This window comes from Bos javanicus, chromosome 3 (assembly GCF_032452875.1).
Source record: "Bos javanicus breed banteng chromosome 3, ARS-OSU_banteng_1.0, whole genome shotgun sequence".
Classification (NCBI taxonomy): domain Eukaryota; kingdom Metazoa; phylum Chordata; class Mammalia; order Artiodactyla; family Bovidae; genus Bos; species Bos javanicus.
The window spans coordinates 52,190,802-52,262,890 of record NC_083870.1 but is presented as its reverse complement, the minus strand read 5'-3'; the positions used below and the strand labels follow the sequence as shown (position 1 = coordinate 52,262,890).

At 39.0% G+C, this 72,089-nt stretch overlaps 1 protein-coding gene across 4 annotated transcripts; it reads left to right on the top strand.

Annotated features, from left to right (window-relative positions):
* Positions 1-32,809: 32,809 nt before the first annotated feature.
* CDC7 (cell division cycle 7) lies at positions 32,810-58,630 on the top strand. 4 transcript variants are annotated; one of them, XM_061411247.1, is made up of 13 exons: positions 32,810-32,917; positions 33,293-33,380; positions 33,595-33,772; positions 42,083-42,166; positions 43,907-44,042; positions 47,070-47,163; positions 47,249-47,391; positions 48,266-48,518; positions 49,138-49,233; positions 49,996-50,174; positions 50,983-51,065; positions 55,378-55,527; positions 56,839-58,630. In XM_061411247.1, the coding sequence occupies exons 3-13, from the start codon at positions 33,658-33,660 to the stop codon at positions 57,234-57,236; spliced, it is 1,731 nt and encodes a 576-aa protein (XP_061267231.1). In that variant the 5' UTR covers positions 32,810-32,917; positions 33,293-33,380; positions 33,595-33,657; the 3' UTR covers positions 57,237-58,630. The 4 variants fall into 4 exon arrangements, with proteins under 4 accessions (XP_061267231.1, XP_061267230.1, XP_061267229.1 ...); XM_061411246.1 differs by having other exon boundaries at positions 33,578-33,772; XM_061411245.1 differs by having other exon boundaries at positions 33,293-33,492.
* The last annotated feature ends 13,459 nt before the right edge of the window (positions 58,631-72,089 follow it).

Here is a 72,089-nt window from a genome sequence, read left to right as displayed (position 1 = left end):
TATATGTCAGGACTGGTCCAGATATACCACATCTGCTCATAATTTAAAATGAATGGCTCCCTTTTCTTCTAAGAAAGTGACTTCCTTTCTTTAGTGCTCATTCTGATCCTTTGATGCTAGTCCCTGGTTCCCACAAGGTCCACATTTCTAACTTCCAGAAATCATTTCACAAAATGAGACACAGCTCTCCTCTGGGGACCTCCTGATCCTCCTTTGCAGAATACATTCTTACATCTTTCCCAGCATTTTAAAAGAATTTCCTTCCTGACTTTAAGACACTGAACGCTGTCCGCTTCTTGTCATTTTAAGAGTTGATGAGTTACAGCCTTGCCTATGCACAGCTATGGAGGACTGTGAGGGGACCAGCTGGCTCTGCTCAGATGAACCAAGCTAGACTCCCTCAACCTTCAGTTTCACTCTCCAGCCCTTGGAAACGCTCATGGGGTAACACAAAATATTTGCTTCCCATTGCCGGGTGGGATTGGGTTGGTGCTGCCCAACCCAAATAAGCAGTCTCTAATTTTAGGATGCCAGTCCCAACTATGCTCCTAACCTGAAGGCATGCTCCCCCTCCTGGCACTTCTGGGCCTTCTCCCCAGGAATTTTAAGGAAAAAAGAAAGGAAGAGAGGAAGAGTACAAAGAAAACAAAAGGGGGTCCCAGATGAGACCTCACACTCACTCAGAAAATAGGATCTCAATTTGAAGATCTATTAGAGTGGACGTGAACAGTGAAGCCGACAAGTTACACTGATGAGTTGTATTTGGGCCACAGTGAAACTGTTTGCAGGTGTTGCACAGATGAATCTTAGCAATTTACCAACATTTTCTTACTCCATGTTTCCTCCTACCTCACAACCCTTCTCTCTACATAGGTGGCAGATAGAATACAAGGAGCGAAAGAAAAGATGATGGCAAGCCACAGATAAAAATTCTTATTTTATGCACTTCAAATTCATAAGCTTAATATTATTTTATCAGACTAAACATTTTACATATATTCTCTTCTTTAATCTCCATAAGTATATGCTGTGGTAGACTTCTGTGGCTCCCTCAAAGATATCCACGCCCTAAGCCCAGAAACCTGTGAATATGTTGCCTCAAATGGTGAAACTTTGTGGATGTGGTTAAGGATCTCAATAAATAAGATGTGGTTCCTGCCCTCAAGGAGCTCATCATCTGACTCTAAAGGTCTTAAACTTTGGCACAAAGAAATGACACTCAACTAGTTAGTCTCCTGAATGTGAAAAAGTAATGAACTGCAGAAGCAAAGAACATCTTGTTGAAAGTTGCTGTTCTATTTTGTCTAGAAAATTTTAGAAAATAAAATTCTAGTAAACAGCAGGGGCAGTGAGGGGCGGGGAATGTTAGGATATTGAGATAGGGAAATAAGCCTGGATTATCCTGGTAGATATTGCATAAAAACCTGGAATGTTAGGTCCCTGAATCAAGGCAAACTGGAAGTGATCAAACAGGAAATGGCAAGAGTGAACGTCGACATTCTAAGAATCAGCAAACTAAGATGGACTGGAATGGGTGAATTTAACTCAGATGACCATTATATCGACTACTGTGGGCAAGAAACCCTTAGAAGAAATGGAGTAGCCATCATAGTCAAGAAAAGAGTCCCAAATGCAGTACTTGGATGCAATCTCAAAAACGACAGAATGATCTCTGTTCGTTTCCAAGGCAAACCATTCAACATCATGGTAATCCAAGTCTATGCCCTGACCAGTAATGCTGAAGAAGCTGAAGTTGAACAGTTCTATGAAAATCTACAAGACCTTTTAGAACTAACACCCAAAAAAGATGTCCTTTTCATTATAGGGGACTGGAATGCAGAAGTAGGAAGTCTAGAAATACTTGGAGTATCAGGCAAATTTGGCCTTGGAGTACAGAATGAAACAGGGCAAAGGCTAATAAGAGTTCTGCCAAGAGAACTCACAGGTCATAGCACACACCCTCTTCCAACAACACAAGAGAAGACTCTACACATGGACATCACCAGATGGTCAACACTGAAATCAGATTGATTATATTCTTTGCAGCCAAAGATGGAGAAGCTCTATACAGTCAGCAAAAACAAGACCAGGAGCTGACTGTGGCTCAAATCATGAACTCCTTATTGCCAAACAGACTTAAATTGAAGAAAGTGGGGAAAACCACTAGACCATTCAGATATGACCTAAGTCAAATCCCTTATGACTATACAGTGGAAGTGAAAATAGATTTAAGGGACTAGATCTGATAGACAGAGTACCTGATGAATTATGGACAGATGTTCATAACATTGTACAGGAGAGAGGGATCAAGACCATCCCCAAGAAAAAGAAATGAAAAACAAGCAAAATGGTGTCTGAGGAGGCCTTACAAACAGCTGTGAAAAGAAGTGAAAAGCAAAGGAGAAAAGGAAAGATATACCCATTTGAATGCAGAGTTCCAAAGAATAGCAAGGAGAGATAAGAAAGCCTTCCTCAGTGATCAATGCAAAGAATAGAGGAAAACAAAAGAATGGGAAAGACTAGAGATCTCTTCAAGAAAATTAGAGATACCAAGGGAACATTTTATGCAAAGATGGGCTCAATAAAGGACAGAAATGGTAGGGACCTAACAGAAGCAGAAGATACTAAGTAGAGGTGGCAAGAATACACAGAAGAACTGTACAAAAAAGATCTTCAAAACCCAGATAATCACGATGGTGTGATCACTCACACTCACCTAGAGCAAGACATCCTGGAATGTGAAGTCAGGTGGGCCTTAGGAAGCATCACTACGAACAAAGCTAGTGGAGGTGATGGAATTTCAGTTGAGCTATTTCAAATCCTAAAAGATGATGCTGGGCGACTGTGCTGTACTCAATATGCCAGCAAATTTGGGAAACTCAGCAGTGGCAACAGGACTGGAAAAGGTCAGTTTTCATTCCAATCCCAAAGAAAGGCAATGCCAAAGAATATGCAAACTACCCACAATTGCACTCATCTCACACACTAGTAAAGTAATGCTCAAAATTCTCCAAGCCAGGCTTCAGCAATACATGAACCGTGAACTTGCAGATGTTCAAGCTGGTTTTAGAAAAGGCAGAGGAACCAGAGATCAAATTGCCAACATCTGCTGGATCATCGAAAAGCAAGAGAATTCCATAAAAACATCTATTTCTGCTTTATTGACTATGCCAAAGCCTTTGACTGTGTGGGTCACAATAAACTGTGGAAAATTTTGAAAGAGATGGGAATACCAGACTACCTTACCTGCCTTTTGAGAAACCTGTATGCAAGTCAGAAAGAAACAGAACTGGACATGGAACAACAGAATGGTTCCAAATAGGAAAAGGCTGTATATCGTCACCCTGCTTATTTAACTTCTATGCAGAGTACATCATGAGAAATGCTGGGCTGGAGGAAGCACAAGCTGGAATCAAGATTGCCAGGAGAAATATCAATAACCTCAGATATGCAGATGACACCACCCTTATGGGAGAAAGTAAAGAACTAAAGAGCCTCTTGAGGAAAGTGAAAGAAGAGAGTGAAAAAGTTGGCTTAAAGCTCAACATTCAGAAAACTAAGATCATGGCATCTGGTCTATCATCACTTCATGGCAAATAGATGGGGAAACAGTGGCTGACTTTATTTTTCAGGGCTCCAAAATCATTTCAGATGGTGATTGCAGCCTTGAAATTAAAAGACTCTTACTCTTTGGAAGGAAAGTTATGACCAACCTAGACAGCAAAAAGCAGAGACATTACTTTGTTAACAAAGGTCTGTCTAGTCAAGGCTATGGTTTTTCCAGTAGTCATGTATGGATGTGAGAGTTGGACTATATAGAAAGCTGAGCACCAAAGAATTTTGAACTGTGGTGTTGGAGAAGACTCTTGAGAGTCCCTTGGACTGCAAGGAGATCTAACCAATCCATCCTAAAGGAGATCAGTCCTGGGTGTTCATTGGAAGGACTGATCTTGAAGCAGAAACTCCAATACTTTGGCCATCTGATGCAAAGAGCTGACTCATTTGAAGAGACCCTGATTCTGGGAAAGATTGAGGGCAGGAGAAGAAGGGGATGTCAGAGGATGATATGTTTGGATGGCATCACTGACTCAATGGACATGGGTTTGGGTAGGCTCCGGGAGTTGCTTATGGACAGGGAGGCCTGGCATGCTGCGATGGGGTCTCAAAGGGTCGGACATGACTGAGCAACTGAACTGAACTGATCCTGGTAGATCCAATGTCGTCACAGGGTCCTTATAACAGGGAGGCGGAAGACTCAGAGTCAGAGAAGGAAATGTGATGGTGGAGGCAGAGATGAGGTAAAGTGAGGTGAGATGAAGGGGAGAGCAGGGGAGGGACAGGAATGAAGCTGTCATTCTGTCAAGCTGTCATTCACGAGTCTAACCAGGACCAGGGAATATTTCTGTGATATTGACAAGATTCACGTTTTGTCCAGACATAAGAATAGAGTGAATTTGTGTTTGTCTTGATGCATCCTGGTCACAGACTGGCCTTTCAGATGTTGCTGTTTTGTGAAATTGCTTATGTTGAACAGGAGAACAGAATGGCCTCGCCAACAGTACAAGGCTAGCTCTTGTATGTTAGGGGCTGCTTCTTTCTTCCTCATTTTTTACATTGTTTGTACAATCACCCATTTGATGTTTCATTCTTTATTTAACCATGCCTTTCTGTTGAACATATAGGTTGTTTCCAGATTTTCAGTATTATAAATAAACTTGTAAATTTAGGCCTCAAACTGCCTTAAATAATAAAGAAGATGTATTGGCTCCTATAACTCATACGTCAAGTAAATGAAAAGCCTAGCCACAGGCTAGGAGAAAATATTTGCAAATCAAATACCTGATAAAAGCCATATGTGTCTAAAATACATGACGAACTCTCAAAACTCAATAAAAAAACAACCTAATTGTTTTTAATGAATGAAAGGTTTGAATACATTACGAAAAAGTTGTATGTTTGGCATACAAATATAAACATATGAAAATATGCTCTGCATCATAAGTCATCAGGAAAATGGACAATGAGATATTACTATACACTGATTAGAATGACAAAAATGAAAAAGACTGATCATACCAAGTCCTGGCAAGGATGTAGAGGAACTGGAATTCTTGTGAACTATTGGCGGCATGTAAAATGGTACAATCACTTAGGAAAATGGTTTGGCAGTTTCTTAAAGTTCAACATATACTCACTGCATTATACAAGCCTTTCTACTTCTAGGTATTTATCTTAAGAAAAGGAAATATATGTCCATAGAAGTGATCATAGCAATTTTACTCATCATAGCCCCAAACTAGAAATAACCCAAATGTTCATCAACAGGTGCATGGATCAACAATTGTGGTATATCCATACAATAGCACACTACTCAGCAATAAAATGGAATGAAATTTTGATATATACCACATGAACAAATTTTTAAAATAACTATGCCAAATGAAAGAAGCCAGATAAAAAAAGTGCACTTATTTATATAAAAAGTGCATTCTATCTATATAAAACTCAGAAAACACAGCTAGTCTATAGTGAAAGAAAGTGTATCAGATGTTGCCTGGAGAATGAGGCAGGTGGGAGTGAGTGATTACAAAGACACAAGAGAAAACTTCTGAAGGGAGAAGTTCACTGTCTTGTTTCTAATGATGGTTATACAGGATACACATACACTCATTAAATTATGCAATTTAAATAGGTACGGCTTATTTTATATCATTATACCTCAATAAAACTTTTTTAAAGTTGGGGAGGGTAGGGACTTCCTGGTGGTCCAGTGGTTAAGACCTTCTAACGCAGGGGGTGCAAGTTCAATTTCTGGTCAAGGAGCTAAGATCCCATATGCCTTGTGGCCAAAACACCAAAATGTGAAATAGAAACAATACTATAACAAATCCAATAAAGACCTTAAAAATGATCCACATCAACAAAAATCTTAAAAAGTGGGAGGGGAGGGGTAGCATGGGCTTTAAAGGAACCTGTGACTGTCATCACAGATTCAGTTTCTTTCCCTTTCCCCACTGTGCCTCCTGTTCTGCAAGACATCCCCCATTTGACAGGGAATTTCCAAGCTAGTTGACTGAGACCTGAAATTCACCCTGACTGAATATGCTTAGGTCATGTGGCTACTCTCCATTAACTACAGCCAGGGAAAAAAACTTGGGGAACTGGGTTCACCACTGGAGGTGGGGTCATGTATCTTTGCAGCTCTGAATATTTGTGAGAATCTTAGAAGGAGAATTACTTTGGGGGAAAAAAATGTTTTAAAGGGCTAATGTCCTGGAAAAGAAAGGAAAAGAAAAGCACAGTGTAAAGGGGTAATTGAGGGGAGTTTAGTGAAGGACTATTTATAAAGATGGGAAGAAAATTAAAGAGCTAATGAAACTGCTGGGAGGACCAACAGCAGCAGGAAGGATGGGGCGATGGGACAGGGAACCTGCACCGTTTTCCTGACCTAAGGTGAATGGAGGAGCTGTTCTTGGGACCTGGTGAGAGTGAAAACTGAGGGAGAGGAGTTATGGGTTACTGTGGCCCAAGGTAGGGAACATGGTTAGTCAATTTGGAACTCAGCAGGGAAAGAGCTGGGAAAACAAAACCCCAACTTCTCTTTCCTCTTCATCCTTCCCCGGTGGTTAGCCAACCTCATCCAGAGTCTAGAGGGTAAGAGATCCTGGGTGATGTGGTTGAGTCAGTAGGGATTAGCCTCTCAGGGTGCAGAGTAAAGTGGATATTGAACAAAGAGAATGTCTAACACAGTACTTTTTGCTCGATTGCTTTCCAAAGAACTACCATTTATAATATTGTATTTTCCAAATTTATGACATTTTGATTCCACTTGTTTGACTTAATATGAATAGAATGCTAATTTATTTGAATTGCTAATTTATGCTAATTAGCACTTGAATGCTAATTTATATTCATTCAAAACTTTGATATAGTTCCATGTATCTTAGCATCTAGTATTACTGCTAAAAGTCTAGAAAGTTTATTACCTTAGTGATTTTTTTAAAAAGTTTTTGAATGAGGCTTGAAATTTCTAATCCAGTTCTGAAAATATAAAGAAATACTTTCGTAGAAAACTGTATTTTCTTTTCCTGGGACTTCCCTGGAAGTTTAATGGTTAAGACTTCATGCTTCCATTGCAGTGGGGGCACAGGTTCAATCTCTGATCAAGGAACTAAGTCCTGTATGCAGTGCAGTCAAAAAATAAAAATACAATATAAAATTTTGTGTTTTCCTTTCTTAAAATACCGCTGCCAGATGCTTACTGAGGGACTTCTGAGACCTGCTAAGAAACAGCCTTATGTCTTATCCCTATCACCACACCATTTGCCAAACATGTTTGGTGTTGTCTTAGAAAAACTAAAGTTCTCTGAAAGACAGGGCAGCTAGGCATCTGGTGTCACAAATGGGAAAGGGCTTTTTAAAGGAGTGTCTTGCTAGCTTCAAAGGCTTAAGTCAAAAGAAAGTTCAGATGATTACTTTCTCTAGTTTTCTACCCTCTCCCCAAATTCATAAGCAGAATAGTTCTCAGTTCAGGTCAGTCGCTCAGTCATGTCTGACTCTTTGCGACCCCATGAATTGCAGCACGCCAGGCTTCCCTGTCCATCACCAACTCCAGGAGTTTACTCAAACTCATATTGATTGAGTCGGTGATGCCATCCAACCATCTCATCCTCTGTCATCCCCTCTCCTCCTGCCTTCAATCTTTCCCAACATCAGGGTCTTTTCACATGAGACAGTTCTTCGTATCAAGTGGCCGAAGTATTGGAGTTTCAGCTTCAGCATCAGTCCTTCCAATGACTATTCAAGACTGATTTCCTTTAGGATGGACTGGTTGGACCTCCTTGCAGTCCAAGGGATTCTCAAGAGTCTTCTCCAAAACCACAGTTCAAAAGCATCAATGCTTCGGCACTCAGCTTTCTTTATAGTCCAGCTCTCACATCCATACATGACTACTGCAAAAACCATAGCTTTGACTAGACAGACCATTGTTGGCAAAGTAACGTCTCTGCTTTTTAATATGCTGTCTAGGTTGGTCATAGCTTTTCTTCCAAGGAGCAAGCATCTTTTAATTTCACGGCTGCAGTCACCATCTACAGTGATTTTGGAGCCCAGAAAAATAGTCTCTCACTGTTTCCATTGTTTCCCCATCTATTTGCCATGAAGTGATGGGACCGGATACCATGATCTTAGTTTTCTGAATGTTGAGGTTTAAGCCAACTTTTTCACTCTCCTCTTTCACTTTCATAAAGAGGCTCTTTAGTTCTTCTTTGCTTTCTGCCATAAGGGTGGTGTCATCTGCATATCTGAGGTTGTTGATATTTCTCCTGGAAATCTTGATTCCAGCTTGTGCTTCATTAGGTCCAGCATTTCTCATGATGTACTCTACATAGCAGTTAAATAAGCAGGGTGACAATATACAGCTTTGACATACTCCTTTCCCAATTTGGAACCAGGTTTGGAACCAGTCTGTTGTTCCATGTTGAGTTCTAACTGTTGCTTCCTGACCTGCATACAGATTTCTCAGGAGGCAGGTAAGGTGGTCTGGCATTCCCATCTCTTGAAGAATTTTCCAGTTTGTTGTGATCCACATAGTCAAAGGCTTTGGCATAGTCAGTAAAGCAGAAGTAGATGTTTTTCTGGAACTCCCTTGCTCTTTCAATGATCCAACGGATGCTGGCAATTTGACCTCTGGTTCCTCTGCCTTTTCTAAATCCATCTTGAACATTTGGAAGTTCACGATTCACATACTGTTGAAGCCTGGCTTGGAGAATTTTGAGCATTTCTTTGCTAGCAAGTGAGATGAGTGCAATGAGCAGTAGTTTGAGCATTCTTTGGCATTGCCTTTGGAATTGGAATGAAAACTGACCTTTTCCAGTCCTGTGGCCACTGCTGAGTTTTCCAAATTTGCTGGCATATTGAGTGCAGCACTTTCACAGCATCATCTTTTAGGATTTGGAAGAGCTCAACTGGAATTCCATCACCTCCACTAGCTTTGTTCGTAGTGATGCTTCCGAAGGCCCTCTTGACTTCACATTCCAGGATGTCTGCCTCTAGGTGAGTGATCATACCGTTGTGATTATCTGGGTTGTGACAACCATTTTTGTATAGTTCTTCTGTGTATTCTTCCCATTTCTTCTTGATATCTTCTGCTTCTGCTAGATTCATACCATTTCTGTCCTGTATTGTGCCCATCTATGCATAAAATGTTCCCTTGGTATCTCTAATTTTCTTGAAGAGCTATCCAGACTTTCCCATTCTCTTGTTTCCTAACTGGATACAAATATAAAACAGCAGTCCTCTCTATTTGTCTTTAAAAAATGTAAACACATGGTAGGTGCCACTAAAAGAAAAAGATGGGACATTCCACCTGAAAACAAACCATATTAGGAAATAGGAGAGCAACCGAGGAAAGATAGCAACTGCTTTCCACTGTAAAACAGGTTCATGCCTTTACTTTCCAAGGTTTGATATCTATTTTAAAATGATGTTTTCTTGGAGCAGCAGTGGGCACAGTCTAAACAGTGAGTCCCTCTGAAGACCACCTTGATCGGCAAATCACTTGGGCCAAAACCTATCCAATGAGGGCTATGCTTCAGGTAGACAGCCAAATGCTGTAAGGCAGGGTTTCGCAAACTTCAGTGTGCATGGAAATCACGTAAAATCTTTTAAAACTACGGATTCTATTTGAGTAGACCTGGGGTGATGCCAAGAACCTGACTCTCTAAGCAGTTCCCAGATGATGCTGTTGGTCTTTGGAGCACGTATTGAATAGCAAGGCTATAAGAGAGTGCAAATTCAGGGTCCATCCTGATAGCAGATGTGTGATGCAGGAGGATAAAACTTGTCATGTTGGAAACTAGTGGGAACTGTGGTGAACTAGAGCATGCATGCCTTGCCTTCAAGCATTCAAGCAGCAACCTTGTGCTTTCCCTAAAAAAAAAAAAACAAAAACTGTGGTTGAATTCCACCCCTACCAGTTTTCAACTGCTGCACAGAGGAAAAGGATGTCAGGCAACCTTGGCCTAGTAGCAGAACCTGAATAATAAACTAGAGGGTTAATGTTTACTTGCTCAGAATTTTCTCTCAGTTTAGCCCTCCATGGACTCTTGCCTCAATGTTTCAGGGAACATGCACATTAACTAATAATGAAGCAAGCTGTTGCACTTAAAACTTTCTAAAAGATAGTTGAGCCCAAGTAGTACATCTCTGCTTTCTCTCTGAAACACAAGAGGCTCAGAGCAGTATTCTCCCTAATTTACGATGAGGTGATATTTTGGCACCTCGAGGGTTCCTCTGAAGTCACAGAGTGGCAAGATCAACGGAAATAGCCACATGGTACCAGGCACGGTGATGCTTAAAGGGAGGGGGGCTGAAGCAGAAGGGGGAAAAGAATCACATGGTAATTAAGATTGATAATTCTTACAAATTAAGATTCATAAGAGAATCTTAGGAGAATCCCTGAGTACACCCAGAAATATCAGGATAGCGTAGAATGGGATTTCCCAGGCTCTAGGAACCTACATAGGTAGACTGAACAAGAATTAGCCAAACACATGGTATGTTAAGATCACTAAGAATTGGTTCATTTGTCTTATGTGGTCACTTGTGTCCATATTGTTTTATGTTCCGTCTTCAGTTCCATGTTTTGAAACAGATTAGACCAGAACAATCTGATGCAGATGTAACATGAGCCACACATACAATTTTAAATGTTCTAGCAGCCACATTTAAAAAGTAAATAAGTGAATTTTATTTTAATAATCTATTTTAATCAAGTATGTGAGGTTTTTTGCATTTTTTATACCAAGTTTTAAAAATAAGTATGTAGTTTATCCTTATGGAACACCTTCAGTTCAAACTAGCCATATTTTGAGAGAGTGAAAGTTTCTCAGTTGTGTCTGACACTTTGCGACCCTATACAGTTCATGGAATTCTCCAGGCCAGAATACTGGAGTGGGTAATCTTTCCCTTTCCAGGGGATCTTCCCAACCCAGGAACTGAACCCAGGTCTCCTGCATTGTGGGTGGATTCTTTACCAGCTGAGCCACATTTTGAGTACTCAATAGCTATTTGTGGCTACTATTTTGGATAGCATAGGATTAGAGTATACTACATACACCTTGTAGTTTAAAACTCTCAATTCACACACATATTCTTAGTCCATAGGACTGATTTCAATAAAACATAAATATTATTTACTATGTCTTAAAATTTATTCTAAAATGTATTATAATTAATATGATAATTCATTTCATAAAAACTCATCCCAGAGAATATATTTATTTACCAATCTCCCTGCACTTCTTTTTTTTTTTTTCCAATCTCCCTGCACTTCAAGTGCTTTAGTAGAGGATCTGATTTGGTGTTGACCAGCCACAAAGCTATGTATTAACTGCTTTAGTTAATGGAACTTAATGAATGAACAAATTTTTTTCTCAAGTATTGATGCTGTATACATATGTTAGAGGTTAATTGAAGATTATAAAAATGGAAACAAAGTTATTCATAGTTTTAAAGAGTTTTGGGGGACCAGTGAAACATGTTAAAATTATGTACTTTGAGAATACTGAAAGTGAAAGTGCCCAGTCGTGTCCGACTCTTTGCAGCCCCATGGACTGTAGCCTACCAGGCTCCTCTGTCCATGGGATTTTCCAGGCAATAGTACCGGAGTGGATTGCCATTTCCTTCTCCAGCGGATCTTCCCGACCCAGGGGTCAAACCCAAGTCTCCCGCATTGTAGACAGGCGCTTTACCGTCTAAGCCACCAGGAAGTAGTGGTTTAAGCAAGCTATAACTAGAGTGATCATATGTTCCAGTTTTCCAGGAACAATGCCAGTTTATGTCTGTTGTCCCATCATAATTATTAACGATTCCCCCTCTTCACTCTCAAAATTATCCTAGCTTAAACAGTTTTGGATCAAGTATATAGTCATCTTAGCTGTAACAAAATGACCATATACTTTAAGGCATATGGTTACCACTTTTTTGTGGTAAAATTATTACCACATTTTTGTGGTAAAAATCTGAGCATTAATGAAGCTTGAATTTAAATTACTAACACATATATAACTTATGCTTAAATATTCTTTCTCAAGAAAAACAAAAGCCTATGTTGAATTTTCCTATGTAAAATCTTATACTTAGGATAAAGAAAGAATGAAGGGCCCATCTATCTTTTTTACTCTTCATTCCAAGACTATATTCAATAGATGTATGTTACTACAAAAATGAATTCTAGAACATTGATCCATGAGCATCATAGAGTTCCTTTATTTTCTATGCCCTACTCTTTAAGATTAATTATTTTGTTTCTACAGGCTGACATAGAACTCTAACCAATATGTTAGCATTCAAAAGGGGTTTGTGTTTGTTTTCAAAAAAGAAGCTATATAGATGTAAAGTATTCTTTCTGCCACTAGGGTTATATAATTACTTATTTTTAAACAAAATTAGGAAAATATTTTAAGCAGTTTATATTAAATCACAACAGCCCACCTGGAATGGTCTGATATCAGGTAGGATATTCTTTTTATTTTTTTCGTGTCCAACATAATGTTTATTTAAATTCCTTGAAAATGAAATTCACTAAAACTTTAGTGATTGAACATAACATTGGTGGAATCCTATTTCAGAAACTTTGATAATACCTCTGAATTAGGCATACTTTTCTGTGCATTGCTTCAGGAGTCTTGAGTTCTGTGTTTCACACAGTTGATGTCTTTCTGACATGCTTAATTGGCAATGAACTGAATTCTTTTTTTTTTTAATGTATTTATTTATTTTTTTTTTTGGAGGTTAATTACTTTACAATATTGTATTGGTTTTGCCATACATTGACATGAATCTGCCATGGGTGTACATGTGTTCCCCATCCTGAAGCCCCCTCCCACCTCCCTCCTCATCCCATCCCTCTGGGTCATCCCAGTGCACCAGCCCCAAGAACCCTGTATCATGCATAGAACATGGACTGGCGATCCATTTCACATATGATAATATACATGTTTCAATGCCATTTTCCCAAAGCACCCCACCCTCACCCTCTCCCACAGAGTCCAAAAGACTGTTCTATACATCTGTGTCTCTTTTGCTGTCTTGCATACAGGGTTATCCTTACCATCTTTCTAAATTCCATATGTATGCGTTAGTATACTGTATTGGTGGAGAAGGCAATGGCACCCCACTCCACTACTCTTGCCTGGAAAATCCCATGGATGGAGGAGCCTGGTAGGCTGCAGTCCGTGGGGTCACTAAGAGTCGGACACAACTGAGCGACTTCACTTTCACTTTTTCACTTTCATGCATTGGAGAAGGAAATGGCAACCCACTCCAGTGTTCTTGCCTGGAGAATCCCAGGGACAGGGGAGCCTGGTGGGCTGCTGTCTGTGGGGTTGCACAGAATCGGACACGACTGAAGTGACTTAGCAGAGCATACTGTATTGGTGTTTTTCTTTTTGGCTTACTTCACTCTGTATAATAGGCTCTAGCTTCATCCATCTCATTAGAACTGATTCAAATGTATTCTTTTTAATGGCTAAGTAATATTCCATTGTGTATATGTACCACAGCTTTCTTATCCATTCATCTGCTGACGGACATCTAGGTTGTTTCCATGTCCTGGCTATTATAAACAGTGCTGTGATTGTTAAATATGCTACCGAGATGGGCTCTCAGTTGACTGATGGGGAAGGAGTCTGAGCCTGCAGATAATTTGTCTTTAATTCTTGAAGCAAGTTGAAAGGAACAGACACAGATAAGTGTTGACATGTAGCCACCCCTCCTGCATGGTTGACTTGAGATGTGAACATGGGTTTTCTAATTCCAAACCAAGGCTTTTCGCACTTCCTTCAATATGTCAGATATTATCATGTAATGAAAAGAGCAAACTCTTGGAATTTGGGGGAGTGAACTAGAGTGGGAACACATAGGCAGATATAAATTTGTTAATGTTCTAGTTCTTAGGTTTGTAGGTATTCATTATACTATTAAAAATAAATAAATAAATAATAGATGATGCAAGGCCCAGTGATAGCAGCATGTCCACAAACCAAAAATTATACTTAATTAAAATCTGTGCTAATGGAGTACAATTTTTTTTTTTTTTTTTTAGTTCTGGCACTGTTCTTGAAAGCTATATGAACTTGGCAAGACACATAACCTCTCTGAACTGAACTTTTGTAAATTTGTGTGTTTTAGCCAGGGTTCTCCAGAGAAACAGAACTGATAGGAGACAAAGAATGAAAGAGAGGGGGGATTTATTACAGGAATTGGCTCATGTAGTTATGGAAGCCAAAAGTCCCACAGTCTGCCGTCTACAAGCTGGGAAAACAGGTGGTGAAATTCATTCCAAGTCTGAAGGCTTGAGAATCTGGGGGTGGGAGGTAGGGGAGGAGGGGTGATGGTGGAAGTCCTGATCTGAGTCAGAAAACCTGAGATTAGGAAAACCCATGTGTAAGGACAAGAGAAAGTCCTTGTCCTACTCTCTTTTTGTTCAATGGATTGGATCATACCCTCCAGAACTGGTAAGGGTAATCTTTACTCACTCTACTGACTCAAATGCTAATCTGGAAACACCTTCTCAAACACACCACCCCACCCCCAAAAAATGTTTTACCAGCTGTCTGGTCATCCCTTAGCCCAATCAAGTTGACATATAAGATTAACCATCACACTGTTTGAAAAAAAAATAAAAACCTGGTTTACTGCCTGCCCAACAGGATTATTGAAGTATTGCACTAAAAAATTTAATGTGAAAAAAAAAAAACAAAAAAAACCCAACAGCACAGTGCCTGGTTCATAATAAGCAAAGTTGGGGGACTTCCCTAGTGATCTAGGGATTACAAGTCTGTCTTGCAATGCAGGGAACTTGGTTTCCATTTCTGATTTGGGAGCTAGGATCCCACATGCTGCAAAGTGACTAAATTTTCATACTGCAAGTACTGAACCTGGACTCCACAGTTGGAGAGTCCATGTGCCATAACTAAAACACGGCACAGACAAAGAGATATATAATTTTTTTTAAATAGGCATGGTTAGTTTTCTTCTTTTTCATACTACCTGCTGCCCCTCTCAATGTCACTATCCACATAAAACCTCTTTTCATCAGTCATAGGTTGTTTTTAATTACTTGACTGCTTTGTTCATTTTCTGTTGTTGAGACTTCAGCTCCCACTCAATCAGGTATAATTTGCTAATATCCTTTTTGACATACTCTGATTTAAGTTATGATAAATGCTGTGTACATTTAAGGAAGGAAGGGAAAATGGGAAAGTAACTATAATGGGTTGAATAGTGCCCCTAAAAGATTTGTCCAACTCCAAATGTCTCCCATCTGTGAATGTGACCTTACTGGGGAGTAAAAGGGTCTTTGTAGATGTAATTAGGCCAAGAATCTCAAGATGAGATCATTCTGGATAATCTAGGTAGGGCTTTAATCCATTTACAAGTGGCTTTATATGAGACATATAAGGAAAAACAGGGAGAGAAAACAAGGCAATGTAAAGGTGCCTGGAGAGATTGGAATTATGCTGCCACAAACCAAGGAATACCTGAGCCCCTAGAAGTTGCACCAGGCAAGAAAGACCCTGTCTAGAGCCTTCAGAGAGAAGGCAGCTCTGCTGACACCTTGATTTCAGATGTCTGGCCTCCAAAACTGCAAGAGAATAATTTCTGTTAATTACAGCAGCCAAAGGAACTGATACAAGAACTAGCAACTACTGAATGCTAGCACTCCTATAGGAGCTTCCAACACATTGTGCTGTTTAGTCCTCAGAAGAACACACTCAGGTAGTATTACAGTCAATGCTTATTTTTAGATGAAGTAACTTATCCACAGTTACAGAGCTAGTGAATAATGCTTAGTCGTGTCCTACTCTTAGCGACCCCATGGACTGCAGCCTACCAGGCTCCTCCGTCCATGGGATTTTCCAGGCAAGAGTACTGGAGTGGGGTGCCATTGCCTTCTCCGAGTGAATAATGAGGTGAGATTAAATCTAACTTCATCTGATCATGAAGCTCATACACTATCCATCGTACCATGCTAAACACTAACTCTCTTCAGTCATGTCCAACTCTTTGAAACCCCACAGACTGTAGCCTGCCAGGCTCCTCTGTTCATGGGATTCTCTAGGCAAGAATACTGGAGTAGGTCGCCATGCCCTCCTCCAGGGGACCTACCTAACCCAGGGATTGAACCCACATCTCTTATGTCTCCTGCATTGGCAGATGGGGTCTTTACCACTAGCGCCACCTGGGAAGCCCATGCTACCTGTCAAATACATTATGGTTATCAAAAGAGAAAGTTGCACTGAAAAAAAAAGAAAAAAAACAAAACAAAACAAGGTGTTTTTTTTTTTTTTAAACCATAAAAGTATGAAGTAGTCTCACCATAAAAGTGTTCATAAATATTTTCCACCTTCTTGATAATTGAACAGGCAAGAATGTTAAAGTAGAGATAAAATGAAATACTCTCTTAAGTATGTCAAGCGGTGCTGTACTTCAATATTGGTTCTTATGTTTCTTTCCAATCTTCTATCTTTTCTTTTAGGTGACCTTAGTTTTTCATTTATTCATTTAATAATTCATATGTGCCAGATATTGTGCTAAGTGATAGTGATTTAAAAATAAATATAATTCCTGTCCAAGTTACTCTAAAAGGAAAATTACAGCTTATAAGTTGTATAAAATAGATTATTCAAATACTTTAACCATCAATAATGTAATGCTACTAAAATTTTCATACCTTAGGCTCTTTACTGCTACTTAAACAATGAAGAATTGATGCTTTGAACTGTGGTGTTGGAGAAGACTTTTGAGAGTCCCTTGGACTGCAAGGAGATCCAACCAGTCCATTCTGAAGGAGATCAACCCTGGGATTTCTTTGGAAGGAATGATGCTAAAGCTGAAACTCCAGTACTTTGGCCACCAAATGCGAAGAGCTGACTCATTGGAGAAGACTCTGATGCTGGGAGGGATTGGGGGCAGGAGGAGAAGGGGACAATAGAGGATGAGATGGCTGGATGGCATCACTGACTCAATGGACGTGAGTCTGAGTGAACTCCGGGAGTTGGTGATGGACAGGGAGGCCTGGCGTGCTGCGATTCATGGGGTCGCATAGAGTTGGACACGACTGAACTGAACTGAACTGAAACAATGAAGATTTGCCACCTCGGTGTGAAAGATAAATTTACATAAGCTCAATTTTATACAGTATGCATGGAACAAGTTGTCAATATGACATAAGTACATGTAGTTACTGGTCATGACAATAACGGGTGGGAATGGGTAAGGGTCAAAGGAGACCCATACAACTTCTAAGTTTTTTCATAGTTTAGCTCAACTCACTATGTGAATTTTCCCAACCCAGGAACAAGAGGTTTATCAGAGATGATCTCATTTAAGAGATCACTGGTCACTAGGTGACCAGTCTCAGAAGACTCTCAACATGTCTGTTACTTAAACCTGTTAAACTGCATTTGTATTGAACACCTCTCACACGTGTCAGAAGATAATTTTCTATTTCTATTCATTTTTTTGCACATCCTTTGATAGAATCACTGATAGTTAAAACTGTAGAGTTTTTAAGGATATCTATCCCTGGTGGCAGATGGTCAATAATTCACCTACAATGCAGGATACCCGAGTTCGATCCCTGGGTAGGGAAGATCCCCTGGAGAAGAGAATGGCTACCCACTCCAGTATTCTTGCCTGGAGAATCCCATGGACAGAGGAGCCTGGTGGGCTACAGTCCGTGAGGTCACCAAGAATCAGACATGACTGAGCAACTAACACTTTCACTTCACAAAGCAAAGCTTTGGAGGACTGAAATAGTATTTCTCTCTGGAGAAGAGGGCAGATTTATTTGTTGACCAGTAAAATAAAGATCATGTCTTTCACCAGAGAAAAGTTTGAGCAGATTGCTTATGACCACTCTGGCATGTGCAACCTGCAATGGAAGAGGGAGAACAGAAAACAATGGGGAACAGAAAACAGTGGATAAATACTTGTGGCTTCTCTTAAATCTGGGTGAAAATTTCCACAGCACATTTCACAAGCCCACTCAAAGAATTCTGCAAGATCATCCACAGGGGTGGCCAGACCCTTAACACATCCTTGTCTTGGCTTCTCCTCCTTCCTATCTTTTCTGCCTGTTTCCTGGAATCACACAGTTTAATAAATGTTACTGGCCTTAAGGGGAACCCACACAAAGACACCGTCTTATATGTCTAGGTTTTAGCGATTGTTATTTTCCATAAATTAATGTCTGGAGTATTTGAAGAGTTATTATTATCAGTGCTGGGACTAAGCTGCTTAATGCAAAAATCCTGGGTGCTAACGGAATCCAGTGCTTTTCAAGTGCCCTAAGAGGAGCGGTTAGTTCTTTTCTTAATTTTGTCATAGGACTTCCTAATTGTTTAGGAAGAGAAAATGTTTAAAAAGAGAAAATGTAAACTGATGACCACAAAAAAGCATGGAAGAGAGAAGTAGGCATATTCCATGAATGCATTAGTTTCTACGACTGCCTACTCAAGATTAACTTAAAAAAATAAGAAAAAAGACAGGAAAATTTGAGGTGCTGGCTGTTAAACCAATTTTATAATAAAGTGTTCACTTTGTTCAAGCAAAGTGTAAAGTTACAGGAACCTATCCTTCATTTTTAATATTCATGATGACTATCCATGGGTAAACTGCAGTGGAAATGTGGTGGAAAGAATGCATTGGCCAGGGGTCTTGCTACAAGGAACTATCCTGTAAAGTTAACTTGCTTTGACAAGTTCCAGATGTGCTTCATCTGACCAGAATTATTGAGATCCCAGAGCTGAGCACAGATTAAGGAGATGTGATTTCTTATGATGAGTGTTTATATAATCAATTGTCTATCTTATAGAATCTAAAAACAGAATTTTTAAAATGTTATCATTTTTGGTAAGACTGCTATTATGCTTTATGTGTGTGTCACATGAAAGGAGGCACTGAGCATTTTCATTTCTGGGTCTCTTTTTCCTTTCTCCGTTATATTTTGGTTGCCACTCTCAGCCACTTTCTTAGCTACTTGATGGCTTGAGGAGATGGTGGCTATACCTTCTTAAAGTTGATAGCTCACTCCATCCAAGTGGATGTAGGTAAGAACTAGGTAAGGGATCCTTTTTAGATCCCTCCAACATATTCTGAGATTAGAGTTACCCTTTTTTGAGAAAGTTTCAGGTTTCTAAAGAGGTGCTATAAAAATTCTCCAAAAAAATTTATGGTGTAACTTATGCTGCTGCTGCTAAATCGTTTGTCATGTCTGACTCTTTGCAACCCTATGGACTGTAGCCCACCAGGCTCCTCTGTCCATGGGATTCTCCAGGCAGGAATATGGGAGTGGGTTGCCATGCCCTCACCCAGGGGATCTTCCCAACCCAGGGTTCGAACCCTTATCTCTTACACTGGCAGGCAGGTTCTTTACCACTAGTGCCACCTGGGAAGCTGAGCAAAACTTGTAATTTGCTCCAAATTTTAAGACACATGCTACTCTCTCTTTTTCACATGGATAGAGAGAAAGAATGTATTTGAACGTTAGTAACAGCATAAGTGTGACTTAAACTGTTAAGAAAGATTAGAATCATTGCTATTGAGAACGCTGAAATAATTTTATGGCTTTATCACAACCCATCACTAGCTATACAAGTCAGAAAGGAAAGGTTCAGTGGATCTTTGCCTTCACTTCAAAAAGGCGCTGAGTATTTGCTAGCTACTCTCTCCTCATATCAGAATTAAATACCAAAGTTTTTGTCCATCCAGAGTCACATTGTTAGCAAAGACTTCCAGCTATGGATTTATGCAATATTTCTTCCACTCTGCCTTCTCTATTTTTTTTTTAACATGGAGAGGGTGATTAGGGACACTCTTATCAAGGAAAAGAAACTACAATCAGAAAGTACTAATCACAATTAGAAAGTACAAAAAGAAACTACAATTAGAAAGTACTAATCACAATTCTTAACTATTTTAATCAATAAATACTAGAGTGTCTTTTCTTTTTCCATATTAAATAGTTGACTTACTGTATGGTAAAAATTTCCTCTGCATGCTTTAGTGGCATTTGTTTAATTTGTAAGTTCATGCCAAAATGCAAGCTTCTTTTGTGATGCTCTAGAAGTTGACAAACATTTTCCATAAAGAGCCAGATAGTAAATATTTTAGACTTTGTGGGCCACACATCTTTGTGGCAAATATTCAACCCTGCCATTGTAGAGCAAAAACAGCCACGGACATTACATAAACAAATGAGCATGGCCATGGCCCAAAGAACTTTATGGCATTGAAATTTGGTTTTTGTATAACTTTCCTATGTCACAAAATAGTATTCTTTAAAAAAAAATTTTTTTAAATAATTTTCAAATGTGAAATTCATTTTAGCTTGCTATGTGTACAAAAAACAGGCAGCAAGCTAGATTTGGCCCAAGATCATTGATGTTCCAATATAACTTATGAGAGTTACAGTTTATCATTGTGCTTAAAGTTTCAGAGTGAACTGTGCCTATGCTTCCATTTAAATTGTATTTTAGTCTTTGGGGAAGGGGCAGGAATTTACTACCTTACTGTAAAATTCTCCAAGCCAGGCTTCAACAGTACATGAACTGTGAATTTCCAGATGTTCAAGCTGGATTTAGAAAAGGCAGAGGAACCAGAGATCAAATTGCCAACACCGCTGGATCATCGAAAAAGCAAGAGAGTTCCAGAAAAACATCTACTTCTGCTTTATTGACTATGCCAAAGCCTTTGACTTGTGGATCACAGCAAACTGTGGAAAATTCTGAAAGAGATGGGACTACCAGACCACCTTACCTGCCTCCTGAGAAATCTGTATGCTGGTCAAGAAGCAACAGTTAGAATGGACATGGAACAACAGACTGGTTCCAAATTGGGAAAGGAGAATGTCAACACTGTATATTGTCACCCTGCTTATTTAACTTCTATGCAGAGTACATCACGAGAAACATTGGGCTGGATGAAGCACCAGCTGGAATCAAGATTCCTGGGAGAAATATCAATAACCTCAGATATGCAGATGACACCACCCTTATGGCAGAAAGCAAAGAAGAACTAAAGAGCCTCTTAATGAAAGTGAAAGAGGAGAGTGAAAAAGTTGGCTTAAAATTCAACATTCAGAAAACTAAGATCATGAAATTTGGTCCCATCACTTCATGGCAAATAGATGGGGAAACAGTGACAGACTATTTTGGGGGGCTCTAAAATCACTGCAGATGGTGACTGCAGCCATGAAATTGAAAGATGCTTGCTCTTTGGAAGAAAAGCTATGACCAACCTAGACAGCATATTAAGAAGCAGAGACATTACTTTGCCAACAAAGGTCCATCTAGTCAAGGCTATGGTTTTTCCAGTGGTCATGTATGGATGTAAGAGTTGGACCATAAAGAAAGCTGAGTGCTGAAGAATTGATGTTTTTGAGCTGTGGTGTTGGAGAAGACTCTTGAGAGTCCCTGGGACTGCAAGGAGATCCAACTAGTCCATTCTAAAGGAAATCAGTCCTGAATATTCATTGGATGGACTGATGCTGAAGCTGAAACTCCAATACTGTGGCCACCTGATGCGAAGAGTTGACTCATTGGAAAAGATCCTGATGCTGGGAAAGATTGAAGGCAGGAGGAGAAGGGGATGACAGAGGATGAGATGTTTGGATGGCATCACCAACTCAATGGACATGAGTTTGAGCAAACTCCAGGAGTTGATGGACAGGGAGGCCTGGTGTGCTGCAGTCCATGGGTCACAAAGAGTCAGACATAACTGAGCAACTGAACTGAACTGAAGCACTATTGATGGGATTGTAAAATGGTATGTGCATGCTCAGTTGCTTCAGTCATACCAGACTCTTTGCAACCCTATAGACTGTAGCCTGCCAGGCTCTTTGGTCCATGGGATTCTCCAGGCAAGAATACTGGTGTGGGCTACCATGCCCTCCTCCAGGGGATCATCCTGACCGAGGGATTGAACCTGAGTCAGCTTCTGTGGCAAACTGTATGAAAAACTCAAATAATTAAAAACAGAATTGCCATATAAGCCAGCAATTTCTCTTCTGGGTAAATATCCCAAGGAAATGAAAAGTTCTTGAAAACATATTTGTACACCCAAGTTTATAGCAGCATTATTTACAATAGCTAAAATGTGGGGAAAATTTCAGTGTCCACTGATCAATTAATAGATAATCAAAATGTAAGGTATGCCTACAATGGAATATTATTCATCCACAAAAGGAAGGAAATTCTGACGTATTCTACAACATGGATGAACATTAAGGATATTAGGCTTAGTGAAATATCAGGTACAAAAAGACTGATGCTGTATGATTCCTCTTCCATATGGTACCTAGAGTAGTCAAATTCATAGAGACAGAAAGTAGAATGATGGTTTCCAGGGGTTAAGAGAAACAAGGAATGGGAAGTTACTATTTGGTGGTTATAGAGTTTCCATTTTGCAAGATAAAAAAGAGTTCTGAAAATGGACAGTGGTGATGCTGCACAATGATATGGACTTAATGCCACTGAATTTGTTTGTTGTTGTTGTTTTAGTTGCTAAGCTGTGTCAAACTCTTTTGTGACCCCACAGGCTATAGCCCTCCAGGCTCGTCTGTCCATGGGATTTCCCAGGCAAAAATTGCATGCTTAAAAATGGTTAAAATGCTTAAGGTTATATGTATTTTACCACAATAAAATTTTTTGTTTTAAATATAGTTGAGGTCTAACATAAACCAAGACCTTTGTAATCAAACAGTCATAGATTTAAATTCCAGCTCTGCTACTTACTAACTGGTTGTTGTCAGCAGTTTACTTAGTCTTTTCTAAAGCTCATTTTCCTAGGCCAAAAAACAGTTTCAGGAGTTAAAGAATTAATGAGATAGCACATATACAGGTCTTACTACAGGGCCTGATTGAGTGCCTAGTGACAGCCCCTATCCAATATAGCCTTTCTCTTACACCAATAATTCAAACATATATCAAATGAGATTGAAAGGGAATTCTTAGAGGTTTTCTCTTATTGAATTGCTATTAAACTTTCTTAATTTCTATTTAGGATGCCTGGATGAAAGGATAGACCCCACGTTCAGTTGCTAGAATTTATCCCTTGATGCCACTACTGTGTTGTTTTACCTATAAATACCCATTTCTCTTAACATTCAGGCTTCCCTGGTGGCTCAGATGGTAAAGAGTCTGCCTGCAGTGCGGGAGACCTGGGTTCGATCCCTGGATCAGGAAGCTCCCTTGGAGAAGGAAATGGCAACCCACTCCAGTATTATTGTCTGGAAAATCCCATGGACGCAGGAGCCTAGTCAGCTACAGTCCATGGGGTCGCAAAGAGTCGGACACGACTGAGCAACTTCTCTCTCTCTCTCACCATTCCAGTTTAAGACTAAGCTTAAACATTATCCACCTACCTCAACTAGAGCTGGACCCTGAGTTCGGCAGGTCGGGGGAGGGGGTGTTGGAACCATTTATCCCAATTTTCTTTCAACTATCCATCAGGTTTTTCAAAACAAATTTTTATTTGAGCCACAGCAAGCAAAAAAAAAAAGCCACCACATGTCAGCCTTTTTGTGATCTAGCACCTATATACAGGGAGTATCTGCTCTGCTTGTTCATATTCTCCCACCACGAACTCCAGAGCAGCATATTCTCTTGTTTTAGGTGTTTTCTCACAGGAGAGATGTGTCTGGAGGCAAGTCCCTTGTAAGTGACCTTTCCTGGACTGTTACTTTGACTGCTACTAATGCTCATCTTCAGGGAAAAGCAAAAAGCAAAAAAAAAAAAAAAAAGACAGATCAAGTTTCAATCGGACACCCAGACAAGAAGAATATACTTTGTAATTTCCTCCTGTGCCCAGGGCTCAGGCTGTCCCCTCTCCAACCCCTTCTCCCCACAGGGCTCCACTGCTCACTAACCACTTCCCTCCAAAATGGCTACACAAGAAGGGATGCCTTCTTCACTGGCTAATTTGTTCTTATATCCACACACTAAAATCACTGACCCAGTTATTACTGCTTCAGCTCTTTTCTCCTGTGAAGGAGACCACATTTGGCAACACTAGAAATAACATTTTTGTGGTCACATCAGCAGTGATGAAAGCAGAGCTGTTACTTTTGCTTTCTTGTAAACTTTTAGTTTATAAACAAACTAGCTGTGTATCTCCTTTCAACATCTTTCAAAGAGGAATAAGCACAAACAAAATAGAAGGGGCTTGAGTGCAGCATAAATCCTCAAGTAGGAATAAATTCATTTTGAAACTTTTCCATAAAAAGACCATTTTAGATCGCCTATTTCAAGTTTTCACTCTCGCTCACTCATTCTCTAAACATTTACTGAAAAGGTCACATTGCTTATAGCCTTTTCCTCCTTTAGTTTATCTTCTACTCTCTCCTAAGTGATCTTATATAACTCGTTTATTTCTCTCCCCACCCCTGCCCATTTTTTTTACTAGCTCTCTATTGCCCATATTTTGAGAATAGCACACAAGAAACCTCATGATGAGGTTCCTGTTTACTCTTTAGCTTTTCTCCTACCAATCTTTCTCTATTTGTGCTGAAATAATACCAAACAACTTACAGTTTCCTGAACAGTCCTCTTAGTCTAAGAGAATGCCTCTTCTTCCCCCCATCACTGGGGAACTTCTATCGAATTTTCAAAACCCAGCTTGGACTTCAATTCCCCCTGGAAAAAGTTTTCTGATTCAGAATTAATAACTCCTTCCTCTATGCACTTATTCCATTCTATTCATTCATTTATTTGACAAATTCAATAACCTTTGACAAATATTTACTGACCTACTTAATACATGTCAAGTACTATCTAGGGAATTTCATCACCATTGTCGTCATCCTGGCTAATACTAACACACTATGCCAGGCACTGTTCTATATAATACATTTATTAGTTCATTGACCTGAGCAACAACTCTGTGAAGTATTAATAGATACTCTTACTATTGTCATTGTGTAAATGAAGCAACTAAATCCCAGAAAAGTTAAGTAACTTGCCCATGCTCACCCTGTCAGCCCAGTGTGAGAGAGCATGTTCAAGACAACCCTTGTCCATATCATAACAGAGACAAGTCTAATGAGGAAGACTGACATTAGCAAGCAATTATAACACAGTGTGATACAAGAATGAATACAAGATGCTATGGATGCATGTGTGTGAGGCTAACCTATTTAATCTGTATATAACGATTTTGCAAGGCAGTTATTTTTCTCTCCCAAATTACTAATTAACTTCAGTTCATTCATGGACCTTTGTGTGTTTCAAAATTTCCTTTCTGTTCTATGGCAGTTTCAGAGTCAACTCATGAACAGCTCTTTGACTTTTAAATAATTTATGATTTTATTTATTTATTTTTGGCTGCATCATGCGGCTTGCAGGATCTTAGTTCCCTGATCAGGGACTGACCCTTAGCTCTTGGAAGTGAAATTGTGGAATCCTAACCACTGAACTGCCAGGGAATTCCCTATAATTTTATTTTTGAAATAAACATTTTTTCCCCATGAAACTCTAACCACTGAACTGCCAGGGAATTCCCTATAATTTTATTTTTGAAATAAACATGTTTTTCCCCATGAAACTCAAAATGTTTTGTCCTATGTGTATTTTACAATGAATATCTAGGATTTTATTTTATAGCATGTAGGCTTATTTCATTTACCTATTTCTTAGTCCACTCAGGCTGCTATAAAAAAAAAATCATAGATTATGTGGCTTAAACAACATTGATTTCTCACAGTTCTGGAGGCTTGGAAAGTCCAAGATCAAGATTCAGACAGATCGAATGTCTGGCGAGAACACGCTTCCTAGTTCACAGACAAGAACTACAGTATCTATATCTATGACCATTGCTCTGTGCCCCACTGGCAAAAGAGGTGAGGCAGCTCTCTGAGGTTTTCTATGTAAGAGCCCTAATCCCACTCATGATGCTCTGTCCTCATCGCCTAATCACTTTCCAAAGGCCCCATCTCCTAATATCGCCAATTTGAGGGATTAGGTTTCAGTATCAACATGTGAAGGGGAGAGAGGCATAAACATACAGTCCATAACAACTACCCTGAGACAGTTTTTATTTATATTCAAAAGCTATATACAGTCGACCTTTGAACAACACAGGGTTAGGGGTGCTGACCCTTTGTGCAATCCAAAATTCTTTACAGCAGGCCCTCTGTACCCACAGTTCCTACATAATCATGGTTCTACATCTGAGCACAGCACACAGCACATCTGAGGATTAAGACAACTTCAGGGGAGGGAGGAGGGAGGAGGGTTCAGGATGGGCAACACATGTATACCTGTGGCGGATTCATTTTGATATTTGGCAAAACTAATACAATTATGTAAAGTTTAAAAATAAAATAAAATTTAAAAAAATAAATAAATTTATATTAAAAAAAAAAAAAAGACAACTTCAGATCCTATAGTACTGTGCATGTATAATCACTCAGTCTTATCTGACTCTTTTCAACCCCCTGGACTGTAGTCCGCCAGGCTCCTCTATCCATGGGAATTATCCAGGCAAGAATACTGCTGTGGGTTGCCATGCCTTCCTCCAGGGGATCTTCCCAAACAGGGATCGAACCCAGGTCTCCCACATTGCAGGCAGATTCTTTACCAGCTGAGCTAACTAATACCAGGATTTGAACAACACAGTTCAAACCTGTGTTGTTAGAAGGTTAATTGTAACTGTTTTATTAGCATCCTACAATGTTTATCTTTGAGGAGTTTCTAGGAGAGTGCCTCAACTTCTCAGCTTAATAGTGTACACAAGAAAACAAGTGGGGAGAGGATAAAACTTCCCATAACTTTTCATTTTTATACACTAAGCATTTCTTTCTTTCTTTTTTCCTTTTCTTTTTTTCCATTAGTAGGTACCTCCATACAGAGATATGATGAACAGAATTACTTGAAAGTTGTGCTGGGAAATTATTCTGCATCAACTGTACAACTATGCAGGACTCTTCATTCTTCCCAGAGTGAGAGACTCTACTCAACTCATATTAAATATCTACCTAAGTGGTGGGCGCCTGGTTTTCCCCCATGCTAGTTGTCTATAATCATTTGGAACTTAACCACAGATTGCCTGGTGTCCAAGAAGTTTGAACCCCACTAATGAGATTATTCACCCTTGCTGCACACTGATCAAATAGGGAGTTTTAAAAGAATCTGATGCTTTGACCCTACTCCTGGAAATACTGAGGTAAATGGTCTGGGCTTCCAGATTTTTAACGGTTTCTTAGGTGATTCTAATGTGCAGCTAAGGTTGACAACCTGTGCTATAAACCCGTGATTGTGAGGCCTCAAACATTACACAAATCACCCAGGATCCCTACAGTCCACTGTAGGTTCTGATTCAGGAGATATGGGGTGGGGCTGAGATTCTGCATTTCTTTCTTGCACCTATGTGCTGAATGGTCTAGAAGAAGGTTTTCCCTACCTTCTTCAATTTAAGTCTGAATTTGGTAATAAGGAGTTCATGATCTGAGCCACACTCAGCTCCTGGTCTTGTTTTTGTTGACTGTATAGAGCTTCTCCATCTTCGGCTGCAAAGAATATAATCAATCTGATTTTGGTGTTGACCATCTGGTGATGTCCATGTGTAGAGTCTTCTCTTGTGTTGTTGGAAGAGGGTGTTTGCTATGACCAGTGCATTTTCTTGGCAAAACTCTTTTAGTCTTTGCCCTGCTTCATTCTGTATTCCAAGGCCAAATTTGCCTGTTACTCCAGGTGTTTCTTGACTTCCTACTTTTGCATTCCAGTCCCCTATAAATGAAAAGGACATCTTAGTCTTTTATAATGAAAAGGACTTTGCGTGTTAGTTCTAAAAGGTCTTATAGATCTTCATAGAACCATTCAACTTCAGCTTCTTCAGCATTACTGCTCAGGGCATAGACTTGGGATTACTGTGATATTGAATGGTTTGCCTTGGAAATGAACAGAGATCATTTTGGATAAGATCCAAAAGATCTTATCCAACAAAAGATCCATTCTGTTTGGATAAGAGGCTTATGGTGCTTTCTAATGGGAGAGACTGACTGAGGTGAAACTGGATCTTGTTCTGATGGGCAGGGCTCAGTAAATCTTTCAAACCAATTTTCTGTTTATGGGTGGGGCTGTGTTCCCTCCCTGGGGCCAAATTATGGTGGAGGTAATGAAATTGGAGGAGAAATTGGATTAGAGAAAATAACTGAGCCTGAGCATGGGTATGGAATGGGGATAATTTGGTCTTTTCACACCAAAACACAACTTTTCCTCTAGAAAATTTAATTACCTTCTGGAATGCTCTTATGTCTGAAATCCAAGTTTTCACCATTCCACACACCACATACTATCTCTGTCTTTCTAACTCAACCTTATACCTCCATTATACCAACCCTTACACTACAGAGAGTTCCAGTTCATTGTTGCCAGCACTTCTCATTTATCTATTGACTGATTGGCCCATCAATCTGTTTATCATAATCTGATATCTTCCTAAAACCTTTCCCTTTCACCTCCCAAAGACTTAGTTGTGCAGCATTACAATCATTTCCTCATAAACACCTTGCTCCTTTCTGTGTGATACTCATCCTTACTTAAATCCAACTATACTTTTCCACATTTGCATTCTCTTGACTGAAGTTTACTTGAGAAAATAAACATAATGCTATGCTGTAGTAAAGTAATGCTCCAAATTCTCCAAGCCAGGCTTCAGCAATACATGAACCATGGACTTCCAGATGTTTAAGCTGATTTTAGAAAAGGCAAAGGAACCGGAGATCAAATTGCCAACATCCGCTGGATTGTCGAAAAAAGCAAGAGAGTTTCAGAAAAACATCTATTTCTGCTATATTGACTATGCAAAAGCCTTTGACTGTGTGGATCACAATAAACTGTGGAAAATTCTGAAAAAGATGGGAATACCAGACCACCTGACCTGCCTCTTGAGAAGCCTGTATGCAGGTCAGGAAGCAACAGTTAGAATGGACATGGAACAACAGACTGGTTCCAAATAGGAAAAGGAGTATGTCAAGGCTGTATATTGTCACCCTGCTTACTTAACTTATATGCAGAGTACATCATGAGAAATGCTTGGCTGGAGGAAGCACAAGCTGGAATCAAGATTGCTGGAGGAAATAGCAATAACCTCAGATATGCAGATGACACTACCCTTATGGGAGAAAGTGAAGAGGAACTAAAGAGCCTCTTGATGAAAGTGAAAGAGGAGAGTGAAAAAGTTGACTTAACGCTCAACATTCAGAAAACTAAGATCATGGCATCCAGTCCCATCACTTCATGGCAAATAGATGGGGAAACAGTGAAAACAGTGACTGACTTTATTTTTTGGGGCTCCAAAATCACTTCAAATGGTGATTGCAGCCATGAAATTAAAAGACACTTACTCCTTGGGAAAAAAGTTATGACCAACCTAGACAGCATATTAAAAAGCAGAGATGTTATTTTGTCAGCAAAGGTCCATCTAGTCAAGGCTATGGTTTTTCCAGTAGTCATGTATGGATGTGAGAGTTGGACTATAAAGAAAGCTGGAATGCAGATCATGAAGCAACAGTTAGAACTGGACATGGAACAACAGACTGGTTCCAAAAAGGAAAAGGAGTATGTCAAGGCTGATTATTTAACTTATATGCAAAGTACATCATGAGAAATGCTGTCGAAGAACTGATGCTTTTGAACTGTGGTGTTGGAGAAGACTCTTGAGAGTCCCTTGGACTGCAAGGAGATCTAACCAGTCCATCCTGAAGATCAGTCCTGGGTGTTCATTGGAAGGACTGATGTTGAAGCTGAAACTCCAATACTTTGGCCACCTGATGTGAAGAGCTGATTCATTTGAAAAGACCCTGATGTTGGGAAAGATTGAGGGCAGCAAAAGGGGAAGACAGAGGATGATATAGTTGGATGGCATCACTGACTCAATGGACATGGGTTTGGGTGGACTCTGGGAGTTGGTGATGGACAGAGAGGCCTGGAGTGCTGTGGTTCATGGGGTCACAAAGAGTCGGACACGACTGAGTGACTGAACTGAACTGAACTATGCTGTCTGAACTCACTTTAAACTTATGACACAAATATAAAAATAAAATAAAATAAACTTATAGCACAAATATAAAACCCTGCTGGCAGTGTCATCATCTTTCCACAGTACACCTTCTCACTCTCAGAAGATACCTCTGACTTTCTCTCTCTTCTAACCTCTAATATCCCCTTCTTGATGAAGACCTCATCTCACATTTTACTAAGAAAATTGACGTAATCAGGTCAGAGCCATCTTACTCTCCCACCCAAACACAAACCGTTGTTTCTGAATTAAATCTTCTATCTTTCCCTCCTATTAAAAGGATGCGAATCTTGGTTCTTTTCAAAGGTCCATCCCTTCTCCTTATGGTTTGGGGCCATTCCTTCATCCACCTCTATAATGACATTATCACTTAGATATGTTAACAGTCATCTTAGACTTGATTGTTGATTCCTGTAGGTATTTTCTTTTCCTTGAACATCAAATGTTTTTAAACTACATCATTCCCACAAAAAATATAAACACTTACCAGCCAATATAACAACCAAAAACTTCCCTTGCTCTATTTGACCAACTATAGCCACCATCCTGTTTCTTTCATCTTCCCTTCCAAAAACAAAAACAAAACCAACCAACCAACCAACCAAAGAAACAAAACCTTAAGACTTGTCCACTTGTACATCTTTTGCTCTTCATACACTTCAGTCTTTCTGTCTCACTATACCTCTGAAACTATTCTTGCCAGAAACTAATGATGGCCATGTTGCCAATTCATTGTCACTTCTGTGTCATCTGTGTCCTCGCTACTTAACTTTTGGGAAGCATTTGCTATAGTTAACCACTCTTGTTCAATTGTAAAATTTTCTCCCCTTGATTACTATGACATCACTTTCTTACCTCACAGGTTATTCCTTCTCAATCTCTTGCTGGTTCTTCTTCCTCTGCTGCACAACTTTGAAATGTTGGAGATTCCCATAGCCCAGTTCTCTATCTATAAGCTGCTTGGATAACCTCATCTAGTCCCAAAATTTGAAGTTTAATGTATAAACTCATAACTGACATATGTATGTCTCCAGCCTTGACTCCATTCCAGATCAATATATTCATTTGTTTACTTGACATTATCACTTAGATACCTTAACAGGTGTCTTAGATTTATCATCAATGTCCTCCACCAAAAGATTACTAGGAACACAACTGTAATGAATTAGTTAGGTTTATTATTTGTTTCAATGAGAATGTACACCATGGAGAATCATATGACATCTCAGTAACAGGGTGTTAGAAATTTGGATTTGTGTGAACTGTGGTATTGGAGAAGACTCTTGAAAGTCCCTTGGACTGCAAGGAGATCCAACCAGTCCATCCTAAAGGATATCAGTCCTGAATATTCATTGGAAAGACTGATGCTGAAGCTGAAACTCCAATACTTTGGCCACCCGATGCAAAGAACTGACTCACTAGAAAAGACCCTGATGCTGGAAAGATTGAAGGCCAGAGGAGAAGAGGACAACAGAGTATGACATGGCATCACCGACTCGATGGACATGAGTTTGAGAAAGCTCTGGGAGTTGGTGATGGACACGGAAGCCTGATATGCTTCAGTCCATGAGGTTGCAGGGAGCTGGACATGACTGAGCAACTGAACTGAATTGAAATATTGTGATTCAGGGAAGGGATCAAGGAACAGGGACTTTTCTCTGGATTGGAAGCTGTAGGAAAGCAGAAGTAATTCTATAATTGTGTATTTTAGTTAGTACTATCCAGAGTGACTGAGTATCAGCTACTGGTAAGAGGCTAAAATTATAATTAGCAAAGAAGCAGCAGTCACCCATATCAGCAAGGATAAGGAGAAATGTTTGCTCTTTTTTGTGGCTTGGACAATGGTTATATTTAGTCTATATTCAGACATGATTACAGAGTGATCTTTTTCTTTTTCTTGCTCTTGATCCATCACTGTCAGAGTGGCCTTGTCTGATGTTGATGTTCTGCGAAATTTCCCCCCTTCTAACTTACCAAACTCATTCCTATCTCAACACTTACTCTCTCCTTTGCCAAGTAGTCTCTTTCCCATTTGGTTCCCATCATGGTGCCTCCCTCTTGGTGATTATCACTTCCTTCCACTTTTCCTTTTTTTGGAGCCCTCGCCAACATCTAAAATAATGTTGTGCATTTGTTTGTTTATTGCCACTGCCTCACTAGAATATGACTTCATTAAGGGATGGAGGTTTTTTCCATCATATATTCACCGCTGCCGTCTATGCGGTCGCACAGAGTCGGACACGACTGAAGCGACTTAGCAGCAGCAGCAGCAGCAAGCCCAACCTAAAGAAACCGGCAGGAAAGCCAAGGACTCAAATGTATACTGACTGATTGACTGTCACTAGGTTCATTTCCTCGAATACAGCCTTAAACAATTGGCAGTTGCCTTTTTTTGTTTATTTTAACGGATAACTAAGGCACTCAACAAAGAGAAGTGAATCTGGGAGTCAAGAAAGTTGTCTTTTTTTCCAGAGTGCCCAACGTCTCTGTAGTCAGGTACTGTTAGGACTACAGTACCTGAGACTTTTGAATTATCCCCTTTCCTGAAACTCTATTAAAGCCCTAACCTTAAGTTTCATTCTATTCTTTATTAAGGGATTATTCCCGGACTTTACATCTGTAACAGTTCTTTCAGACAGCCAGAGCCTTAGGGAAGAAACCCAACTCCCTCGCGCAATCTCCCAGAAGCAGATGCCACAGCCCCGACGGCTTTACAGTGCGCATGTGCAACTGGAAGCGGCGAGGCGGGAAGTGTTGCGCAGGCGTGTTTGGCCGACTCGGAGGCGGCGACCCAAGCATCTGGGAAGTCCCAGAAGTCGTATTCCTTTAAACCGTGAGTTTCCGACGGTTTGATCCATGGCGCGGGATTGTGAGGGATTAGGAACGAATTCTAGATTGTGATTTCCCTCTCGTTGCAGCTCACTAACACCCCAAACCCTTGCGGATCCCACTGACCCGCGGCGGGAATGTGCTGCGCCTGCGCACTAAGCATCCAGTTCGGTCTCGGGTCTGAGGGACTAGGTCTTTCCCCGCGGAGCTCGCGGGCCGGCCTCCAGGAGCGATCCCATTTATGTCCCCCTTCTCTTCCGCCCGGCGCTCCTAAGACGTGACGTTATCATTTCTCCACCACGTTGCACGAGGCCTTGGACAAACCTCCCGGCGCTCCCTTTCAGTAGTCAAAAGTTCTCCTCCAACCCTCTTCCTCCAGGTCAAACCGTTCTCCACACTAAGGCCTCCCCCACCGGATTCGCTGCCTCTGCAGTTCCCACCGCCGTCTGCTACCGGAGACTCCCCCGGTAGGCAGTTTCCCCTTCAGCCCCTGCCGGTATGTCTGGGAGGTGAAAGTGAGGCCCATGGAATCTTTAGAAATGGTTCACGGCTTTCCTTCCTTTGGGGATTTGGACAAAGGTGCGTTTTTAAGTGTTTGCTTTGGGGACAGTAGCATTTTTAGTGCTTAGTTCACTAAATGATTTAAACTTCTCATCTTCTCCAGTATTCTGATTTTCACAGCTGCTTTGGTTCCCCTGTGGACATGACTCTGTAACTGGCATTTTGCACCCCACTTGCTTTGTGATGGAGCCTGCTTTGGGGATTCAGATGGATGAGCCAATGGCTTTTTCTCCCCTTGGTGGCCGGTTTCAGGCGGAAGGCTCATTAAAAAAACAAGAGCAGAATTTTAAACCACCAGGTATGTGTTTATTTCCAAAGACATGTAGAAAACAATTCTGTAATTTCCATTATTAAAAAAACAACCAAAACACTGAATCTTAAAGTGAGTTGTATGTTTATATAGGAGTACTTTACGAATCGGTAAAACTTAAGATTTAGGATTGGATTGCATTTTAGAAGGATTGTAGTCCAGCCATGTCGTTTTACAGGTGAAGCTGCTAAAATCTAAATATTAGTGCTTGTCTAAGATCACAGTTTGTTGATAGCCAAACTAGAATTTCTCTTCTAGACCTGTGTTCTTATTTCTACTCACCATATTGCGTTAAGCTTGAATTTAGAAATGGACATTGGAGGGACTTTGACTGAGGTATTCAAAGGTAGAATTCACTGACAAAAGTAAATGAAGTGTCTGTAGCAGTACTAAAGGATTGTATCTCAGTGTACATCAGGAAATGTTTGACTCTCACCCAGACCTTGAAATGAGAAGAGTATCAAACAGTGCCTGATCTTGTACACTATAATGTGCACCTTTATCCCTGCTGTAGCACTGTGTCTGCAGCATAGTAGACATTCAATAAATATTGATTAAATAGGAGTTCCAATTAACTGTTGGTTTTTTCCCCCTTAAAATGTAGCTAAATCTTCTTGTTCCATCTTTGTCTTAAGCATATTTAGTGCTTTTTTCAAAAATATTAATTTTGACTTTTTGTTCATGAGATATACCTATATACACACAAACACTACAAAACAAACTTTAACTTGAACCCTGGAAAAATATGACATCCCATGTTTTTGCTTTCTCACTAAAGCTTAACTCATCTTTGATGTTAAAGTACCCTATTTGATGAAAGTACCCTTTGATGTCCCTATTTGATGAAAGCCACTAGTATTCCAGTTAAAGTTTCTACACTTAAAACTTTACACTTGAAAGTTATTTTTGATTTATGCTTTGTATTTGCTGCCCTCATCCAGTTCCCCAATTTTATCTTCCCATTCCCACTTTCATTCCCTTACACTTTGCTCCTGAATTACAGTGAAGTTTCTTACTTAAGCTGCCACCTTTCACTTCCTTTTTCATCTTCCAGTTCATTTTGTACACTGCCACTAGAACAATCTTAAAATGCCATTTTCATCCAGTTTCATGGATACTCTCCCTCTTCCCATCCATTTTTTTGCAATTACCTGTTTTTCGAGGTTCAGCTTTCCCTATGTCCTCAGACACATACAGTAACAGTCATTATATTATTATTCTTGTGTTATTAAGCACTCTGTGTGTCTTACCTCTTCAGTAATACTATAAGCTCCTTGAAGGCAGTATCTTGTATAGCTCCGGATATACATTATGCATTAGGCAGAGTATATGAATAAATGAATCTGACTTGGCTCTAGCAAATGTTCAGGTAAAAGCTGCTATTCTAATACTCTTCTGAAAATCTGCTAGGAAATAAAGAGTGGGGTGGATTTTATTCCAGATTTCCAAAGTTTTGTAGCTTTTATGTCACAGAACATTGAACATTATAAACAGTACTTTTTATAATTTATAAAGCATGTTAAATTGTATTCATATGGTTATTTTTTATTTGACCCTTAATAAAAAGCCAACATTATATCAAAAACATGACTTGAATAAGGAATAAAGCTGATGAAGTCCAGGCACATAACTGTTTCATGATCTAGTATGATTTGCCTTGATAGAATAACTTTTGAATGGTGGGATTTCTGTATATCTTTTATTCCCAGAGCCTTACTCTGTTCAGCACATAGTAGGTGCTTGAAAATATTTGAATGCATGTTTTAATGCAAGGATATAAAGTAAAAATCTTAGTATAATGGGTTCATAGTATGACCCTTTGTTTTGGGATATTGGTCAGCTTTTTATATAGTAACTTTTCTAATTATTGTACATGCTTAGAGAAGAAAATATAGAAAGAGAATATGGCACTGTCCAGATGTTGCCACTGTTGACATTTTGTTACCTTTCTTTAGTCTTCCTGTGCATACAGAGATAGATTTAAAAAAAAAATTGGAATCACAGCCAGTTTATTTCTAATCTCCATTTTTAACTTAGCAATTGATTGGAGAAGGAAATGGCAACCCACTCCAGTGTTCTTGCCTGGAGAATCCCAGGGATGGGGGAGCCTGGTGGGCTGCCGTCTCTGGGGTCACACAGAGTCGGACACAACTGAAGCGACTTAGCAGCAGCAGCAGCAATATGTATCTTGAACATTTCTTAGTGTAATTAAATATTCTGTAGCTTAGACTGCCTAATGTTCCATTGCATGGTATGCTATAATTTATTCAATTGCCTTTTCTTACTGAACCTTTAGATTGTTTGCCATTTTTCCTGTTACAAAAAATGCTACAATGAATGAAGTACCTGGCAGAGTTTATTCTATAATAGATACTATCTATAAACAGTAGATATATTTATAAATGATAACAATAAACAATAGATATTATTTAAACTAGCAAAAGTTTATTCTTTCATATTTTCAGCAAGCTTTTTATTTTTATTTTTTTGAGTGTCTACCTTATGCCAAGTTTAGTAAGTGATGAAGATCTTTTCAGCGAAAGAAGAAACTCTATGTGCTCCTAATGTCTCCTCTATACTGTTGAACTGTATTGGAAGGCTTGCTTTTGGTGTGTTATGTGAATAGCTCTTAGCCCACACTTCTGAAGTGGGTTATAGGTAACATCCTGGTTTGCCTGAAACAGTTTCAGTTTATGCCTGTTATCACAGTGTAATTATTAGTGCCCCCTTTCACTCTCAAGAGTGTCCAGTTTGGGTGATCTCCCTAAATTATGTAATCTTAATTTACATTTGCTGCTGCTACTAAGTCACTTCAGTCATGTCCGACTCTGTGCGACCCCATAGATGGCAGCCCACCAGGCTCCCCCGTCCCTGGGATTCTCCAGGCAAGAACACTGGAGTGGGTTGCCATTTCCTTCTCCAACGCATGGAAGTGAAAAGTGAAAGGGAAGTCGCTCAGTCGTATCCGACTCTTAGCGACCCCATGGACTGCAGCCTACCAGGCTCCTCCATCCATGGGATTTTCCAGGCAAGAGTATTGGAGTGGGGTGCCATTTAATTATGTATAAAACAAGTTACAGGAAGCATAATTTTAGGCAGTACATGAAGCCCCAGAATAAGCAAGACTTATACTCCTAGAGTATCAGTGTTACTCCATAGTAAGTAATTGAAAGCATTTCATTTATATGATATATATTTCTTAAACCTCTGTTACATTTAACATAACACCTTGCTAGGTGCTAGTAATAAATCAGTTCATAAAACAGACAAAAAAAAAAAAAAAAATCAGTGCCCTCAATCTAGTGGATAGAGACAGAAAATAGATAAATACTATATTCAAAAGTGATTAGTGCAGTGAAAAAAAATGTAGCGGGGTAGGGGAGATAGGTATTGGGGAGGAGATTGTGATTTTAGTAACTGGTCAGAGAAGGCTTCAGTGTGGTAACATTTTTAAAAAACTAATGTGTATTTGTTTTTGGCTGTGCTGGGTCTTTGTTGCTGCGCAGGCTTCTCTCTAGTTGCAGTGAGCCAGGGCTACCCTTCACTGCAGTGTGCCAGCTTCCCACTGCAATGGCTTCACTCGTTGCAGAGCACAGGCTCTAGGTTGCTTGGGCTTCAGTAGTTGCTGCTCCCAGGCCCTAGAACACAGTTATGGCGCACGGGCTTAGTTGCTCCGTGGCATGTGGGGTCTTCCCAGACTAAACCCCTGTCTTCTGCATTCGTAGGCAGATTCTTTACCACTGAGCTACCAGGGAAGCTCTAGTATGGTAACACTTGAACTAGGACTTGAAGGTAGTGAAGAAGGAGCTATGCATATATCTGGGGAGGAGCATTCCAGGCAGAGCAATCAGCAAGTGTGAAGGCCCTCAGCTGGGAGTGTGCTCGCATTTAGAAATAGCTAGGAGGTCATGTGACTGCAAGGAGATGAGTGATGAGAGTGAAGTCAAAGAGAGGAGGGAAAGGAGGTAGTTCTTTGGCTTTTATGTGAAACAAGATGTGAAACTATTAGTGGGTTTGGGCAAAATAGTGATATGGTGACTTATGGTAACTGTGGCTACTATGTTACAAATAGATTATAGGTCCTTGAGGATGAAAGCAGGGAGTATAGTTAAGGAGGTTGTTGCTATGAACAATTTAGATATATTACGAAACAGGAAAAAATTCACTTAAAATTTCAAAGCAGAAGCCTAGATCTTCATTTAAATAATATTTAATAATTTAAATAATATTTTAGTTTGTGGACTTTTCAGGGTCTTTCCCCAATCCTCAAAGTGTATTTTCATTGGTTTCTGATATTCATTGGTCTCTGCCTTTAGTAGTAGTTTCTAGCTTTTGACATGAAAACTGTCTTCCAAGATCAACTCTCATCTTCCACTTCAGAATCTGAGGGTTTTTCCACACTGGGGATTTTTCATTCACTTTGATTGTCAGGAAGTTTTTCCATTCAGAAACATCAAAGTTGTTCTGCAAGCAGGAAACCTTCATATAATCATAATTTGAATTTTGTACAGATGGGTAACTGCATAGTAAGTGCTGGTGGTATGGAAGCACATTGAGCTTGCATAGTCATTCACATGGCTTGTGCATTACAGTATTTTCTTACTACTTATATTTTCTTTCTAGTTATTTCTAACAGCTAACCAGCGTCTCTACTACTAACTGCCAGCTCATGTTTATGCAAAGGGAGATTCTGAACATGGAACTCATAGGAAAGCCATAGAATGTTATAATTGGAAGGTGAAATTCATCTAATTCAACTCCGTTGTTTTACAGGTTAAAAACCTGAGCACTAATGTGGTTTAATAATAGGAGTTGACTCTAGACTTTTTAGATTTCAGAGTATCTATATCAGCACTGTCCAGTAGAACTTTCTGCAATAACAGAGATGTTTGTATGTTGTCGTATGTGGCTAGTGTGACTGAGGAAGTTAATTTTTAATTTAAATTTATTTAATTTTGATTAGTTAAATAGCCATATGAAACTGTATCATCCTACTACAAAGCTATTTATGTTATTAATCATGTACATACAGCAAAGCATACACACAAACACTTTAATACATTTAGTAATAAAAAGACCACAAAAGGTTGTTAAAATATTTCATCATACCTAAACACTGTTGATTGTTAAGATATACCATTATTTTATGTACTGCTCAGAAATGCTGCCAGTTATACTGTGACACAAGGCTTTTCCTTATCATTAGAATTTTTTTAATATACCTACTGGAAGAGTTCTTTTAGCTCTAACTAGACAAATAATTATATATCTCCAGTACATACATGAAAAGGAAAATAAACATTTTGGATCTATCTCTTCTGAATAACTTTTGTATTCAGAGTCATTGATACCCTATTTTTTCCATCCTAGTATTGTTCTCATATAGTAGCGATGCAGAATTTCTTTGAAGAATTCGTTAAAAAAAAAAAAAAGCCATTGTTAATGGGTTCTTAAGAGCTCAGTTATGTGGAGCTGGCCTATGTTTGATTTGTTCTTCATAACCTCTACAATTCCTCCCTACAGTCATTTGGGTCTTAAGAGTTAAATGTGAATGTTCCTCTGATTTTTAACATTTTCTCCAGGTTATTGACACCTGTTCTGTAAGTTTTGATGCTGACCAACCACAGTTGTAAGTTGCATCCCAATTTGAGAGTTGTTAAAATCATGTCTTAGAATCAAAGAAATGTTATAGCAAATTGAACATATTTTAGTGCCCTTTCGTGATGCCTTTTCTGTGACACTGGAACTTGAAGTTGGTTGGACTTGACACTCATTAGACATGATTATAATTGACTGTGGCAACAATGACTGCTAGAAAGCCAGCCTTCCCCACAGGCCTTGGTTTTGGTTTCCAGAGTGAAGGAGTGTGGTAGCTAATAGTGAAGGGATTTCTGTTGTCTTTGGCTTCACTCTGTTGTAACTTATAAACTTTTGCTTTTTTTTTTTTTTTCTGCAGCTGTCTGAGTGACCATAATGATAGTAAAAATTCATTCATTCAACGAATGTGCCAGACAGTGTTCTAAGAGCTGAGTGCTTTGTGAATTATACAGACAGGGAGCCTGTACTGATGGAGCTTATATTCTAGTGGGAGGAGGCAGACAACAAACAATTAAATAAACAGCGTAATTCTGTAGCAGATAAGAACTCCAAAAGACAATTAACAGGGTAAAGTGGATAATGGGAGGAATGCTAATTTAAGTAGGATGTCAGAGGAAACTGAGGATTGATCTAGCCAATGTAAAGTTATAAGGGAAGAGGATTTCAAGCAAGGGGAACAGGAAGAGCAAAAGCCCTAAAGAAATGTTGGTAATCATAACCGCAACAATAAGAATCACCAGTATAATTTATTTAATATTTACCATGTGTCAGATACTGTGTTAAAAGCTGCGCTTGTGTTTTGTATATTGTTTTTTAATCCTCATAGTATTTTAGCAGCATGGGTACTATTATTACCCCATATTCTACAGATGGAGAAACTAAGGCTTACAGATATAAGCTGTGTGCTTTAGAAAGGTCATACCAGCTGGAGCCAGAATTTTGATTTAGACCTCTCATCTCTAAAACTGGTTCACATAATTACTGTTATATTGCCTCTTGTAGTATTGAAATCCATGAAGCTGTTCCAGTTCACCTGCACAGTAGGTGGGAAGGTGTTTTAGTTGTCTAGTCGCCAAGTTGTGTCTGACTCTTTGTGAGGGTAATTTAAATAATTTAAGTAAGTTCTTTATGTTACTTAGATGGAATGATAGAGTAGAAAGACTTCTGGATTAGGTCTTCTTGGCCTCTTATATAATTTTCACCTCTTAGTATTCTTCCCCTCAAATTTATCTTCCACTTGTCATCTTCCTGCTTAATAACTTTACATGGCTTTTATTTGCATCCTGCCTTTCCTTTTGAATTTTTTCGACCACACTCAGTTTTTATCTTCTCTCCTACTCTCCCCTCCCTCCATAGTAATCCTTGCCTTTTTCCCTTTGCTTGTCTTTGCATGCATAGTAGTTCCTTCCTAAAATGCCTTCTTGTACAGTTCTCTACTTGGTAAATGCTTCAAAACACAGGTTAACTGTCACTTGAAGCTTCCAGGCACCTTCAGAGATGTTCATTCCCCTCCCCTTCTACCTACTAATATATATGAGTATGTGTGTGCTTAATGGCTCAGTCGTGTCAGACTCTGCAACTCTTCTAATATTACAATTAAAATCTTGTATTAAAAATGAGCTTTTAACCTCTTTCTTTGCCACTAGACTAAGCTCCTAGAAAACAGGAGCTTCACAAACTTTGTTCATTTGTTTTTTAATACACCAATTGCTGGGTATTTTTTAAAACACAGTGTTAAATGAGTGCGTCGATAGACTTGTCAGCAATACCTCTGTGAAATTGGGCAAGTGACTTAACTTCCCTGAATATGGTTTCCTTACCTGAAAGACCAGGATCATTATGTCTGTTCTCCCAATATCACAGTGCTGTTATGTAGATCTGAAAAAATGCTGTATCTGAAAAGATAATACATGTGTATGTACTTTGAAAATATCTTAAACTGTTGCAGATGCAGAGTGTTGTTAATAACTTTAAAAGTGGCTAATGCTTGGCCTAGATACTGTAATAAAATCTGTGGACTCTTAAGTATGTAAATCTCCTTTGTATCCAGTAGTTTATCACATTTTGAATTATTTCCTTTCTGTATTTTAACCATGTAGGCTTTTGCAAAGACCTTATATTTATTTAAAAGTAATGATTTATCTGCTTTCAGGATATAGGATACTACTGGTAATTGGGACAATTTTTAAAGAATATTTTCTTAACATTCTGATACTTTTTAAGTAGAGCTTCTTTCTAGGGTATACTGTGATTATTCAATATATAAAACTTTTCCAAACCTGTAAGATTTTGCATCTTTGGAAGAAGGAAATATAGTTTTCAAGAAAATTGCGTTGTGTCGTTGTCATGCCATCTAGTGATCGCAGCTCAGATTGTTTAGTTATTTTTTAAACTTAGCTTCTTTGTTGTGTTGTACTCTATGCAGTGACAGTGTGTCTTTTGGAGTGTAATTTTAGAGTAGCAGCAATTGGGTGTGAGTGTTACTTTTCAGTTTTGTCTGTTCCTTCAAGAGGTGTGTGAGTTAGCAATTTGATGGGGTTTTAGTCTTATAATTTTAAGGTTTATTTTAGCTATTTTTGTTTGTAATTAATGTAATGTAACATATTACTTATGTTTTAGAAATTATTTTGAGACATTTTAACCTAAGAAAATATAAAATATACTCATTAATTGTAACTGAATTCTTTTTTGCCTTGACAGGTGTTAAAAAAGATATTGAAAAGCTTTATGAAGCTGTACCACAGCTTGGTAATCTGTTTAAGATTAAGGACAAAATTGGAGAAGGTAATTTGGGTGTATACTTCATTATCTTTATAAGCTCTTTTCCCCTCCTGTTTTCCTTTGTATGATCTTGGTTTTCATTATTATTTCTTATGGAAAAATATCCCTTTTAAAATACAAGGACCATGGTTATATTACTAATTGGCATAACTTTTCTCTTTTCCTTGGAAATAAAGGAAGAATAAATACTTACAATAAAATGAACAGTCCTATTTGAAACTTTATAATTTTATACTATTAAAAGTATTGATATCAATATATAAATAACTACTAATGGTAATTATCTATAAAAAATAAAAAGTTTAATATTTAAGTGGGGGGATTTGATCAGGGAAAGCCAAATCTTTTTTTCTCTTTTTCCATTGCAGTTAGGTAGAATTAAACATATATGAAACCTAAGATGGCAAATTGATGAAAATAAACTGGTAGAATATTTATAGGATGGTCAGTGTTATACATAAATACCATTCAGAGACACAATCATATTGACTGAATGAATGGCAAATTTAGCAGACAAATGTGAAGGGAATGAGAAGATAAAAGATAACAGAACTTTTTGGTGACTATATTGAGAGATAGAAAATAAAAACTTACTAAAAAAGAAAAACAACTATTTTTTCATTGTTTGTTTTTACAGTTAAGTGTCAGTTGAGAAAAGGCTGAATCAGTGAGTACAGAGAAATTAGAAGATGAGATGATTTGGGATATAAGAATCAAATCTTTACATCTTTTTTCTTACCTGTTTTTGACACTTAAGTCAATTTTCTTACCTTTTTTCCAGCACTGACTTAGTATTCAAAATCTTTGTTCTGAAAAACTCTGCTGTCCTCTTTGTTGTTACAGTTTAGTTGCTAATTCATGTCCGACTCTTTGGGACCTCATAGACTGTAGCCCGCCAGGCTTCTCTGTGGGATTTCCCAGGCAGGAGTACTGGAGTGGATTGTCATTTCCTTCTCCAGGGGAATCTTCCCAACCCGCAGACTGAACCCATGTCTCCTGCATTGGCAGGGTTCTTTACCACTGAGCCACCAGGGAAGCCCTTCTGGTGTCCTCCTAACAAATAGCTAACTATTCTTGGGAGGCAGAGGGATGGAGTGTGATCTGAGGCTAATAAGTTTGAAAATTACAGCATGTATAGTGCCTTTTTGGTTATTTATGATGTACTTCAATATATTAAAGGTCTAGAAAATTTTGTAATGAGAAATCTATCAATTTATTTTAACTCAGTGTTTCTCAAATTTAATTGACCACCCAATCTTTTATTTTTTTTCTGTTTAACAGTGTCATGGTAAATTTTAAAATTTAAAAAAAACTTTTTAAAATGAAAAATGTTATAGGTTTTCCTCTAAGATTATTGTAACTTTTGCTTCTAACAGACCTGAATCCAAGTCTACAGATAGTAATTTCAAATGGTAGTATTGTGGAAAGAGATACTGGAATGGGTCATACCATGGAAATACCAATATTTTATGCTGATCCAATCAAACAGATTTACTGTATAGCTTTACTGAACTAATATACCACCTAAAAAAGTGACACCAGTTAAGAATGTATTAAAAATTGAAAATAAGTTCCATTTATTAATACAAATGTATTTGCTTTTTGTGTTCAGTATCATTAGAATATTCATGATAAATTATGATAATTTTAGTTTCCAAACCGTTTTTAAGAATTATTTTAGCTTTGTCTCATAAACATTTTTAAAAGCCAAATATTAAAAGATTCTAATAAATTGTTTTACAGGCACTTTCAGCTCTGTTTATTTGGCTACAGCACAGTTACAAGTTGGACCTGAAGAGAAAATTGCTCTAAAACACTTAATTCCAACAAGTCACCCCATAAGAATTGCAGCTGAACTTCAGTGCTTAACTGTGGCTGGGTAGGTAACTGCTGTATATGATTTTTAAGATTTTTAGATATTAATAGATACCTCATAGGGATAATGAGATTGTCTGTGAATTAAACATATTCTTCATTCGGGTGTTTACAGTTTGTTGGCACTTTTCCTCTAATCTTGGAATGGCTAGTGAAGTTTATATTAATTTTTAGGGTGGATTTCCCTTGAGGCTCAGCTTGACTTCTGTTCTCTTACGACGTCTTCTAATCTTCCTACCAAATCGTAGACCTTGTCTTCCATGGTCTAAAATGTGGGGAACTCATATTTCACATCTCCCTAGATATTAACAGCTTCATCTCTTTATTTTGAACAACAGAATCTACTAGCATGTTGGTCTCTCTCTGCCTGACTTCATTTTGCCAGTTCCTTTTTCTGTTCACATGAACGCCTGGCAGTGTTTAGCGTAATTGATTTGAACCGTTGTCTTTAGACTTCTCTACTGCTATCTGTTCCTTGATTTCTCCCTGCTTTATTTGGCCTTCATTTCGGTATCTTTGTCAGTTCTTCCTCTTCTACCTGACCCCTAAATGTTGGAGTTCTTCCGTACTTGATCCTGGGCTTGCTTTCTCTAGGCTTTCTTAAGTGGTGTCATGTATTCCACATGGGTTTAAATACATAGTAGTGATTCCCACAAGTGTATATAACCTCAGAACTCATATTTATGTATAAACTCGTGTTTATATATAAAAATTTATATATATATAAAACTCAGATTTATATATCTATATATATGTATATCCACCTGCCTATTTGACATTTCCATTTGGGTACCTAATAAACATCTCAAACCTAGTACACCAGAAAGTAAATTTTAATCCACCCTCATTGGCCCCCAGAATTACCTATTGCCACAGTCTGTTTTCATCTATCCATCTCAGCAAATGGCACCATAGTCTACCTAGATACCGAAGCCAGAAATCATCACACAGTTTTTCCATATCTCTCCTAGTCCACATCCATCATCATGTCCTGGCAGTTTTGCCTCCCAAATACATCTAAAACCTCATCCATATCTGTTTATCTTCTCAACTGCTGTCTTAGTCCAAGCCTCTGTTACTACATAGACTGCTTCTTCTCTTCCTCTCTTAAACCCATAGTCAAAGTACAGCCAGACTGATCCTTAAAATATAAAAATACGTATGTATGTAATTCAGATTGGATACTGTTAGTTCCACTAATTGTTCAATGTTTTCTCAATGTTCTTTGGAAAATATCCAACTTTATCTCATGTCAGTCTTTCTACTTTCTTCACTGTGCCCTAGTTTCTCTAGCTCCTCAAATTTGAGTCAGGAGCTTTCTCACTTCAGGGCTACTCCCCATACTGCTTCCCTAACCAGGAAGACCCCTGCCAGTCTTTGCATGCTGACTCCTTATCTTTCTGCCCTGAGCAACAACAGTATGACTTCAAAGCGATCTTTGATTTAAATGAGATCCTTTTTTTTTCATTGTCATAGCACCGTTTGATCTCTTTTAAAACCCTTATGTTTTGTCATTATTTGTTACCATGTTTATTATCCATATTTTCCACTAGATAGTAAAGTTCATGAGGGCAGAAATCATGTTAATTTTAATTCACCATCGCATCCTTAAATGTCTAACATAGTGTCTGTTGATTAACAGGGCGCACTAAGTATCTGTTGAATGAATGAACATGCTGTCTGTTTATTATAGAAGACAGGAAAATAAAGTGGCTACTGTAAGGCACCTACCTTCTAGTACCCTGAATAAGATTATTCCTTTTTCTATACTGTAAACAACTCCTTCTACAACTTTTTCTTTCCTAGTTCTTCAGCAATGTACATGCTAAAGAAGTCTACCTGATCTTGTTTCCTTTCTAGCTCCCATACTGGTTTTTATTTTTTTATTTGATAGTTACTTCAGAAAAACTGTCTTTATGTTCTGATTCCATTGTATTCTGTTTTTCCTCCTTAAATCCTGGTTGGCCTTTTCCATTTAAGTTACTTTCTGAAAATTAGTTAATTCTACTTTGCAGTTAATTCCCCTTTGCCAGAATGAAAGCCTTTCCTCAGTCCTTATTTTCGTTGACCTCTTTACTGATCACCCCTTCCTTCAAAACTCCTTACTTGTGGACATTCCTGTCTGGGCTTTCTGCCCCTTCTTCCTTATTTTGCCCTCCAACTTGAGATTTTTCCAAGGCTCAGTTTTCTCTTTAATAATTTCACAACTTTAGGTATCACTTATCTGTAATACAGTCACTGACTTACACTTGACTTCTCACTTAAGATGTAGTCTTGTATCTAAGTATCTTTATCAAATTGATGAGGTTTTAGTTTTAATGCTTTTTCCCCCCTATTTTCTCTACATGCTTTGTTGGTATCTATGTTGTTTTACTCAGACTCAAAACCATGGAAATCGGTTTACCCTGTTTTCCTCATTTTTCTATGAAGTTGTGTGGTGGTTAAGTCTAGATCTGGAGCGTACTGCCTGAGTTCAAATCCTGGCTTCGTGACCTGCTAGTTTAGTTACCTTGGGGAAATTCCTTAGCCTCTCTGGTCCTCAGTGTCCTTATCTGTTAAAAAAAAGGGGGAAGGGGGGAATAATAGTACCATCCTTATAGGGTTGTTGTGAAGGTTATTTGAATTGTTGATCAGTATGATTGATTGATTAAATCAGAGCTTGGCATGTAGTGAATGTTCAACAATTATTAGCTATTTTTAATTGATTTATTCATTACTGTTACCATCCTATCTCTAAGTCTTGTTAATTCGTTTTTATTAGTCATCTTTTCCTTCTCATTCTGTCACTTCCCCATTTAAAGCTATAATTACCTTTGTTTTTGAATTATAACCTTATAACTGATGCTGTTTTTGTTTAAAAAAAAAAAAAAAACCTCAGTTAAGTGAGTAGACTATCCTATATGGTGATGGCTTTAAGTTAGTTTCCTGGTGTTATTTATGTATTGCTAAACTTGCATTTCTTTAAAAAACTTCATAAAGTTTCAGTTCATTTGACCTTTCCTCCAAAGTTCATTGTTCATTTTTCCACTAGGGGGCAAGACAATGTCATGGGAGTTAAATACTGCTTTAGGAAAAATGATCATGTGGTTATTGCTATGCCATATCTGGAGCATGAGTCCTTTTTGGTAGGTTTTAATATTTCTTGAATTTTTATCGGCTAAATATTTCATTGAAAGCAATCTTATAACCTTATTCATAACTTTATTTTAGGACATTTTGAATTCTCTTTCTTTTCAAGAAGTACGGGAATATATGTTTAATCTGTTCAAAGCTTTGAAACGCATTCATCAGTTTGGTATTGTTCACCGTGATGTTAAGCCCAGCAATTTTTTATATAATAGGCGCTTGAAAAAGTAAGTATGGAAAGTTACCAGAAAATATTTATACTTGAATGAATTTGTGCTGTGGGGTCCATCTCTTTGACTTAAAACATACCACAACAACCATGCCCAGATTTTTCTGTTTTAGATTTTCATTGTGGTTCGGGAAGGAAAATACCCTCAAGGAGAAGATAAAATTGTATTAGTAAGACAGTATACATCATTAGATGTGCCATGGCTCAGTGGAAATAGCTAAGAGACTTAGAGAGGTTCTAGTTTTTTTTTTAAACCTTATACATTTCTCTGGGCTTCATTTTAGTGAATGAGGGGATTGGACCACATGATAGCCAATTTCCTATTTCAACACGAAAAGTTTTGCATTTTTTATTTTTTTCTGGTGATGATATACATAGAGGCATTGTAAGCTGACAACTTAAAAACTGCTGTTTATACAGTGGATCATATTGAGTATAGTAAGGAAAATAGAACCATAACCTCTTTTCTTGGGCTTCTGTACTCCTGACTTGTAAATTTAAACCATGATTTTTAATTTATTTTTATTTTAAACTTGTTTAATTAAAGATTATCTGCTATGATGCCATCTCTGCCACCATCAGAGAACAAAGGGTCGTGTTTATATCTGCTTTCCTTGTCTGCACAAGCCATTGGAAGAAGGGGAGAAAAGATGTTTTCTGTGTGGGGGAGACATCTTTCCTTAATTCAGTAGTTAGCTATTTAATTGTCTAAGACAAGTTTTACCTTGTCTGTAAAACTTAACTTTTCTTTCTTCAAGAATATTTTAAATCCTTAATTTATCACCAAAAGATTTACAGTTTCTGTGTGAATGTGGATGTTACTAAGCTTTCAATGTTACAGAGAAATAAAAATGCTTATTTTTGTTTCATAGGTATGCCTTGGTAGACTTTGGTTTGGCCCAAGGAACCCATGATACTAAAATAGAGCTGCTCAAATTTGTCCAGTCTGAAGCTCACCAGGAAAGCTGTTCACAAAATAAATCCTATGTAATCACCGGCAACAAGATTTCATTGAGTGGCCCAGCAGCACCTAAAGAGCTGGATCAGCAATCTACCCCAAAAACTTCTGTTAAAAGGCCCTACACAAACACACAAACTCAGACTAAACACGGAAAAGATGGAAAGGTTCTACCTCTTTGATTTCTTAAGTACCAGTACAGTTTTAGAAATGTACTCTGTCCAACAGAGGGAGTTCTAATTCTAGGAGGATACTTGCAACTAAAAAATACATATATATATATATGTTATAGATTCAGTTTGTTAGATTTCACTGAGATTTATAATGGATTGTTTTATGATTTGAAACTGAAAATTTTGCTTCGTAGGTTTATAATGTCTTTGTCACTACAATTGTATTATATAACAAAAATGGAAAATAATAAATTTACCCCTGCATGTGTAAAGTTTATATTATCCTTTTTAAAAGAAAAACATTGTAGAGGGAAAAAATTCCGAAGTGTCTATCTCCATTTTAGCTGCACAGCAACATGTAACATCCATGCAGGTGGTTTTATAATTTTTCAGTTATGTATATTTGTGGACTGTGATAACACTGTATGGTGGCTAAGAACTCTGTCTAGACTATTTTCTCCTTTCACAGAAGTGTTTTGGTGCCTGAGGATGACTTGGATGCAGCTGCTTTTGTTTTATGTCACTTAACTCTCTCAAAACTATGGCAGAGTACAGCTGGCAGAAAGTGTTACAGATATAATCCTTCTTTTCCTTGTTTTTGTTGGTATTGTAGGAGGGATCTGTAGGCCTTTCTGTCCAGCGCTCTGTTTTTGGAGAAAGAAATTTCAATATACACAGCTCCATTTCACATGAGAGCCCTGCAGTGAAAGTAAGTAATGTAGCTTAATAGTTCAATCATCAGTCAGTGTCACACTGGAGAGAATTTAGGGAATGGCTAGATTAGGTTTTATTATCAGTAAGTTATTAAGGTTTTTTTCTTTAGCAGAAGGTGTTACTGCTTTGAGCATCTATCTAGTCAGTGCTTTGATTTTCTCCAGGTATGAACTTTTCTAGTGGAATATTTCGTCATTTTTGATTAGCTGCCTATTGTTGCTCTTTCTCTAAGGGAACATTTAGACCTTGTCTGAATGGTTGGAGTTGTGAGCTCCCAACAACTAACACATTTCTGATGCACAGTTGATGGCATAAAGATGTTTGTAAAGTTCAAAAAACTGTCATCAATGTTAAATGGTTTTAAATGGACTTATGATATCCTATAGCAGCTAGATAGCATGAGCAACAAATTAAAACTGATTTTGGCTGATGTAATTGTGCAGTTTACAGTTCTGAAATGGAGTTAGACACTAGAACATAACTTTTATATACTTTTGTAACATTTCAGGGAAAGTTCTAATGAAGTGCAATTCAGATATTCACCAAACTAGGACTGGTTAGTAAATTTTTATGTTTACCCAACACAGAAACCTAAAAAGAGCTTAAATGTTTTGATAGGCAAGTGTTTGTTTACATTCCAACAGCCTGTTCAGCAGTTTTGAAAGTTATACTTCCCCTATTGCTTTTACTGTTACTAGCATATACTAGCATCATGTTAAATGTCATGAAAATAGAGGCTATGACTTTTCTTTTACAGCTTATGAAGCAGTCAAAGACTGTGGATTTACTGTCTAGAAAATTAGGAACAAAAAAGAAGACCATTTCTACCAAAGTTATGAATAGTGGTGTGATGAGGAAAACTGCCAGTTCTTGCCCAGCTACCCTGACCTGTGACTGTTACGCAACAGATAAAGTTTGCAGTATTTGCCTTTCAAGGTAATGTGTTTTGATGGTGCTGTAAAACCACCAGTATGGTGCCAGACAAGATGAGAAATTACATTGATTTTGGTGGACAATTGATATAAGTGAGTGAAAAGAAAAAAGGCGGTCCTATGAACGGCACAGGCACTGATACAGATAAGTACCTTGAAGAGTAGATGACAGCTGTTGTCATGCTTGTCCCTTTACATACACGTGCTCTTTGGGAAGCACATTTGCTTTTACATGCAATGGTTTTGTAGCGGTAGGGATAGCTCTTTTGAAACTTCAAAATTGCATGCTTTACTTGGTGATTTAAGCTTATCTTCTTTTCTTTATTCCTGCCTGTGTAGAGTAACCTGAACCAAATACTTGAACTCTTCTCTCACTCCCACCTCCCAACTCTTTTGCCACACATGAATTCCTTTCTTCCCTTCAGGACTTTCATAAGCTTTCATGAGCCTTTCCTGATTAACTCAAGTGTGTAAGTGAACAAGTATCTCCATAATTAATCACTCCAAACAGATATAAATTTTTATATCCCAGAGTTCCTGTTTTAGTCTATTTTTCCGTTATGACTCTTATCCTACACTACCTCTTTTTAATGTGTGAAAGTACCGTGAAGCCTTCTGAAATAAGGCCTGGGAACTGGTGTGTGAGGGGAGGCCTATAGAAGCAAAATCCAGGATTTTCATCCCACTGGGTTATCATTTGCTTTGTAATAACTTTTATTTATGTAGATGTCAAAGTAGAATTTACTGTGAACTAAACTGATGAGTGTTATTTTTTTGGCTTTAAATAATTAAACTGATTTCATCATCATAAGGCGGCAACAGGTTGCACCCAGGGCAGGTACACCAGGATTCAGAGCACCAGAGGTCTTGACGAAGTGCCCCAATCAAACTACAGGTATGTTGCACCAGAAATACAGAATCCAGTTAAACTGGTTGCCATAAATTTCATTGTATGGTTTTTGTCTACTTGTGACTAAATTTGAGCTCTTCTGCTTTTAACTAAATTATGTAAGTGGTTCTAGCAGTGTGACATTCCCTTTTTGAGATAGTATTATTAATGAAATCTAGTGTTGCCTTTTTTTTTCCCCAATAGGTTGCATTTTGCTTATCTAGTTACGAGATGATTTGAAATAATTTTAATATTACCTTTGTGGGGGGAAAAATTGTATTTAGTAGTCTTTGCTAACTTAAGACTTGTAATTTTTATGTTTGCCTAATACCTCAGAATTCTTCTGGGACACACATGATTGTGTGTTTGATTAAATTTTTTTTTTGTTATTGTGAAAACAGTATAATAGTGTTAAAGAGTTTTTTTTTTTAATTTATTTTTTATCAAAGAATAATTGCTTTACAGAATTCTGTTGTTTTCTGTCAAAACTCAACATGAACCAGCCATAGGTATACATATATCCCCTCCCTTTTGAACCTCCCTCGCATCTCCCTCCCCATCCCACCCCTCTAGGTTGATACAGAGCCCTTGTTTGAGTTTCCTGAGTCATACAGCAACTTCCCCTTGGCTATCTATTTTACATATGGTAATGTAAGTTTCCATGTTACTCTTTCCATTCATCTCACCCCCTCCTCCCCTCTCCCTATGTCCATAAGTCTATTTTCTGTCTGTTTATCCTTTGTTGCCCTGTAAATAAATTCTTCAGTACCATTTTTCTAGATTCTGTATTTATGCATTAGAATACTATATTTATCTTTCTCACTTACTTCACTCTGTATAATAGGTTCTAGGTTCATTCACCTCTTTAGAACTGACTCAAATGAATGCCTTTCTATGGCTGAGTAATAATTCCATTGTATATATGTACCACAACTGCTTTATCCATTCATCTGTCGATGGACATCTAGGTTGCTTCTGCATTCTAGCTATTGTAAATAGTGCTGCACTAAACAATGGGATACATGTATCTTTTTCAATTTTGGTTTCCTCAGGGTATATGCCTAGGACTGGGATTGCTGGGTCATATGATGGTTTTATTCCTAGTGTTTTAAGGAATCTGCATACTGTCTTCCATAGTGGATGTATCAATTTACATTCTCACCAACAGTGCAGGAGCATTCCCTTTTCTTCACACCCTCTCCAGCATTTATTGTTTGTAGACTTTTTGATGATGGCCATTCTGACCAGTGTGAAGTGATATCTCATTGTAGTTTTGATTGCATTTCTCTAATAATGAGTGATCTTGAGTGTCTTTTCATGTGTTTGTTAGCCATCTGTAGGTCTTCTTTGGAGAAATATCTGTTTAGGTCTTTTTCCCAGTTTTTGATTGGGTTGTTTGTTTTTCTGGTATTGATTGTATGAGCTGCTTGTATATTTTGGAAATTAATCCTTTGTCACTTGTTTCATTTGCTATTATTTTTTCCCATTCTAAGGGTTGTCTTTTCACCTTGCTTATAGTTTCCTTTGCTGTGCAAAAGCTTTTAAGTTTAATCAGGTCCCACTTGTTTACTTTTGTTTTTATTTCCATTACTCTAGGAGGTGGGTCATAGAGGAGCTTGCTTTGATTTATGTCATTGAATGTTCTGCCTATGTTTTCCTCTGAGAGTTTTAGTTTCTGGTCTTACATTTAGGTCTTTAATCCATTGAGTTTATCTTTGTGTATGGTGTTAGGAAGTGTTCTAATTTCATTCTTTTACATGTAGCTGTCCAGTTTTCCCAGCACCATTTATTGAAGAGGCTGTCTTTGACCCATATTCTTGCCTCCTTTGTCAAAAATAAGGTACTCATAGGTGCATGGGTTTATTTCTGGGCTTTCTATCTTGTTCCGTTGGTCTATATTTCTGTTTTTGTGCCAGTACCATACTATCTTGATGACTGTCGCTTTGTGGTATAATCTGAAGGCAGGAAGGTTGATTCCTCCAACTGCATTCTTTCTCAAGACTGCTTTGGCTATTCACGATCTTTTATGTTTCCATATGAATTGTGAAATTTTTTGTTCTAGTTCTGTGAAAAATGCCATTGGTAATTTGATAGGGATCACATTAAATCTGTAGATTGCATTTGGTGGTATAGTCATTTTCACAATATTGATTCTTCTTACCTAGGATCATGTAATATCACTCCATCTGTTTATGTCATCTTTCTTTCATTAGTGTCTTCTAATTTCCTGTGTACAGTTCTTTTGTCTCCTTAGGTAAGTTTAGTCCTAGATATTTAATTCTTTTTGTTGTGGGATTCACTGATTAGGTGAGTGGGATTCATTTCTTAATTTCTCTCTCTGATTTTTCATTGTTGGTATATAGATATGCAAGTGATTTTTGTGTATTGATTTTGTATCCTGCAGCTTTGCTAAATTCACTGATTAGCTCCAGTAATTTTCTGATACTATGTTTAGGGTTTTCTATGTACAGCATCATATCATCTGCAAACAGTGAGAGCATTACTTCTTCTTTTCTGATCTGGATTCCTTTTATTTCTTTTTCTTCTGTGATTGCTGTAGCTAGGACCTCCAAAACTATGTTGAAAAAGAAAAAGTCTGTAACCTGAAAGAGTTGTTCTGGAGCAGGAACCCAGAAAACATCTTATTTGAATAGATGAATCCTATTATATTCACTTATATTATGGACTTTACAGAAATGTATTCATTGATTGTGGGTTTATTCTGTGCTTGCTAATGACCTAAAAAAATGAATAAAACTATCTGCTTCCACTCTAGTCAGGACACACTCGCAGATAATTATAAAGTAATTGTTAAGTATGGTTCTAAAACTTTATACAGAGTATTTTAGGGATACTTAACTCTTCTTATCTGAAGGGATTATGGAGGGAAGTTCATGGAAGAAAGAACATCTGAAAAGAGAATGAATTGGAATTGGGGATTTCATGGGCAGAGGAACTCAAGAAACTGCATGGTCATACAGGAATCAATAAAAGTTTAGTGTTGCTAGAATGTATGGTGAAAGTCAAGGAGTGGTGAGAAACCAACCTGGAGAGAGGTAGACAAGTTTGGATCACAGTTGTTACATGGTTTAGACTATATCCTGTAGGTTTTGGAAAGTTATTCTAGGGAAAAAGATGGTAATAATTGTATTCTAGATGGGTCATTTTGGTAGGTATGCAGAGAGGAGGTGTGTGCAGGTCCAGATGAGAGATGGTGAAAACCTGAACCAGGGTGTTAATAATAGGAATGAACAGAAAGTGAAGAATTGGAAAGGTGGCCGAGCTTAATGGATAATTGGATGTGGGATTTGGGTATGAGCTGGTGGGGAAAAGGCATCCAGGATGTTGATCAGATTTCTACCTTGGGAGATTTGAATGGGTACCAGTAACCAAGGGGAGAATAAAGAAGTAACGTGTACAGGGAAAGATAAAGATGACTGGGGTTATCATTGATTTGAGATGTTTGTAGAAATCCACATCGCGATGTCCAACAGAAAAAAAAGTAAGTGAAGTTCAGGGAGGTCTGGACTGTGTAAAAGGTATTAATAGTTGAAGCTGTGAAGTGGATGAAGGGCCAGTCAGGGAAAGTATACAGGATAGAAGTTGGAACTCTGGGGAAACTCAGCCCTTAAGGCTTGGAGAAAACATTGAAGGAGAAGGCAGAGGTACAGAGGAAACCAAGAAAGTCAGGTGATGCAGTGGTCAAGGGGCTGGTGATACTGGGAGTTCAACCATTAGGAGAAAAGAGATCCCTAAAAATGAATTTTTTAATGAGTTACTTCACATGAGGCTGAGCTGGTCTTAGTCATAACTGTAAGAACTCTGGAGATTAAAGTTTCCACAATAAAAGTTAGGGTTAGCATCTGGCTGAAGATGAACTTCTAATGTTTAATACTTCTCACTAAAGTGAAACACTCTCAGTACTATGCTGTGTAACTCATGGGGTACATTCAATTTTTCTTTCCTGTGTAGCTACTTTGGATGTATTTTGATGTTATAAAATGTGCATACACTTAGTGATGAAATGTCCTTTTAAACTTAACCAACTTTCATGTTGCTCAAGAAAGGAAATACTGTATTTTGCATTAACGATGTTAGACCAGGGATTCTCAACCTTGAAATTACGTAAAAGCACCTGAAGAACTTAAAAAACTGATGCGTAAGCCCTGTTCCAGCACAATTAAATTAGAACATCTGAGGAGATTGGGGCAGGGCATCCGAATTCTTCTAAGGTTCTTAAGAGGGTTTGAATGAGAGCTACTGATGTAGAAGTATCATAGATTGGGATTTTTTTTTTTAAGTGTGTTTTCTGTTACAGCAATTGACATGTGGTCTGCAGGCGTCATATTCCTTTCTTTGCTTAGTGGAAGATATCCATTTTATAAAGCAAGTGATGATTTAACTGCTTTGGCTCAAATTATGACAATTCGTGGAACCAGGGAAACTATCCAGGCTGCTAAAACTTTTGGTAAGCAGTTTTATATTATAGAATGAAACACATACCTTTGCTAGTCTCCTGCAGATCACTTAATAAATTATTACAAAATTCTCTTTACAAATAAACATGTCCTGTGTTCGTAAAGTTCTCTGGTGTTAGTAACTACAAACTATGGGACGTTCCTTTGGGACAAAATTTAAGTCAGCCCACCTCAAAAGTAACTGGGCTGCCTCTTGCCCAGCCCCAGAATCAGTGTGCCTTAATCAAAGTTGCATATCAAAATTATCAGAGGAGCCTCAGGAAATACATATACTGGTCTCATCCCATGTTTTCCTGGAAAATATGATTCAGAAAAATGTTATGCATAGAAAGGGTTGACATTTGTTAGTTTGAGAAAACAAGTGATTTTGACCAAGAGCTATTTCTGAGTAAGAACCACTGCAAAAATGATTATCCATCCCAGTGCCATGGTCTAATCTACCAGGAAAAGTCAGTGGCAATTGTGGTCCTGCAGCAGAGTCAGGCTACAACCTTGTACCTTGTTGGAAAATATTGGGTTAGCCGAAAAGTTTGTTCGGAGTTTTCCCCAAAACCCGAAAGAACCTTTAGACAAACCCAGTGTTACAAGAAACTTACCTGAGGGTAATAGGATGAAGTATGGCATACATACTTGGGAGATGGAACCATAAAGGAAAGCAAGATTGTTACATCAGCAATTGTGTTCTTGCATGAGTATGTTTTTCAGTTGGTTGAGAAAATGATAGCTTCTATCTTCAACGAATTCATAGTCTAGTAGGTGAGACAGACAGATATTACAATACAGGTTACAATACAGAACTGCAAAAGTAATAGAAGTTGTCACAGGATACAACAGAGGCTTAGAATGAACTCTGAGAGTGTCAGGCCTCACAGGTAATAATGCTTGAACTGAATGGTGATGTAAGTGGGAGTATTCTGGGCATGGGGGTTGAGGGGTGCAGGGCATCCTCATCAAAGATAGGAAACATGTGGTCAGAAACATGTAGAAGCTTGGAAGGGGAAGAGGGAATGGGGACTGCAGCTGATTAAAGATTACAGAATATGATGAAGCTGAAGATTTTGGCAGAGTCAAGAGAGTCCTTTATGTTACTTATTAAGGCACTGCTTTCTTCTTACTGTCTCCCACTTTATGAGTTGACCTTCAACTACATGATGTAAAACACAACTAAAATATAGCACATGGTGCTCTATCTCCCATTCAGTGTAAATATATGCACAAACAGTTGGACTTGAATGTTTCTCATGGGAGAGACTTCTGATATATTCAAATAATATAATATATGTATATTTTTTCTCTTTTAGGCAAGTCAATATTGTGTAGCAAAGAGGTTCCAGCACAAGACTTGAGAAAACTTTGTGAGAAGCTTAGAGGTATAAATTCTAACACTCCTAAATTAATAAGTGATATACAGGAGTGCAGTTCTCATGACCCAGCTTTTTCAGAGAAGACAGAAAACCATAAAATTGTTCACTTCATACAGACACCTCAAGCACAGCCCTCAGGGAATCCATCATATAAAGGTGACGGTGATGGCTGTGGGGGCAATTTTGAGGAGTCTGCTACCAATCTAGAAGGCTGGGATGAGGTGCCCGATGAAGCTTATGACCTGCTTGATAAACTCCTAGATCTGAATCCAGCTTCAAGAATAACAGCAGAGGAAGCTTTGTTGCATCCATTTTTTAAAGATATGAGTTTATGATTATTCTTTAATGTTTATTATTGTGTATTGTGAGGTAAAGTGAAAAAGAGTTATTTGTAATAGCCATAAATTCTTGATTAGAGACCAGGTCAGGGTGAATCATTTATTTAACCCTAGCAGATTCTAAAATACAGATTAAGATTACTTAAGTTGCCTAGGATAGTTCTTGGACTGACAAAATGATCTTTGACTTAGATCTACCCAAGTAGAATCAGATCTTTCATTTACCTAATTGTTTGTCACCGCCATCTGCAGAAATAGGAGCAGTTTTAGCCTGGTACATCGGCTTCAAGGTATGAGTCTTGATATTGAGGGTTGTGACAGGGATTAAAGACTTCAGTGAGTCAAAAAACTTCAAGTTTACTGGATTTTTTGAGCTATATGTGTTTCTGGAAAACTCAACCTGATACTGGTCCTCTAATTATTCTGAAGGTAGAGAAGATAATTTCCTTTTTTAGAGGCATGTATTATACCTTTTATAAACACTAAAACAATGAGAAAATATTGGGATATTACTTAAAATTGAGTTTTATTTATTCATTTTTTAATACTTTTTTTGTGTGAATTGCCATGTTTTTCTTAATGGTTTCTCTCTTGATTTTTTGCCTTCTCTACCCACATCTAAAACACATTCTCCTTGGAAATTTTATGGTGCTTTCCAAGGCTTCTGGGTACTTTGTTAAATACCGCCTGTGTTGATAGTTGGGAAGTTAAAATAATGTGTTGATAAAGGGAAGCTGTGGCACCAAGGTAAAGATTGATAGTTCAAAATGCTTTTCTTTTTCTCTGAATATATATGGTTTTTGCATTCTATCTTAGATATAATTAGGTAGCTGCTAAAAGGAGAGTGAACACAGAATTGACAATGTTATTGGACATTCCTCCTCTGCCTAGAGCCATTCAGATCTCTGTATCCTATTTTGAGTAAGTTGGTCCTGGTCAGAGAAAGATGCTTCCTAGAGTCTTGGGTGCATTGGGAAGAGTGCTAATGAAGTAGGCAGAGTAGAAAAGGAACTAAGATAGAGGTTTATGTATTATGACATACAAAATTACATATATATATATATATATGTCAATTACATATATATATATATATATATGTCAATGACAGCGTGTCAGATTTACTAAGAGAATTGAGTCTAGGGGTGTAGGTCTGCCGAGAAGTTTCCCACTTGGTAGTCACAGAGTATAATACAACTTAGGGGGATTTAACATTCATTTTGTTGTTTTGAGCATTGAATTAGTTTGGCATAATCCATATTCCATTTGGCAAGTATTATACTTGTATACCATGGTCATTGATCTACTGTCTTCTATTGCGGTAGTTTTTTCTCTTAAAAAAAAAGAATGTTCTTGAATTTGTATGTTTAATAAAGTCATCCTCGTATTTTTTATGTCAGTGTCAGACTACTCATTTGAAAAATACATTAAAAAAAAAAATAGTATTGACCACTAGGTACATTTTCCTTCTGGCATTAATGAGTTCTCTCTCAAACAAATAATAGGTAATAGATTAGCAGATGTAGACCTGACAAAAGTAATTTATGAAAGATAGATTATCTTTTATAGAAATGTGGTTCACAATCAACATGTTCTCAGAAAATTAACAGGAAGAAAAATTTACTAAAAATGCAAGTAAGGAGACATTCTCTAGGAAGTTTAATATTCAGGGCTATTGTTTCAACTTTCCATTAATGTCTTTTGAATAGAAAAGTTGAAACATTCGACTTTAAGAATAGAATTTGGTTGTTATGCAAGGGAAGGAAAAGGGAGCTAGTCTTCTGAAAGATATGCAGTGTTACAAATTAGTTCTCAGGGAATTTCAATCCAACTAGATAATGTTGCCTCAATTTTGGCTGTTTTGTGGATAAAAATTAGCAAAGAGCTTCTCATATTCTTCAGGTTTTTAAGCCTTCTGAAGACTATTTTATAATCTCAGATATCTCCCTAAAAGATATTGCAATAGTCATTTCTAAGGACAGAGAAGGCAGTGGCACCCCACTCCAGTACTCTTGCCTGGAAAATCCCATGGACGCAGGAGCTTGGTGGGCTGCAGTCCATGGGGTCGCTGAGGGTTGGACACAACTGAGCGACTTCACTTTCACTTTTCACTTTCATGCATTGGAGAAGGAAATGGCAATCCACTCCAGTGTTATTACCTGGAGAATCCCGGGGACGGGGAGCCTGGTGGGCTGCCATCTACGGGGTCGCACAGAGTCAGACACGACTGAAGTGACTTAGCAGCATTTCTAGGGAAAGATTGAGAAGATAACTAGTTAATGCCATTTCCTATTATTTTGTAAGTTCCCAGAATATTCAGCTATTTTTCATTGTCAGCTTTTTAAAATTCTTATTGCTCAGACTCTTGAGATAAAGCTGTTATGGGTATTCTCATCTAGTAAACCATAGACATCTAGAACTATTAATGTAACAGGCCACAAGTATTGGTTTTCGAAACAGGCTGCAGCTCTCCAGCATTTTTAATGAAACTTTTCCTTATAAGGAGATGCTTATGGTTGTCTTAATGACCTAAATGAAAATGTGGCTCAAGAATGGTTATTCCAAAGAATTAAACTTAGTTTATTTCAAAATCAGAACAAAAGTCATCAAGTGATGTTATTAATCTGTTTCTGGCATCAGCATTTTAGCAACAAAATGGTGTTACAGATGTCAGAATATTGATTGCATGAAATCTTGAAACCCACAAAACTCGTAGGCTTAGGTTTTAGTAATTTCTGCTGTTTATGTAATTTCAGCCCTTCGCGTCACCGAAAAGTTATTTATCTTAAGAAACTGTGGCCAAATTTGGCGGGTAATGCTGTCTGCCAGTGTCTGCAGATGGATTGTTTCCGCCTACAACTGTGCGTGCTGTCTGTGGTCTTTAAAGAACACTAACACCAGGCAGAAATGTCAGTTCTCTGTTCAGATTTTTTTCCTATATTCTTAGAACTGGTGTTGCCATTTCCTAATTTTGTCAAATTGTGTGTTTGAACTATCTTCCTTTCTTGAAAGGTGGGTATTATCACCCGTGTACTAGATAAGTAATCAGAAGTAGTTAATGCTGTGTCAAATTACAGCAAGAGTTTCAACAAAGTAACCACAAAGGTCAGTGCTAAGGCAAGTATATAGTAAATAGTGACATTTTAGAGATCTGAAGTGAAAAGCCATGATCTTTTGAAACGCAGTTTCAAGTTGGGTGAGAAAATTATAAAAGTGAAGTTCAGAGCAAAGTGACTGCGAAATAGTTTGTGCTTAATCTGACCTGCTAATTTTTTTTCCTCAATAGAAGAAAATGAACTAAAAGAATAGAATTTTCTGGGTCTCTGTTTTGATTACTTTAAAAAATTATCAGTGTATGTAAAAGAATTCAAAAAGATGAGCATAAAAATTTATTTGGAGAGCATGTACAAAACTTTTATAAGGCAAGAGAGATGACTACAAAATAGACATAAATAGTTTATTTTTTAAATTTTTTTCATCATGTCGGGGCTTATAGGATCTTAGTTCCCCCGACCAAGGAAGTGCCGAGTCCTAGCCACTGGACCTCCAGGGGATACCCAAAATGTGAATGGCTTAGGATCCCAATGCACCATGAGCAAAATGCTCTTTTAAATCGAATGCATATGATGCTGTCCTATCCCTTAGGCAGATTCCATCTTGGACCCTGTTGAAGCAATTCTTTGAGGAAGGTAAGGATTTAGCACTAGAAAATTAAATCCTATCTTATGAAGGGATATCAAGAATAAAATACCTTCTAGAATCATCTCTAGTACTTTATTTGCTGCTGCTAAGTTGCTTCAGTCGTGTCCTACTCTGTGCGACCCCAGAGACGGCAGCCCACCAGGCTCCCCCGTCCCTGGGATTCTCCAGGCAAGAACACTGGAGTGGGTTGCCATTTCCTCCTCCAATGCATGAAAGTGAAAAGTGAAAGTGAAGTCGATCAGTCGTGTTCAACTCCTAGCGACCCCATGGACTGCAGCCTACCAGGCTCCTCCGTCCATGGGATTCTCCAGGCAAGAGTACTGGAGTGGGTTGCCATTGCCTTCTCCAAGTACTCGATTTAGAAAAGGCCAAAGTCACTCTCTAGCAGGAACCAAGAAGATGAATCAAGGGATGGGCTTCTGACATCCTGAAATCAGAACAGTAACACTGTCAGCTGCCGGGGTGAGTGGCACACATCAGAAAGTGAAAGAGCCATCTGACAGTTCTTCCTGATCAGAACTTTTGCATATATTTCTTATTTATGTTCTATTCATGTGTTTTTTATATATGTGCTTAATTATGTATTCACCCTTAGTATAAATTCCTTCTGTAACTTCTCTGAAGACTAGCATATGATCTAGAAATGACTCCAACTAGGACAAAACTAAGACAGTAAATCAGAAACAGATGTATGGCTCTGTAGCCTCACATTGTTATTTCAACTCTGTCTTTAAGCAAAAGATCAGGGGTCTGGGGAATCCAGCCACCTTCTTATTTCTCTAGACACTCATCTTACTGCTTTTTTACCCGATAGAAGTTTCTCTGTTTCTTCTGGCATGTTGCTGGTCTTCCTACACACTAATGTTCTGACTGAAATAAAAACCAGCCCCACTGTATGTATACATGTATGAGTAATCTTTAGACAAGTATTAGCAATGCTCCTTTACGTTTCTCCCCACAGTTAGTGAAATGAATGTCTGGTGTTCTGTGAGTGTCCATTTTGTCGTTTTAACTTTTTTTTTTTTAACTCCGTAAATGGCCATATTAAATATGTACTCCCCTTAAAAAACTTAAAAAAAACTCATAATTACTCTGTGTGTTAAATATCAGCATCTTTACATCCCTATATTGTGTATTATGAAGCATCAGCAAGTGTTCAGTGAATGTTTGTTGAGTGAATGCATTTAAGTGTTAGGGGCTTTCCTGGTGGCTCAGATGCAAGATTCTGCCTGCAACGCAGGATACCTGGGTTCAACCCCTGGCTCAGGAGGAGGATGCCCTGGAGAAGGGAATGGCTACACTCCAGAGTATTCCTGTCTGGAAAATTCCATGGAGAGAGGAACCTGACCCTGACCATAGGGTCACAAAGAGTTGGACACGACTGAGGCATTTATTGAGCAAGTATTCAATGATTATTTGTTGAGTGAATACATTTAAGTTACATTTAATTAATTTACTTTTGGGAGGAAGATATAAGCCAAAACCTCTCTTAATAAGGGTGCCTATTTTCCTGTTTGGTACAACTTATTTTATAGGGAGTGACACCAAATTGTAAGAAAAATAAATGCCTCATCTCTCCTTGCATATGAAAGTTAAATGAAGGCAAGATTTTAATGCCAGGCTTTAGGTTCAGAATAGCCCTAAAGCGGTCTTTGGACTTCTAGTTGCCTTTCCCTCCCTTAGCCAGATATATCCACTGTTACTAGGCTCTCGGTAGTCCCATCCCATCCCATTTCAAATGATCATTTTCTCAGTTTCCTATACTCAAATCATAGGAAGGTAGAGACTGTTTTATGTTCTCCCCAACCCACACATACATTTTCTATCAACACTTGAGACTTAAGTACTCAGTCAAAACTGGGGTTGACTAAGGACCTGACTGACACCAGGGGTTATTTCCAAACCCCAACAACATAATCTCAGCCCTTATATTCTTAAAAATCTGCAGGATTATAATGTGTTCCTGTGGTCATCTGTCTTAAAATTTCCCAGCTTCTCACCCCCTTCCCATCCGTATCAGTTCTAATTTTTCTCCACTCCAATTCCCATTGCGCTGACTTCAGAGACAGAGAACAGCTGGTGGACATTCTGTTTGTAATAACCCTTAACATCCCTGTATAAGAGGCAAGTGAGCAAAAATTTTATAATTATTATAGTCATGGTTTTAGCACCTACTGTGTGCCAAGTGCAACAGCAAAATCAGTTTGTTTTTTAAGGACTTAAAAGCATGTGTAAATTCCTATGGGAAATCATTATATACATTATGCTTTGCTAATGCGATTCATCTTCATACATGCAGAACCCTATTCATCTTGGATTTTTCTGAGGCAGCTTCTATTTTACAAAAATGTCAGTGCTCATTGATGTGTTCTGAGAATTCCAACATTTTCTGTATCCAAATTGTATGGAATGTCTTTTTAACTAGAAGTAGTGTGAAATTGTTAGAAATGCATTCTAGTTTTTTAGCTTTGAAAATATGTCTGTTATAACATGTGGCATTTGAGGTTCTCTTCTTTGGGAACCAGCTGATGTATATATTACTGAGTAAAATGCAGAGTCTTTTAAGGCCATTTGAGCACCAAATGGGGCCTTAAGTATTTTCATTGAGGTCCTCACACTTAAAAGTATAGATGTAACAACTGGGGAATGAATGCCCCCTTACTCACCCTTTGTCAGTTAAAAATAAATCCTAGGGAATTCCCTGGCTGTCCAATGGTTAGGACTCGTGCTCTCACTACCAAGGGCATGGGTTCAATCCCTGGTTGGGGCACTAAGGTCCCACAAGCTGTGAGGCACAGCCAAATGAAAAAAACAAAACCCCTATGTCTGAGTATTCCTCCTCTGCAAACAGGTTCATCAGACTTAAGGACACAGTGGGGGAAGGAGAGAGTGGGATGAACTGAGAGAGTAGCACCGACATATATACATTACCATGTGTAAAATAGCTCTCTAACGGGAACCTGCTGCATGATGCAGGGAGCTCAAATCCAGTGCTCTGTGACAAACTAAAAGGGTGGGATGGGGTGGGAGGTGGGAGAGAGGTTCAAGAGGGAGGGGACACGTGTATACCTATGGCTGATTCATGCTGATGTATGGCAGAAACCAATCATGCTGATATATGGCAGAAACCAACACACCATTGTAAAGCACTTATCCTTCAATTAAAAACAAGTTAACAAAAACAAACCCTGACTAGAGGCAGCATAATGTAAAGGAATCAGCCAAGTCCTTTGCCTTTACTGTGAGTCTTGGTTTCCTCAGCTGCAAAATGGGATTGATATGCCTGTCTATCGTTTGGAGGAATAAGTGAGAGCATGAGCCCTTAGGTATAATCACACAGCACACAGTTGTTTTTTTGACCCCAATTTTCCCTTCATCTCCCCCATACAGGGGAGTAGGGCCTGAGAATGTTTGTATGTATTTCTTCCTTAACCTTTTAATGTTTTTAAAGCACATAAGGGCTTCTATACCTTTGAGTGGAAAATTGCCCTAATCTGGGATGCTATGAGCCTGACCCTGAAGTAACATCACATGTAGGGTGATGTTCTGTCTGTCCACCAGATGGCAGGATCTCCTCTGGCACGTTCTGTCAGCTGTCTAGACAAATTTGGACTGGTGGATCAGTAAGGCTACTAAAACAGGCAAGAAGGTACACAAAACTATTGGCCCTTACACAGTCAAAACATAATGATCATCTATCACACACTCATCTTTCACAGCCACAAACTTCTCAGATGTTCCACCCTTCTCTCCTGGGCTTTTGCCCATCCTGCTTCCTCTGCCTGTAACACTTTTCCACCAAACCCCAGCCACCATCACGTGGATAATTCCTGTCCATCCTTCAGGACTCAGTTCAGACATCACCTCCAGGAAAGCTTCCTGGATCTTTCATCCTGCATTTAGTGCATGGTACCCTTCCCCATTTCCTAGATCCTGTCACCATTCAGTACCCTCCTCAAATGTTGCTTCCTCAAACAGCCCTCCCAATTTACTTACTTATCATCTTGTCCTCTAGAATCTAGATTTGGGGACAAGTAGAATCCAGTGTTTGGGACAAGTAGACACTCAGACATCTATGCTAAGGAATGACTGTGCTCCCATAGAATGCTGTACCCTCCAGTACGTGGCTTTTAAGAGCTTATATCATCAGTCTTACCTATATCACCTACTAGACTGTAAACTTCCTGATGACAAGAATCACGTCAATCTTCTGCACCATCTAATCTTCAGTGCCTGCCATACAATCAGGTCTCAGTAAATATCTGTTGAAAAATGAGTACATTTTTTGGGCTCCAAAATCACTGCAGATGGTGACTGCAGCCATGAAATTAAAAGACGCTTACTCCTTAGAAGGAAAGTTATGACCAACCTAGATAGCATATTCAAAAGCAGAGACATTACTTTGCCAACAAAGGTCCATCTAGTCAAGGCTATGGTTTTTCCAGTGGTCATGTATGGATGTGAGAGTTGGACTGTGAAGAAAGCTGAGCGCCGAAGAATTGATGCTTTTGAACTGTGGTATTGGAGAAGACTCTTGAGAGTCCCTGAGACTGCAAGGAGATCCAGCCAGTCCATTCTAAAGGAGATCAGTCCTGGGTGTTTTTTGGAAGGAATGATGCTAAAGCTGAAACTCCAGTACTTTGGCCACCTCATGTGGAGAGTTGATTCATTGGAAAAGAGTCTGATGGTGGGAGGGATTGGGGGCCGGAGGAGAAGGGGACAACAGAGGATGAGATGGCTTGATGGCATCACTGACTTGATGGACGTGAGTTTGAGTGAACTCCGGGAGTTGGTGATGGACAGGGAGGCCTGGTGTGCTGTGATTCATGGGGTTGCAAAGAGTCAGACACGACTGAGCGACTGAACTGAACTGAACTGAACTATATACTATACACATAGGTACATAGTATGACCACAGTGAAGCAAATGATTTTGTTTTCCATTTTGAAGAACTCAATGAAGCAGAGTAAGAGGATTGGAAGCAGGGGCCTCTAACTGGGCCTTTTTCCCACCTCTATAGCCACATCTGTACATTGAATCAGCCAAGTGGGCTTTTGATAGCAGCTGCTCTAAATGGATAGATTTTATGTTGGTCTGAATTCTTGAGTGGATTTAGAATTCATGTCAAACTTTGTAGGAAGTTGAACATGGTTTACAAAGCAAGAGTTTGGGAGGCTGCAGATTTGAAGAGGTAGAAGAGATGTCTTTAAGCAGTCATTTGGTGACCAAACAGATATGATGATATAAAAATATGCAACAGGAGGTTAGATTTAGACAGTTAAAGAAAGGAGGCTGAGGTGTAGCATTCAGAAAAAGGCCCAGACTTGAGCACAAGAAGCATTTCTAAAGATGTGCTCTGGGTCTTGACCAGCACATGATGCACATGTCCGTGTGTGCCAGAGGGTCTCAAGGTAGAAGCAGCCTCAGCCAGAGTCAAGAAGGCCCTAAATCTTTCCTTAAAGGTCGCCATATGTTATTTTTAAGAGAATGACAAGATGACAAAGTAGGTTTACAAAAATGATAATTTTTAAGTATTTCATCTAACAAATTAACATCTTTAACACATATATAATTTACAATGTATGTTATATGTTAAGCCTCTTGAAATTGTTGATATTCAACCTTTTTTTGTTGTTCTTGAAAAACAAAATATTTCATATAGTTCCATAAAACAACCTCATCTGGAGATAAATGTCAGAAGTCTAAATGTGAGGCTCTGCTCATCTCACGACTATAAGCAGTGCATTAAATCCAGCCCTACCCACCCTGACTCCTGTTCAATACCAACTGGAGTCTTAAGATTGAGGCATCTCATCCATGCATGAGCACGAACTCTCAACCTCCAAACAAAAGCGTTCTAAGCTTTCTGACCCAGGGCTGGAGGTTGATCACCTGGCTAAAAGAGAGCTGCATTCTAGGGATGAAACCCATGTATGCATTAAAGGGTGAGGAAATGTCTGCCACATGTTTGTAAGTCTTCAGGTACAAATGCAGGGGCATTCTCTCTTTCTAAGTAATTTGCCAGGTTTAAAAAAAAAAGCAACGGTACCTGACACAAAGTGGGCCTACAGAAATATTAACTGACTAACTCTTCTCCCTCAACAGATGGCCTCCTGGCTCTCTCCTACTAAAGGTGAGAATGATTGTTTACTTAGTCTCCCCTGCTTCAATAGTGAAAACCAAGTTAATGACTACTGTATTTTCTTTCCCTTCCTGCCCTGTTTCCAGGCATATGCACCCTTTCTTTTTGTTGTTGTTTAGTTGATAAGTCCTTTCCAACTCTTTGAGACCCCATGGACTGACTATTGCCAGCCAGAATCCTCTGTCCATGGGATTCTCCAGGCAAGAATCCTGAGTGGTTTGCCATTTCCTTCTCCAGGGGATCTTCCCAACCCAGGCATCAAACTCACGTCTCCTGCACTGCAGGGGATTCTTTACTGCTGAGCCACCAGGGAACACCCCTCCCTCCTGAATGTCCCAGATCTCGTGCTTCTTCAGCCTTCCCCTCCTTTGCATTCCCTCGAGCCCTGCCTCCTCCTGTAACCATTGACTAAAGATAAGCCAAATGCTGCTGCTGCTGCTGCTGCTAAGTCGCTTCAGTCGTGTCCAACTCTGTGTGACCCCAGAGACAGCAGCCCACCAGGTTCCCCTGTCCCTGGGATTCTCCAGGCAAGAACACTGGAGTGGATTGCCATTTCCTTCTCCAATGCATGAAAGTGAAAAGTGAAAGTGAAGCCACTCAGTCATGTCCGACTCTTAGCGATCCCATGGACTGCAGCCTACCAGGCTCCTCCGTCCATGGGATTTTCCAGGCAAGAGTACTGGAGTGGGGTGCCACTGCCTTCTAAGCCAAATGGCTGGCAGTAATTGAAGAAGCCCTGGCATTCCCAGCCCCCAGATCAGATCCTAGACTGATCTTTCCTGACCCCTGGAGGTCATGAGGTACACCTGGTACTCTCAATAAAGAGGCTGCTTGCATAATCCTGATGGGACCAACATGTTTAAATTCTCATTCTCAGTACCATAAAGTGAGATGGATCCAACTATGTTGCAACAGCCCAGCCTTGAGCCTGTGGCTCTTGAGTTATGAAAAGTTTTGGAAACTCCTTGTATGGTGATGTTACCGGCAAAGGACTCTGTCCTTAACCCTAGATGCAAGAATTCCACGCAACTTTCTTATCTGTGCCCATACATTTTCAGAAGTGTCTCCCTGAATATCTGAACTCCTCACCAGAGTCTAGGCACGACTCTCCTTTGGCAATTCCCTTTTTTCCTTCCCAGATACCATGTTGACACAGTCCACTGAAGCAGGGGCTTGGAAGTGGCACACTTGCCTGCACCTGATGCTTCCCTAAGTGCACATTTAAGGGGTGACAGATGTTTGAATTGGCAGCTGGGCTGTAGTAGGTGGAAATAAGAACACTGTTCCATTCCACATGGAGCCATGTATAATCTCTCCAGCATATGATGAAGTTGCAGTAAGAAGGAAAATATGGACTTTAGCTTTTTAAGTTTTCCACCATATATGAATTTCATGGAATCTCTCCATATTGTGAAACCTCACAGCACTTTGTGCCTCTTGGGGCATCGCTTCCTTTATCCTGACTTGCTTTGCTGTGGTTTATATGCCTGTCTTCACCTTGAGCCAGGTCTCACTGCTGTTCACGTCCCAGCAGTATTTCTCTTCCCACCCCATGTCTAGCGTAGTACTTTGCACAGAATAAGCATTCAATGACTATTTGTGGAACTGTTAAAGATGCTTTGCTTTGGAGCTGTTTTAACCCAACCCTTCCATTATCCAATTTTATTTGGAGAACATAGTATTTAAAACATTAGAAAGATGGCTGTAGGCAACTCAAGTTAGGGTATGTGCCCAGGTCTCAACAGTTCTCTTTTTTGGGAAAAGCCTCTCATATACAGGAGTGATGATCACAGTAGTGTTTGGTCACCTTGTCCCCCCCCAAACACCCAGCCACAGCCAAATGATTTAGGGCTTATTGTATCTGACTAAGTAGGGTTTCTCAAATTTTTATCTCCAGCTATTTGAAACTAACGGAGTGGACTTGAGCTGGGTCCTATTAAAGACTGGGATTTTGAGTGAAGATGCAAGTGCTCATCTCGCTGGGACTGCAAGCCTTTGTTCCCACTTCATCTGGGGTCTGGTCCTTTAGCTCCTCCAGTGACTTGAACTGCCCCACATCCTTCCAGGAAATCCTTTTTATGCTCAAGTTGGCTAGTGTCAGTTTCTGTTGCACATATTCAAAGGACCTGAGCCAATACAATGATTGAAAAGGACACAAAGAAAGCCTACTAAGCTTTGAGGCCTGACCTTGCCTTCTACCTAGTTGTGATAGAGTACCAGTCACGAACCACTCAGAACATCACACACTTGTCTTTGTCACCGGTGATTCAAGCCAGTGCTGACAAGAGTACATTAAAGGACAGGTAGAATTCTAAGATGCAGGAATGGCAAGGGGAATTCATTTTGAGAATGAAAAATAGCACAGACAAAGACATGGGTTCAGGAGAACAGGTCTTATTTGGGAAAGAGAGGGCTACTCTAGAGCATGAATTTCCTTTATGGGTTTTATTATTATTTAGGTTTGGCAAGAACAACCAATTAGGAAAGGACTGCCGTTGAAAGTACGGAGAAGGCAATGGCACCCCACTCCAGTACTCTTGCCTGGAAAATCCCATGGACGGTGGAGCCTGGTGGGCGGCAGCCCATGGGGTCGCTAAGAGTCCGACACGACTGAGTGACTTCACTTTCACTTTTCACTTTCATGCATTGGAGAAGGAAATGGCAACCCACTCCAGTGTTCTTGCCTGGAGAATCCCAGGGATGGGGGAGCCAGGGATCTGCCATCTATGGGGTTGCACAGAGTTGGACACGACTGAAGCGACTTAGCAGTAGCAGCAGCAGTCGTTGAAAGTATACTCCTGGATCCCAGGAGAAGGGAGCATGCCATACCACGGGGACCACTCAGGGGAGACTCAGGTCAGGGAGCAGGGGGAACAGGGAAAGCATGGGCAAGAGGCTTTATTGTGATTTCTGGGGAAAGAAGTGGGAAAGACAGGATGAGCAGGTTTGGGACTGGCAAATTTGAATAATTTCAGAGGGCTTAGGGCACAGAGATCATTCCCAGTTGTTTGGTATTTGGCCCTGGGGTGTTTTGGGCAGGGGAATAGTAGTCCTGGTGTGAGAGTCCAATAGAGGAGGTGGTGGGGATATGGGCTTTGAATTGATTGCTCTGCCTTTGAAAGGTACACTCAGGGGTTAGTCATTTACTAACTCTAGGAACTGGCTAACCCTGGGAGAAGCAGCCTTCCTGGGGTCAGCAAGCCTCAGATGTCAAAGAACTAAATAAATAAAAGACACAGTTGATATATAGGAAAGTAGCAGAACCTAAGAGAGGAAATACGAATTGGGAGTAGATTATGAGAAACCACAGATGTTCAGCTAAGGAGTTTGGGTTTCATTCTACAAATTCCTCCACAGCGCCCTGAAGGATTTTGAGCACGGGGATGATGTAAGAGCTGTGTATTAAGAATACTACTTGGTGTCTTTGGACAGGATGAGGTAGAATTTAAGGATCAGACCAATAGGACCTAGTGACTTATTGAATGTGGGGATGAGGAACAGACAGAAATATATTATTTCAAGTCTTTGTGATGGAAGATATTACTATTAATAGATACCGGCCTCTGAGAAAAAGGTACCTCCAGTAGGAGACTGGGGAAAAAAGTGGATAGAAATGATGAGATGGGTTTTGGAGATATTGAGAGGGAAATGGTACCAGTGCATCTCTGTGACCGTGACCAATGAGCAGTTCGCATGTATCACTGCTTTGTGTGATTATATGGTGTGGTGTGTGTCTCAGCTTCCCAGCTATGTCAGAAGGACTCTAAAGATGCTATCTTTTTCCCTCCCCAGTACCTAGCACAGAGCCTCATTCCCTTTGCCCCTGCCCTTCGAGAGGTTAACCTAGACCTATTTTTCAGGAAGCATAGCCATCAGGATTTGTCTACATGAAAAAGGAACCAGTCTGGACTCTCTCACTGTTTAGCAGAGGTCTAAATGTGTCACAGGTTACATACCCAGGACAGATAAGAGACTTAATTCCAGTGAGCTTTGGCTTCCCATCTGTAAATGAAAGAGCTCCCTAAATGTCCTCTAAAGTATTTCCTGGTGCTAACATTGGGTGAATCATTTTTGAGACTTTGTGATGCTAGAAAGTTACCTAGTAGATCAAGGAATTTGCATGCTCTTGTTTTGTCAATATCAACTTTAGGCAAGCATCTTCCATCTTGACTTCTACGGAACTTTATCAGCCTGCTGCTGCTACTGCTGCTGCTAAGTCGCTTCAGTCGTGTCGGACTCTGTACGACCCCATAGACGGCAGCCCACCAGGCGCCCCTGTCCCTGGGATTCTCAAGGCAAGAACACTGGAGTGGGTTGCCATTTCCTTCTCCAATGCATGAAAGTGAAAAGTGAAAGTGAAGTCGCTCAGTCGTGTCTGACCCTCAGCAACCCCATGGACTGCAGCCTTCCAGGCTCCTCCTTCCATGGGATTTTCCAGGCAAGAGTACTGGAGTGGGGTGCCATTGCCTTCTCCGTTATCAGCCTGAGAAGCAGTCAACTCTGAAGATATGGGACTTCCCTGGCCGGTGGTTGAGACTCCACACTTCCACTGCAGGCAGCACAGATTCAATCCCCCGTCAGGGAACTAAGATCCTGCATAGTGACTCTCTTCCCAGGAGACTAGGTGCTCCATGAAGACAAGGACTACGCTATATCTGTCTTATCACTTTTCTGGTTCCTTGGAGTACCAAGAAAATAATGGCTGCTAGATATATAGTAAATAGATGAATAAATTAATGCATTTAATCCTAATCCTAATGAATTAAATTAGTTCTGCAAAGTAACAGTATTTCCATTTTATAAAAGTTGAGGCCTGGAGGGATTGAATGACTTGCCTATGGTCACAGGGTTAGAAGGTAGAGGCTCTTCTGCCCCCTCACATGTCCTCTACAAAAACTACCCCAAGCAAGAGTGCCAGAGCCAGTTTCTGTGTCTGTCCTTGGAAACAGAAATGGATCATGGCTAACCTAAGTAAAAAGGAACTTCTGGGAATGATATCAGGGGCTCGA

Bases quoted from the DNA above. Each gene is read 5' to 3' on its own strand.
- CDC7 (XM_061411247.1), top strand. From the start codon at position 33,658: ATGGAGCCTGCTTTGGGGATTCAGATGGATGAGCCAATGGCTTTTTCT. The intron at 33,773-42,082 runs GTATGTGTTTAT...TTGCCTTGACAG, and splicing joins GCAGAATTTTAAACCACCAG to GTGTTAAAAAAGATATTGAA. The intron at 44,043-47,069 runs GTAGGTAACTGC...TTTTTCCACTAG, and splicing joins CAGTGCTTAACTGTGGCTGG to GGGGCAAGACAATGTCATGG.